Here is a 71,827-nt window from a genome sequence, read left to right on the forward strand (position 1 = left end):
ACTTCCATGAGGAATATAAGGATTTGGAGATACTTACCTTTGGGAAATACTCACCTTTGGATATATGCACCTGTGGAAATATGTGAGAGACATTTGGAAGGACTTTTTGCTGGGTTGGCCACTAGCTGCAACGTGGACTACAGTAAGGCTGGGGAAAAAGTTATCTGAGCGAGTGAGAATTATGATTTTGGATGTGGAAGAGACATCCCTGAACTGTTAACCCTTAAAGAGCCACAAGAGAACAGAATTTTGTTATATTTTCGTTAATTTCCCAAGACCTATAATAAATTCCTTGTTTTGTTTGAACCTTGTCTCCTTGCACTACTTGAGCAATCCCGCTGAAAGCTGTGTAGCCTCTCGTGACGTCACAGATGGTGGAGAATACAGGCAGAGAGAGAGAAGGAACTGAAAGCTGCTCAACAGAAGCTAAACTCTGCTAAAACCAAGGCTGATGCGTTCAGTAAGAAACTCAAGGAGAGACAACAGGAGGCTGAGTCCCTGGTCCTAGAGTTGGAGGAGTTGAAGAGAGAGCAGTCTGGCAAGCACCACGGCAATGCGGACGCCCTCTCCCGGCGTGATGCCTTCTTCGCTGCCTTTACCCCGACGAGGACGTCGGTCCCGAGGAGGGGGATGTGTGATGTCACGAGAGGCTGTGTCCTGGAGGGACGTTACATCCCCCTGAGGTGGCTGCAAACCCAGACAGCTATGGCTCCATCTGCTGGTATGGTCGGGAACTCCAACCCTCTATGGCCAATCTTCCCACGCAGCTGAAACAAATGAGGAGCTGATGAGCTGAAGGTTTTGGAAGGGAAGAGACACAGTCTCCAACCTGGGCTCTCTGGAGGACAAGAGTGCTGCACGTCCACTTCCATGAGGAATATAAGGATTTGGAGATACTTACCTTTGGGAAATACTCACCTTTGGATATATGCACCTGTGGAAATACGTGAGAGACATTTGGAAGGACTTTTTGCTGGGTTGGCCACTAGCTGCAACGTGGACTACAGTAAGGCTGGGGAAAAGTTATCTGAGCGAGTGAGAATTATGATTTTGGATGTGGAAGAGACATCCCTGAACTGTTAACCCTTAAAGAGCCACAAGAGAACAGAATTTTGTTATATTTTCGTTAATTTCCCAAGACCTATAATAAATTCCTTGTTTTGTTTGAACCTTGTCTCCTTGCACTACTTGAGCAATCCCGCTGAAAGCTGTGTAGCCTCTCGTGACGTCACAGAATATAAACACAACATGTAAAGTGTTGGTCCCATGTTTCATGATCTGAAATAAAAGATCCTAGAAATGTTCCATACACACAAAAAGCATATTTCTCTAAAGGGTTGAGCACAAATTTGTTTACATCCCGGTTAGTGAGCATTTCTCCTTTCTCAAGATAATCCATCCACCCGACAGTTGTGGCATATCAAGAAGCTGATTAAACAGCATGATCATTACACAGGTGCACCTTGTGCTGGGGACATTAAAAGATCACCCTAAAATGTGCAGTTTTGTCACACAACACAATGCCACATATGTCTCAAGTTTTGAGGGAGCGTGCAATTGGCATGATGACTGCAGGAATGTCCACCAGAGCTGTTGCCAGATAATTGAATGTTAATTTCTCTACCATAAGCCGGCTCCAATGTTGTTTTAGAGAATTTGGCAGTACGTCCCAGAACCAGGACCTCCACATCCGGCTTCTTCACCTGCGGGATCGTCTGAGACCAGCCACCCGGACAGCTGATGAAACTGTGGGTTTGCACAACTGAAGAATTTCTGCGCAAACTGTCAGAAACCGTCTCAGGGAAGCTCATCTTGACCTGACTGCAGTTCGGCATCGTAACCAACTTCAGTATGCAAATGCTCACCTTTGATGGTCACTAGCACGCTGGAGAAGTGTGCTCTTCACAGATGAATCCCAGTTTCAACTGTACTGGGCAGATGGCAGTCGTGTGGGAGAGCGGTTTGCTGATGTCAACTTTGTGAACAGAGTGCCCCATGGTGGCGGTGGGGTTATGGTATGGGTAGGCATAAGCTACGGACAATGAACACAATTGCATTTTATCGATGGCAATTTGAATGCACAGACATACTGTTACGAGATCCTGAGGCCCATTGTCCTGCCATTCATCTGCCACCATCACCTCATGTTTCAGCATGATAATGCACGGCGCCATGTCACATGGATCTGTACACAATTCCTGGAAGCTGAAAATGTCCCAGCTCTTCTATGGCCTGCATACTCACCAGAAATGTCACCCATTGAGCATGTTTGGGATGCTCTGGATCGATGTGTACGACAGCGTGTTCCAGTTCCCGCCAATGTCCAGCAACTTTGCACAGCCATTGAAGAGGAGTGGGAAAACATTCAGCAGGCCACAATCAACAGCCTGATCAACTCTATGCGAAGGAGATGTGTCGCGCTGCATGAGGCAAATGGTGGTCACACCAGATACTGACAGGTTTTCTGATTCACTCCCATACCTATTTTAAGGTGTCTGTGACCAACCGATGCATATCTGTATACCCAGTCATGTGAAATCCATAGATTAGGGCCTAATGAATTTATTTCAATTGACTGATTTCCTTATATGAACTGTAACTCAGTAAAATCTTTGAAATTGTTGCATGTTGTGTTTATATTTTTGATCAGTGTACATGAAGTGCATAGGTGTTAGTAGTTTATTCAGGATTGGGCATTAGTGTGTTTAACCCCTTCCCTCCCTTCTTGTGTATCTATAGGTACCAGTCAGAGGGTATGTGTACTGACCTGAGGAAGTTCATTGACGGGCCAAGCCACTACCTCACTCTGCCTCCAGAGCTCAAGACTGCCATCGATGCCATCACCTACATCGCTGAGAAGGACTTTGCTGCTGTGAGTAAATGACACAAATGAGTTGAAAAGGAAAGTAGCTATCTAAGCTTTTTCAAAAGTTTCCTCTACATTTCCTACCTCTCAATCTATTTTCGGACTGTTCTATTTTTCGAGAATTGTTTAAATTATTTTCCTGCACTGATATCTGCCTATTCCTGTCATTCATTCTTTTTCTCTTTTCTCTCTCTATCCTTTCACTTTCTTCTCTTTTCTCTCCCCCCCCCCTCCCTCCCTCCCTCCCACCCCAGCTGAGGAAGGACTGGCTGTACGTAGTCATGGTAGTTAATCGTATGTTCCTGTGGATCTTCACCACTGTGAGAACCCTGGGTATCTTCGCCGACGCCAGCTTCAACCACACCCCCAGCGACCCCTTCAAGTACCCCTAACATGGGATAGACACACCCACACACACACATTACACATTTACCAGTAAATCTATATATTTACAGTAACTCATACATGAACACACACGCACGCACACACTCATAAGATGCCCAAACTTACTTCACCAAATCCCCTGAAGCCTACCTTGACAGTTGTCTCCAGCGTCCAAAGCACAGACATGTGTGGCTAGATCCTCCTCCACACACTTTCCTTACCTCCAGCGATGCCTTGAATAACAGCTACTGTACAGTCTATGAGTAGCTATGTACTGTGCATGTGTTCTTTTCTATATCTGCTGTCCTGAAGTGTGACATTCCCAGGTTGGAAGACTCCTTGAATCAGGATGGAAGCAGGAAATCCGGCAATCATCCAACCGACAGAATTTCTGGAAAACCTGAAAGTTTACCGGAATTTGGCAACCGTAGACAAGACTGTAGTTGTAGTGTTACTTCTGTATGTATTTATTGACATGTATTTGTTTGGTGTGAGAAGATAAAGACCTTGAACACCACATAAAGGAGCAAGTGCATGCATTTCATTACCAGTGTGAGAATTTGTGTTTGCAAAGCTAGCGCGTGCTAGCGATATATATGTACCTCTGGTAATCTGTTGTGCATTTTAGTGTGTGAGGGCTATTCTTGTATTCAGGAGTGGAATAGCATGCTCATACACACACAAAACACACACACACACACGCACACTCTTTTCACCAGCTGTACCAACAACCTGTGGAATTCCCATTACTGTAGGATCCTGTGCCACACACAAACACACACACAAGCCTCCCTCCATCATTCTCCCTCTTCTCTCTCTCCCTTTCTCTCTCTCTCTCTATCTCTCTCTCTCTCTCTCTCTCTCACTATCTCCCATACACACATACACACACATACACACACCTGTTCGTTAAGCTTGTTGTGCTTTCGTTTTTTAAATAAAGATCTGAGAACTAAATTCAAAGGCTCCATCTGTTGTCAGAATGTGATCCCTGTGCCATATGTAATAATAGAGAAGACACACACAGGCCTCGTCACCTGCTGGACCAGTTATATTAATAACATCACACACTGGACACTGGTCATCTGGGACCACTGCACTGGACACTACTGTACAGGCCTAGGCTTCCCTAAGGCCTGTGTGTGTGTGTGTGTGCGTGCATACATGCGTGTTTAGAGAGAGGCTGAACTCATAGAGGGCTTTGGATTACTTTTCAATAAAGAAAGTGAGACGTTTAGGTTATATGTTAGTTCAGAAAGAAAAACACCAACTGTACGTTTAACCATTTATCAGAAAATATTACAACGAATGTCTTGGCGTTAGGCTCTGCACTTTCAGGGTAGCTCACTGCCAGAGCGAAGCGTCCTATAAAGATGATAAAATAACTATATGATATGCTATACCAAATCCCCTGAAGGAAGAAACATAGAACCCACAGGTGGAGACTGAGGTAGTGGTTGTATATCAGAAAACAACAAGCAAAGCGTGTAACAGCTAGTTACAGCAGAAACGCAGCGGCAGCAAGAGACACTAGCGCATGCGTGCGCGTGACATCCGACATCGAGGAAGCATGTGTCAAGATGTCCCTGCAGTGGATAGTTGCCGTCTGCTATTTTGTGTGATTTTTTACGCTAATCATAACTTTTTTTTGTACATAATGTCTCTGCATTATTAACTATGATCGAAAACCAGGGGTTGGAACAGGTTCAGGGAACAGAACAAAAAAACTGAAAAAAAATTAAAGAAACAAAATAAGAACCGGGAACGAAAGCGATCTATACCGTTCCAGAATATAACCCTTATTTTAAAAGCTTGGGAACCGGTTAATAAGATTCTTTAATAATGTTAAATGAATTTCCGGGTATTTTTTCCCAGTCCCACAAAAAAACCAACAAAGCGCCTATGCAAAGCCCTCCCCTCTGTCAATCAGAAACTTCTTCCAGTGTCTGCCTGCCAGCGGAAGATCTTTGCCAGTGTGTGCGTGTAGGCTACCTTCCCCTCCCCCTCCGAAGCATGGCTGCAGCCTACTGACCTTACTACTTACGTTATTTTAAATTAGAGAAGCATGGATTAACTTTTTCTATGCTAGTTAGGGATACTATATTTATCACATTTCACATTGTATTCATTAACTACAATACGGGCCAGAAGGTTGAGGGTTCTCTGACCACAACAGACAAAATCACTCTCCCTGCCTGTTTCATTACACTGGGTTCTGTGCCGATGCACCACACAATCAAAAAACAAAGCATACTGACTTCAGGCACTTCAATATCATGGTTTGCGTTTTCAACACCACAATAAATAGACTGTGTCAATCTCGGCAAACAGTAAATACATCCCTCCCTACTCAGCAGGCTTACCCAGTATCGAAGGCTTGGCTTGACAATTTCTGAATGTCATTAAACTTTTTGGTGTTTTGTAACACGTCTCTTTCCATTCATTGATTGGCCGCTGCACTGTTTGGATTGACTGATTCTATTTGTCAGTTTAAAAAATGCATATATACACAAAGATTTTCTAAAGTATTGCACAATAAAGTCGGGGACTTATTTCCATTGTGGTACCTATTTTTTTACATAAATACAGTACATTCGCAATGTATTCAGACCCCTTTACTTTTTCCACATTTTGTTACGTTACAGCCTTATTCTAAAATGGATTAAATTGTTTTTCCCCCTCATCAATCTACACACAATACCCCACTATGACAAAGCAAAAACACGTTTTTAGAGATTTTTGCAAATGTGTAAAAAAATACAAATACAAAATATCACATATACATAAGTATTCAGACCCTTTACTCAGTACTTTGTTGAAGCACCTTTGGCAGCGATTACAGCCTTGATTCTTCTTGGGTATTACATTTACATTTACATTTTAGTCATTTAGCAGACTCTCTTATCCAGAGCGACTTACCGGTATGACGCTACAAGCTTGGCACACCTGTATTTGGGGAGTTTCTCCCATTATTTTCTGCATATCCTCTCAAGCTCTGTCAGGTTGGATGGGGAGCGTCACTGCACAGCTATTTTCAGGTCTCTCTAGAGATGTTAGATCGGGTTGAAGTCCGGGTTCTGACTGGGCCACTCAAGGACATTCAGAGACTTGTCCCGAAGCAACTCCTGCGTTGTCTTGGCTGTGTGCTTAGGGTTGTTGTCCTGTTGGAAGGTGAACCTTCACCCCAGTCTGAGGTCCTGAGTGCTCTGGAGTAGGTTTTCATCAAAGATCTCTCTGAACTTTGCTCCGTTCATCTTTCCCTTGATCCTGACTAGTCTCCCAGTCCCTGCCACTGAAAAACATCCCCACAGCATGATTCTGCCACCACCATGCGTCACCGTAGGGATGGTGCCAGGTTTCCTCCAGATGTGACGCTTTGCATTCAGGCCAAAGAGTTCTTGTTTCCATCAGACCAGAGAATCTTGTTTCTCATGGTCTGAGAGTCCTTTAGGTGCCTTTTGGCAAACTCCAAGTGGGCTGTCATGTGCCTTTTACTGAGGAGTGGCTTCCGTCTGGCCACTCTACCATAAAGGCCTGATTGGTGGAGTGCTGCAGAGATGGTTGTCCTTCTGGAAGGTTCTCCCATCTCCACAGAGGAACTTTGGAGCTCTGTCAGAGTGACCATCGGGTTCTTGGTCACCTCACTGACCAAAGCCCTTCTCCCCCGATTGCTCAGTTTGGCCGGACGGCCAGCTCTAGTAAGAGTCTTGGTGGTTCCAAACTTATTCCATTAAAGAATGATGGAGGCCACTGTGTTCTTGGGAACCTTCAATGCTGCAAAACATTTTTTGCTACCCATTCCCAGATCTGTGCCTCGACACAATCCTGTCTCGGAGCTCTACGGACAATTCCTTCGACCTCATGGCTTGGTTTTTGCTCTGACATGCACTGTGGGACCTTATATCGACAGGTGTGTGCCTTTCCAAATCATGTTCAATCCATTGAATTTACCACAGGTGGACTCCAATCAAGTTTTAGAAACATCTCAAGGATGAGCTCAGGTGCATCTCAAGGATGCACCTGAGCTCAAAGTCGAGGATTTTTATTTATTTAATCAATTTTAGAATAAGGCAGTAACGTAACAAAATGTGGAAAAAGTCAATGGATCTGAATATTTCTGAATGCACTGTACATATACAATGACATAGATACAGACACATTACAAAAATGCTCAACCTCCAGATGAGTATGAGGGGGCAGTTGAAGTACAATTCTTACAAGCTTGTTTGGCTGGTATCTTATTCTTTAGATGTTTGAGGCTGCTGGTGAACCATGATGTGCAGGCATAATCAAAGTGACACTGGACTACCACACTTGCCAGAGTCTTTAGGGTGTCTCTAGCTAGGTTTCCATCCAATTGGCGACAGTTTTCATGTGAATATTCTAAAATCTTCATAAAAAGAATGAGCCATTTCAGAGTTTCCTTTAGGAAAGTTTGGCGCCGGACAACATTACCGGACAGTTGAGAAATTTAACGGACATCCATATGCATTCAGATCCAACCTGGCGCAGCCAGCAACATCAATAAATTACATGTCCTTAAAAACAGCCTATAACATATTCGATCCGAATATGTTGTATAAAGATAAGCATTATATTGTTAGATTATAGGAGTAACTCTGGTAGGCCTGAAACATTCTTCCTCACCTCAAGTTCAACTGTCGGAGTCAGTTGGAGCACCGGGGTGCACTGCCTTCATATCATAGGCCTGCAGTAGCTAAAGCGTAATAATAGCCACACCATAAATTAATAATACCAAAAGCTTACCTTGACTTGGAAGAGTTCCGGTGTTGGATAGCCTTAGCCAGCTAGCTAATATAGCATCCCTCTCTGTTTGAGACAGGTGTTTGAATGGGCTAAACTAGTAAGTAAGAAAATGTGAAAGTGAAAAATATACAATGAAATATTTCTCTCTCTCTCTCTTGCTTCTCAAGCTGTTCGAAACTGTTCAACTACTGTCTTTCTCTCTCTTTGAGTTAACTACTTACCACATTTTATGCACTGCAGTGCTAGCTAGCTGTAGCTTATGCTTTCAGTACTAGATTAATTACCTGATCCTTTAATTGGGTGGACAACATGTCAGTTCATGCTGCAAGAGTTCTGATAGGTTGGAGGACATCCTCCGGAAGTCGTCATAATTACTGTGTAAGTCTATGGAGGGGGTGAGAACCATGAGCCTCCTAGGCCAATGTACCCAGAGGTACAGAACCTAGCTGTCCTCAGGCTACACCATTGTGCTACCCCAGAGAGTGCTGTTGAGGATACTGTAGACCTTCATTGCAAAACAGTGTGTTTTAATCAATTATTTGATGACATGAATATATTTAGTATAGTTTTATCTAAAAAATAATAACTTTTTTAATGTTTCACAATTTTTTTTTACTCCACTGGTGCATAGCTACCTAAATTACCTCGTACCCCTGCTCATCGACTCTGTAATGCTACTCCCTGTATATAGCCATGTGATTTCGTTATTCACTGTGAATGTATTCTTTGTGTCACTATTTCAGTTTTTATTTTTGTGTCTTTATCTTTCTCTCTGCATTGTTGGAAAAGGACCCGTAAATAAGCATTTCACTGTTAGTCTACACCTGTTGTTTACGAAGCATGTGACAAATAACATTTGATTTGATTTGATGTGTACAACTGGTCAACTTAAATAGACCGCATGTAAGTGGAGCGTGAATCCAGTTCATGCAATATCCACTGATGTGATCAGCTGATGCCACAACACTCAGCTTTCCTTTCTGAACTGGCTTCGCTTTATTTAGAGATACTTACTGTTATTTAGAGAAAGTATATGGATGAGAATCATTGGAGAAACCATCCCAGCACACACAAGTAAAGGAGTGGACATTGTCTTCTTTGTATCCTGCAATGGGCAGTTTGTGTACGTTTTCAGTTCTTCATTCACCTCTGTGGTCAATGCCACCTGACTGAACAAGGTGAAATGTGTCATTGTCAACACACACAGCTGGGTACCCATCCATACAGAGATGAAACGGCACCCTATTCCCTGTGAGCCCTAGTCAAAATAAGTGCACTAAATAGGGAATAGGGTGCCATTTTGGGAATCACACAGGGTGTCTGACACAGTGGCATTATGGGACAGTGGAGCACTGACTGGCTGACTGAGACACACACACACAACTGTGTTTATATTGAGAGTAGTGCAGGCAGGAGGGCAGGTTCCAGTTATGTCCCCCAACTCTGAACCTGTCTCAGATGTATGACCTGTTTGTGTTTGTATCCTCTGGCAACACCTCCGCCAGGCTCGCCCTCTGACCTCCACAGGAGCAGTGTCAAATGAGAAATAATGACAGGGAGGGCAGGGGAGAGAGAGAGAGAGAGAGAGAGAGAGAGAGAGAGAGAGAGAGAGAGAGAGAGAGAGAGAGAGAGCGATGGAGTAAGGGGCGAGAGAGAGAGAGTAGGACAGGGATGGAGGAAGAGCGAGAATGAGAGAGATGGGGGGAGGGGCAGAAAGAGAGTAGGGGAGAAAGCGAGAGTAAAGAAAAAGGGAGGAAGCCATCATACATGGTGGACCAGGTGTTTGACCTGACCAGCAGAAACTCAGGCCTCTACTAGTTATAGACCAAGGCCCATAGTTTCTCCTGGTCAGGTAATGTCATTCAGTCCCTATTTATTTCTGACGTGTTTAGCCCTTCAGACGGCCTTCTAGCCTGATTACCTGTGTTGATAGTGATGTGATGTTTGAGTGTGTTGACCAGGTGTTGGACTCTGGACAGGGCTGGCTGTGGTGTTTTATGGTTGGTTTATGTCTGAGCTGGAGTTCCCCCCAGTCCTTTCAATGCTCCACATATCATACACTGGGCAGAGCTGGGAATGCCATTCCACCAAAGGACAGAGAGAGAGAGAGAGAGAGAGAGAGAGAGAGAGAGAGAGAGAGAGAGAGAGAGAGAGAGAGAGAGAGAGAGAGAGAGAGAGAGAGAGAGAGAGAGAGAGAGAGAGAGAGAGAGAGGGCAACATACAGTCTAACTAAACAGACACAGATGGCCAGACAGAGATAAATTGATGGAGTGAAAGAGAGAGAGACATTAGAGGGTAGCACGCAATTTGGCTACCTGGCAAGAAGGCAAAACAGGGAAGTAGTAGCATGTACAGTGAGGGTTCCACCAAAAGCACAGTGTGACCTGATGTGGGGCGTCTCCCCATCTGAACCTCCCCCCCTTTGTTCTCCCCCAAAATATACCTATTGTCATGACCCGCCACCCCTCCCCCTTCGACCCAAACCACACCAACAGGTGTCTGACTATGGAGGCTTTCATAGTCCATAACACATTCCTACCTCCTGTCACTCCCAGCACCGCCGGCCAATCAGGCGAGAGCGCCCCCAAGCAGATGACGCCCACCCAAAAAGAGAAGAGAGAGAGAGAGAGAGAGAGAGAGAGAGAGAGAGAGAGAGAGAGAGAGAGAGAGAGAGAGAGAGAGAGAGAGAGAGAGAGAGAGAGAGAGAGAGAGAGAGAGAGAGAGAGAGAGAGAGAAGAGAGAGAGAGAGAGAGAGAGAGAGAAAAAAAGTTTGCACGCACAAGCAGGACTCAGCCTGGAAGGTTGGCATAGCTAAAGGTTGGTGTACTGGCTGTGGTGGCCTGTTCAACACTCTGGACCTGGGTGCGTGTGTGGGGGAGTGTGTTAACGATTAGCGACTTGGTTGGACTATCCAGGTTCCTGCTAAAGGTGGTTAGAGTGCCCACCCATTGGGAGAGTGAGTACAGTTGGTGGGTAAGGTCGGTACACCCCTACGGTACAGTTTGGTTGGTTTGTTGGTTGCCAGGTGAAGGGGCAAAACAGTGTGGCTCCTTGTGGTCTGAGGTGTTTTGAGGATGTCTATGAGGATGAAGATGGGAGAGAGGATGGACCTTCTCCTGTGGGTGGTGTGTGCTTGCCTCTGCCTCACTCTCACTGGTAAGGAAAGTGTGTATGTGTGTCAGTGGAGGCTGCTGAGGGGAGGACGGCCCATAATAATGGGTGGAATGGAGTATAATGGCTGGAATGGAGTGAATGGAATGGTATCAAACACATACCTGTGTTTGATACCATTCCATTCACTCCATTCCAGCCATTTTTATGAGTCGTCCTCCCCTCAGCAGCCTCCACTGGTGTGTGTGTGTGTGTGTGTGTGTGTGTGTGCAATGCATGGCATGGGCATATATTTGTTTGCATCTGAGGTTGTGTGTTGAGGTTGAGGTTGTGTGTTGAGGTTGTGTGTTGAGGTTGAGGTTGTGTGTTAAGCGACTGAAGAAACACATGGTATGTGTAAGTCATAAATGACATCTCTTTAAAAAGACTGGTAAAAATGCCATTACAGTATGTCATTGTCATGACTTTATTAGCAACCTAATAACAGTACCACTCTTGCCTCTGTGCACTTTGGTTTTGAGTGACAAACAGAAAAAAAACATACACCCAACCAAGATCCATGCCTTTGACTTTGACCTTGTGACCCAGTGGGGGTGTTGCAAGCAAACATCCCCACATGCTAGCTGGTGACCTCTAGGCCATTGTCTCCCCTGGGTGCCTACTGTGGTGGTGTAGTGTCATTGTATGTGTCCCCTCTCTCTCTCTGGGGAGGGAAACCAGGCAGTAGAGAGAGAGAGAGAGAGAGAGAGAGAGAGAGAGAGAGCGAGAGAGAGCGAGAGAGAGAGAGAGAGAGAGAGAGAGAGAGAGAGAGGCAGCCAGACTGTGATAGAGTGACTGTGATAGAGGACAGGGAACGTGGGAGCTAATGACCTGTCGGAAAGAGAGAGAGAGAAGGATAGAGAGATATAAAGAGAGAGGGGGAATAGAAACAAAGAGATAGACATATGGAAAGAGAATTTGAGAGAGATGTACATGGTTTGGTGGATTAGTAGAATATTACTGTTTGATCGAAGCAAATATATAAATCAGGGCCCATATGTATTAAGCGTCTTAGAGTAGGAGTGCTGATGAATATGATTATATGGACAGGAGGAAGCTGATCCTAGATCAGCACTCCTATTCTACGAAGCTTGATAATTTCAGCCCCAGCAGTACACATTGAAAGAATGAAAGACCAAAGTAAAGTGCTCCTTCATCAGAGATCAAATGGAACGTTTAACGAAGCTCATTAACACTCCATTGTGTGATCATTCTATTTAGAATCTATTTTGATCTCAGATTTTGCCGCTGCTCCAGGTATGTCTTTGAACCTGCAGTGCAGTAGTGGATATCGATTACAGTATAGATCACCTTTGCTACCCATTGTACACCACCTGCTCCTTACTTGTTGTTTCAGTCCCTCAGCCTCTCTCTCTCTCTCTCTCCTCTTGTTCCCTCTTTTTCCCTTCTCATTCCATATCTCTCTCTTTCCCTCTCTCTCTCTCTCTCTCTATCACCATCTCTCTCTTGCTCTCTTGTTCTCGGTATCTCTCATCTCTCGCTCTCCCTCTCTCTATTTTTCTCTCCCTCTTTCTCTCACTCTCTCTCCACCTCTCTCCCTCTCCCTCTTCCCCCAATCTCTCTCTCCATCTTTCCCTCTTTCTCTATCTCTCTCCAGGAGCGTCAGAAACAGAGAAGCTGCTTCACCAGAAGATCTTCCGTAACTACAACCTGAAGGTCCGGCCAGCTAAACAATGGGAGGAGAGAGTCCAGGTCCGAGTGGGGATGACCCTCTCTCAGCTCGTCAGCCTGGTACGACACACACACGCACATGATAACACATATAAACATGCACACACACACACACACACGAACACTCAAACAATTCATACATAGACACAAAGAAACAAATAAAAACTTGCTCTTGAGGACACACACACACACACACACACTTGGCACTGCCAGCTATCCTGCCAGCCAGCCCTCTCTCAGCGACATAGAGCCTCCAATCATGCATAGCCAATTATGGTTTCCTAGGACAGGATTGAGCATAGCGGGCTGCCATGTGTTACACCCCTGAAAAAGGGGAGAAATAATCACGAACGTGACGCAGTTATGTTTCCTCACTGACAAATTTAGTGTAATGATTTTACAAAAAATACCACATTTTACAGAACAACAGATCTACAGGAACCAGAGATTTGTAGGGTACAAAGCTTATTCAAGTCACAACAGCATAAACTGTAATTCACTAAAACATATACAAATGTTTCAATATAACTGTCAAACACAAAGTAGCTTTAGCTCAGTAACCCATAACTACATTTATCAACCATGTCAACAAAGTATTCGGAAACACATTATACAAATAACCCCAAATATTATTATTAACAACGCACATGTTCATTCACAATTAGCATAAAATGGCAGCTACTCTCAGTACGAAGCTATCGCTGCAACCAAGCAGATTACAGTCACACACGCACCTAATAACTCTCTTCAACTTAACTCTAACTTCCTCAAGATGTTACTAACACATACCTTAAACTCTCTTCACAGGTTAGCAAGTTATTACATTCAAATTAACTCGTTTCATATCAATAACGTACCTGAAAAGGGGAAGAAATAATCACGAACGTGACGCAGTTATGTTTCCTCACTGACAAATTTAGTGTAATGAGAAAAAGACCGCGATTCCCCCAGGAAGTTGGGTGGAGACCAGAGCAATCGATCTCAGGCTCATAGATTAAGAGCATTTAGTAGATCACAGATGAACACTTTTACCCTTAAATTAGGCACCACAAAATAAAGTAGTCAATATAACATTTACACATTCCTCTTACAATATTAACCCTTTGACTCTTGACGGATTTTAAACACATTTATGCATTTTATCAATCTCTATGAACTAGTACTGGATGCATTCTCTTTTTAACCTTAGATATTTTAAGATCCTTACATACCATGAACTTACTAATACTTTTAGTGTATAACAGGCTATGAATATGTCCTTTAACCTGTCACACTCTCCCCCGACAAAATAAATGTTGTCCCAACATTACCAACATTATCTTCTTAAACAGTCTATAAGCACTGGACGTAGAAAATCCTCTTCTGTAAGCTAGTCCTTGAGCAGAGGTCAAAGTTCACAGTTCAAATAGAACCAAGAAATTATATTCACAGTCCATATCTGTTGACCAGCTGTATAAACAGTCCATAAGCAGTCTTTTCTCATACTATTGTCAACAGTCCATCAGTTTTAATGATCTATATGCATAGTCTGCTAATTGTCTTGTGAAAGTCTGTGAAATCAGTCAGTAGTCCATGGTCAAACATGTCAACTCTGTCTGTGGCCTCAAGTTTGCTGAAGTCCATACATGTAGGGTGGCTGAAGGTAATATCCCTGTAGTGATGGCAGCCATGGAACCAGTCCTGGTGCAGGGTAGACAGGGAACAACTGTGGCTGTGGCTGGATACTGTAGCAGGAAGGGATACCAAGCTGATCATAGGTGATACGTCTTGGAGGGTGTCTCTCTCTTTGTGGCAGCTGGTAAGCTGGTTCCTCCGGTTCAGCAGCAGCAGTTAATGAAGGAAAGGCACTTAGTGGACGATCATCCAGCACATTTTCAGCAGGCAAGTTCATCTCCTCAGCAGGCAGTTCTTTAACTGTTGTTTTCTCCTCCAGCTGATTTTCAACAAGCGGCTGTGCTGGTAGCATATCAGGAACTGGCACCGCAACTGTTTGTTTCACTGGTGGGGGCCTGTTTTCCGACTCTCTCGCTGGTTCAGCATACCTCTCAGGCACTGTAGGAAATGTGGGGGACCTGTAGCGGCTCATGATGAAGGTCATATTCATCCCCGCTGTCTTCATCAGAATCTAGAGGCTGTGATCCAGGCTGATGTCTCTTTTTTCTTACTTTTTGTCATCTTTAGTCATTTCTGGTTGTCTCTCAAAAGGTAAGTAGTCACAGGACATGAGCAGGTTTCTGTGCAGGACCCTGGAGCGTCCCTACCCTTTCTGGTCTCAACTCATAAATCGGCAGGTCTGAACCCATTTGTCTCACTACTGTGTGAATTTGATCTTCCCAATAGTTACGGAGTTTGCCTGGTCCTCCTCTTGGTGTCAGGTTTTTAATCAGAACTTCGCTCGCCAGGCTGTAGCACTGAACTCCTAACTTTAGTGTCATAGTACTTCTTACTTCTTTCAGCAGCTTTCTGAGCATTTTCTTTTGCAATGGCGTATGCTTCTTCCATTCCTCGTTTCCAGTTCTCCACGTAGTCTCGCTGGTTACTGGAACCTGCCTCTGTGCACAATCCAAAGAACATATCAACTGGAAGCCTGGGTGATCTCCCAAACAGAAGATAAAATGGTGAATAGCCAGTCACTTCAGCACGGGTGCAGTTATAGGCATAAACCAGTTTGTTTAGAGACTCCTTCCAGTTTGACTTTTGTGTCTCAGTTAGTGTCTTTAGCATTTGCAACAATGTTCTGTTCATTCGTTCCACTTGACCGTTCCCCATCGGGTGATAGGGTGTTGTTCTGGACCCCGCCATGCCACTGAGTTTCTTTAACTGATGGAACAACTGATTTTCGAATTCTCCCCCCTTGGTCATGGTGGATGCGGGGGAGGGAACCCAAACTTCAGGGCAAAGTCATTGAAGATGAGATTTGCAGCAGTTTTCCCTGACTTTGATGTGGTAGGCGTAGGCTTGAGTGTAACGTGTAAAATGATCAACAATCACGAGGATGTACTCATATCCCCCTTTGCATCTGTCGAGATGGAGGAAATCTATACATACCAGTTCAAATGGCTGTGTTGTCACAATGTTTGTCAGAGGAGCTCTTGTTTCATGGCCTGGCTTTTTCTGCTTGACACAGCTACAAGTTTTAGTCACATAGTGCTCAATGTCAGATTGCATATAAAGGCCCAGGAAGAAGCGGTCACGTGACTAGTGATACAGTGCGGTCAGTACCTTTAGTGTCCCATGTTATTGTGCAACTCTTCATCACTTTACCTTTGTACTGCTCTGGTAGAACTAACTGCTTGCGGGCTGTAGTGATTCTGTAAAGAATACCATCACTGTCGATTGTCAATTTGTCCCATTCTCTGAATAGGCATTTTGTCTTTGGACTGAATTCCTTTTGCTCTTTAACTGGCGGTTTGGAACCAGACAGCTTGAAATCGAGCACAGGACGGATGACCGGATCAGACTCTTGTGCCTCTCTTATCCCCTCTTTTGGGATCGAAGCTGATTGTTGCTGTAGTTGTCTCACCTTCAGCTGATACTGACATAGATGCAGCTGAAAATTGACCAAGGCACAAAAGGCTCTTTCTGTACCTCTACTGCTTGTATAGTGGCGGCAATGGTGTCTGGTGGAAACTCCTCAGAACATTCTCTCATCATGTGACTCTACATCCAGTGGCATCCTTGACAAAGCATCTGCATCACCGTTCTCTCTGCCTGGCCTGTACTTTATTGTAAAGTGGAAATCAGCCAATTCTGCAACCCACCTGGAAGTGGTTGCGTTCAGTTTGCAGTAGACAGAATGTAGCTCAGCGGGTTGTTATCACTGTATACAGTGAAGGTCGGAGCATAGTACAAATAATCATGGAACTTATCAGTGATTGCCCATTTTAGAGCTAGAAATTTAGCTTGCCAGAGTGGTAGTGATAGTTCTTCTCAGCTGCTGTTAAGGTTCGAGAGCCATAAGCAGTGACCTAAGCTTCCCATCTTGCTCTTGATAAAGAACTGCTCCCAAGCCTTGGTGTGACGCATCAGTGTGTACAACAAATGGCTGAGTGAAGTCAGGGAAACCTAAGACTGGTGGGTGAAGCAGACACTCAATCAGCTGTTCAAGTGCCTGTTGATGCTGGTCAGTCCACAGGATTGGCTTGTTTGAGGGCACCACATGACTTACTTTCTTTGTTTTTGCTTTCCGTGGGTGGTCAGGTAATTTCTCTGAATCTGCTTTCAGGAGGTCATACAGACAGCTGGCCCTCCTAGAAAAGTCTTTGATGTACTGTCTGTAGTAAGTGAGTAAACCAAGCATTTTTTTCTGAGCTGGCCCACAGTCTGTGGTCTGATCTCTTTCAATGCTCTTACTGCTTCAAAATCGGGCTGGGTCAACTTTGCTGCCGTCTGCAGAGACACTATTCTGCCCAAATAACGGACCTGGGGTTTAAAGAGATCACACTTACTTGGCTTGAGTTTGATGCCAGTACTCTCTGAGACGCTGCAAACCTTTTGCACATCATTCACATGGCTGTCGAAAGTTTTACTGAAAACTAGCGTGTCGTCCAGATAAGGAATGCAGATGTTGTCCCCGAGCCCTTCCAAACATTCCTCCATACAACGCGAAAAGCTGCAGGAGCGTTCATGAGGCCGAATGGCATACGTATCCACTCATAGAGTCCCCATGGGGTCACAAATGCTGTCAGTGATCTGCTTTCTTCAGAGATGAACCCTTGGTGATATGCTTTTCCCTGATCTAAAAGGGAGAACCAGGAATTACCACCTAAACTGTCCATGATGTCCTGAACCCGAGGGATGGGCTGGCGGTCGGGATGTGTCTTTCTGTTCAGGTCTCTGTAATCTATACACAACCGGAGGGTCCCGTCCTTCTTCCTGACACACACGACAGGTGAAGAATATGAAGAGTTTGACTTCCTAACCCAACCCTGGGCTATGAGGTCATGAAGGTAACCCTTCATCTCCTGATACAGTGGCCTGGGCACTGACATGTATGTGCGCTTGACTGGTTCAGAGTCCTTTAGAGAAATAGTCATTTTCAATCGTTCAATGCAGCCAATGTCATTGTCTCGATCTGGAGAAGGAGTGACACTCTTCTCTAAGCATTTTCCTAACAACCTCTCTCTGTTCTTCGGTTAGGTGACTTAAACCTACTGGTGGATCCCACTGTTCAGTAGCAGTACATGGAGTTTGAACACTAGTGTGATTCACTGTGGCTGGGGTGACAGCTTTTTCAAAGACTTGGGCAGGTAACACAGTCATAATGGTTTGTACTGTACCGATTATGGTACAGTCCTAGCAGGGCAATGTCGTGGTCAGTGGGGTTAGAGACATCAAGCATGACAACTGGAAAAACACCTTTCTTAACTCCTGACTAGTGTGTCAAAGAACTCAAGTTCATCTGGCCACTGCGGGTTCAGGTCTGGCTGGAAAAGCATTGTCATGTCATCTTTGAAAGGCTGGGAAGCTACCCCGGCACTCAATCTGAATGCTACTGTGTTTTGGTACAGCAACCTTCTCTTTCTTGGTCTTCACTGCGTATTCATCTGTCTGTTCTGCGCTAACAGCCTGTATAAAAGCCCTCACCTTATTTCTTTTGAGGCTTGGGAAAGCTTTTTTTACTGTACTGTACCGTTTAGTCTTTTCGGTCATTGTCAGGATGTGCTCAATAACATTGAAACCTATGATGGGATGAGATAGGTGACAGCCTTTCATTACCAGCACTGGGATGATCAGTTCCTTCGTTTGGTCAGTTTCAGAGGCTAACCCGAAAAGTTGTTTCAATCCATCCCAGGTACGGCATTTCAGTCCCATTTGCTGCCGTCAATCTTAGATCATCAGGTGAGTCCAGAATTTCTGAAACATCCCTCAGCCTTGCGTTTGGGAGAGATTCCGCTTTCCATCGTTCATCAATGACCGATACCTGAGAGCCTGTGTCCCATAGAGCTTGGAGGTGGTGGCGATTCAGGTGACACTCAACAAGGCACTGTCTACCGACTAGCGAGGTGACCTTATGGGGGTGGCAACCTTGAGCTAGGGATGGTAAAGAGTGGGCATTTTCTTCTGTACAGGAAAGCTTTTCACAGGTAGAGTCCATTTTCAGGTGAGTGCATTTTTCCTTATGTTTAGTCCAATGTTGGTTTTGACATCCTTTGGAACAGTACAGTGTCTCTTTACATGATGAACATTGTTTCAGGTTCTCAAATGAATCTTCTCTGGCACAATTTGCACATTTCTGGGACTTTTTGGTAGCTACGGTTAACACTTGTCCCTCAGCGGTAACCCTTCCCGTTTAAAGGGGCCTCTTTGGATGGTCTGACTCCCGGATTTTACATCCAGCTTGAAAATGTTCTCCACTCCCACATCGGAAGCAGTGTGTGCAGCGTGCATCTGTTCTGGCCTGCTGGCAGACAAAACACCTCCTTGGAGCTTGAGCAGAGCGGTTGGTATACAGGTTAGGTGCATATTGATACTGCGCAGGGTCAGGTGCTTGGGGCTGACTGTAGTTGCTGTAATACTGCTGCTGGGAAACAGGTGGCTGGGGTTCCCTATCTGGCCTCCTAACTGGAAGTGGGGCATGGGCATAAGGCGATGACTGAAACATAGGCTGCTGTAATGTCTCCTTAATCTGAGCAATCTCTGCACTGAGACCTTTTAGGAAGCTACACCTGTCTTAAGTTCAGCTAACTCTGTTAACAGTTCTGCGGGTATCTTAGCTTTGGCTTCCTTCACAAGGACACTTTGCAGATGGCGTATCTTCTAACTGGACTACACTTACAGTTGTAGCAGGCTGTGGGGCATTAAAACGCTTTTTGTTTCGTCTTTCTAACTCATTAGCACAAGCAATGTTAAGCTTCTCTAGCAAAACCTCATCTGATGTTTCGCTATCAAGCAGGAGAGGCTGCATGTCTATCCTGATACTGTCACTCTGGAGACCTGTAAGGACTGTGTGTAAACACATGCGCTGGACTAGAGCAGGGTCATACTTAAGCCCTGATTCTGACTCCTGGGACGCAAATAGTACTTTCTGCCTCAAATCTAAGACGCGCATCAGGAAGCTTTGAGGGGTCTCCTTGCTATGCTGTGCTTCTGAAGCTAGCTGTTTGTAAAAGCTCTGTTGCACTCTTCTCTTGGAAGTGGGAACGCAGGATGCATCTAAGTGTGGGAAGAGTTAGCTGGGGTTTACCTTCCAAGTAGCTGCGTAGCTGTGAGCCTGGAGAAATAGCCCTGATTACTGCGTCTACTATTTCTACCTCAGGATAGCCTCTGTTAAGTCCATTCTCAATCTGATGGGGCAAGGCTGGAAAAGTCAGTTTATCTTTCTGGCCCGGTTCACCTATCTGACCAGAAATTTTTTAACTCTTTGCGCCAGTATGAGCCGGGCTGTGCACTGGGTGAGAGCTGCATGCTCCTCTGAAGTGGGCAGGGGGTTGGGGCTGGCGCAGAGAATCACTGGCTTGGTCTGCAGTACTCTGCTTCAGTTCCACCCCTTGTTGTGGGTTACAGTTTCTCAGTCCCTCTATTCTGTGATGTGTTCTGGCTGTTTCAATATCATGGTCAGTTTGCCCTGTCTTGCTATCTATGCCACTGATCATCTCTGTCATTTTGTCTTTAAGTAACAATAATTCCGACATGCCGCCATCTTCTAACTCTGCAACTTCCTCTCTTTCAAGGAACATCATAATGTGAGTCATCAGTGATATGCGGGATTTGTCTTGAACATCTCTTCTCTGTTCGCCTGATATGTCAAGGAAATCACATACGTCTAGTAACTTGTCTTTAGTCAGGGTTTGCAATTCTCCTACTACCTCTTCCTGTAGTTCTTCCAAGGCGGTTGTCATGTTGACAGGACAGGAGGAACCTTTACTGTGCAGGAGTTGACTCTGAATTAGGTGGTCCTTACTGTCTCTGATGGTCTCTCAACGGCCTCAGTCGACACGTACTTAACCCCCCAACTTCCAGCTCCCCTCGAACAGCAACACTTTCCTCACTGCAGCCTGCCTGGGTTGTTATGTAGGGATTTAGCTGGCTCGGAATTCAGCGACCAGGATGTGGAAGCCGGACATCTGAGCAGCAATCTCAGCGGAGCCTCCAAAATGTTACACCCCTGAAAAAGGGGAGAAATAATCACCGAACGTGACGCAGTTATGTTTCCTCACTGACAAATTTAGTGTAATGATTTTACAAAAATACCACATTTTACAGAACAACAGATCTACAGGAACCAGAGATTTGTAGGGTACAAAGCTTATTCAAGTCACAACAGCATAAACTGTAATTCACTAAAACATATACAAATGTTTCAATATAACTGTCAAACACAAAGTAGCTTTAGCTCAGTAACCCATAACTACATTTATCAACCATGTCAACAAAGTATTCAAACACATTATACAAATAACCCCAAATATTATTATTAACAACGCACATGTTCATTCACAATTAGCATAAAATGGCAGCTACTCTCAGTACGAAGCTATCGCTGCAACCAAGCAGATTACAGTCACACACGCACCTAATAACTCTCTTCAACTTAACTCTAACTTCCTCAAGATGTTACTAACACATACCTTAAACTCTCTTCACAGGTTAGCAAGTTATTACATTCAAATTAACTCGTTTCATATCAATAACGTACCTGAAAAAAGGGAAGAAATAATCACGAACGTGACGCAGTTATGTTTCCTCACTGACAAATTTAGTGTAATGAGAAAAAGACCGCGATTCCCCCCAGGAAGTTGGGTGGAGACCAGAGCAATCGATCTCAGGCTCATAGATTAAGAGCATTTAGTAGATCACAGATGAACACTTTTACCCTTAAATTAGGCACCACAAAATAAAGTAGTCAATATAACATTTACACATTCCTCTTACAATATTAACCCTTTGACTCTTGACGGATTTTAAACACATTTATGCATTTTATCAATCTCTATGAACTAGTACTGGATGCATTCTCTTTTTAACCTTAGATATTTTAAGATCCTTACATACCATGAACTTACTAATACTTTTTAGTGTATAACAGGCTATGAATATGTCCTTTAACCTGTCACACATGCACAACAATACTAACCCCCAGCTTAATGTCTCTATCTCTCTGGACAAAATGAGTCTCACCCCCAGCTTAATGTCTCTATCTCTCTGGATGATATGAGACTCACCCCCAGGTTAATGTCTCTATCTCTCTGGTCAGAATGAGACTCACCCCCAGGTTAATGTCTCTATCTCTCTGGGCAGAATGAGACTCACCCCCAGCTTAATGTCTCTATCTCTCTGGTCAGAATGAGACTCACCCCCAGCTTAATGTCTCTATCTCTCTGGGCAGATTGACACTCACCCCCAGCTTAATGTATATCTCTCTGGTCAGAATGAGACTCACCCCTAGCTTAATGTCTCTATCTCTCTGGGTAGAATGATACTCACCCCCAACTTAATGTCTCTATCTCTCTGGTCAGAATGAGACTCACCCCTAGCTTAATGTCTCTATCTCTCTGGGTAGAATGATACTCATCCCCAACTTAATGTCTCTATCTCTCTGGTCAGAATGAGACTCACCCCCAGCTTAATGTCTCTATCTCTCTGGTTGGAATGAGACTCACCCCCAGCTTAATGTCTCCATCTCTCTGATAGAATGAGCCTAACCCCCAGCTTAATGTCTCTATCTCTCTGATATAATGAGACTCACCCCCAGCTTAATGTCTCTATCTCTCTGATAGAATGAGACTCACCCCCAGCTTAATGTCTCTATCTCTCTGTTCAGATTGAGACTCACCCCCAGCTTAATGTCTCTATCTCTCTGAGCAGATTGAGACTCACCCACAGCTTAATGTCTCTATCTCTCTGGTCAGAATGAGACTCAACCCCAGCTTAATGTCTCTATCTCTCTGGGCAGATTGAGACTCACCCCCAGCTTAATGTCTCTATCTCTCTGGTCAGAATGAGACTCACCCCCAGCTTAATGTCTCTATCTCTCTGGGCAGATTGAGACTCACCCCCAGCTTAATGTCTCTATCTCTCTGGTCAGAATGAGACTCACCCCCAGCTTAATGTCTATCTCACTGGTCAGAATGAGACTCACCCCCAGCTTAATGTCTCTATCTTTCTGGTTAGAATGAGACTCACCCCCAGCTTAATGTCTCTATCTCTCTGGGCAGATTGAGACTCACCCCCAGCTTAATGTCTCTATCTCTCTGGGCAGATTGAGACTCACCCCCAGCTTAATGTCTCTATCTCTCTGGGCAGATTGAGACTCACCCCCAGCTTAATGTCTCTATCTCTCTGATAGAATGAGACTCACCCCCAGCTTAATGTCTCTATCTCTCTGATAGAATGAGATTTACCCCCAGCTTAATGTCTCTATCTCTCTGGGCAGATTGAGACTCACCCCCAGCTTAATGTCTCTATCTCTCTGGTCGGAATGAGACTCACCCCCAGCTTAATGTCTCTATCTCTCTGGGCAGATTGAGACTCACCCCCAGCTTAATGTCTCTATCTCTCTGGGTAGAATGAGACTCACCCCCAGCTTAATGTCTCTATCTCTCTGGGTAGAATGAGACTCACCCCCAGCTTAATGTCTCTATCTCTCTGGGCAGAATGAGACTCACCCCCAGCTTAATGTCTATCTCTCTGGGTAGAATGAGACTCACCCCCAGCTTAATGTCTCTATCTCTCTGGGCAGATTGAGACTCACCCCCAGCTTAATGTCTCTATCTCTCTGGTCAGAATGAGACTCACCCCCAGCTTAATGTCTCTATCTCTCTGGGCAGATTGAGACTCATCCCCAGCTTAATGTCTCTATCTCTCTGGTCAGAATGAGACTCACCCCCAGCTTAATGTCTATCTCTCTGGTCAGAATGAGACTCACCCCCAGCTTAATGTCTCTATCTTTCTGGTTAGAATGAGACTCACCCCCAGCTTAATGTCTCCATCTCTCTGGTAGAATGAGACTAACCCCCAGCTTAATGTCTCCATCTCTCTGGGCAGAATGAGACTCACCCCCAGCTTAATGCCTCTATCTCTCTGGTCAGAATGAGACTCACCCCCAGCTTAATGTCTCTATCTCTCTGGGCAGAATGAGACTCACCCCCAGCTTAATGTCTCTATATCTCTGATAGAATGAGACTCACCCCCAGCTTAATGTCTCTATCGCTCTGATAGAATGAGATTCACCCCCAGCTTAATGTCTCTATCTCTCTGGTCGGAATGAGACTCACCCCCAGCTTAATGTCTCTATCTCTCTGGGCAGATTGAGACTCACCCCCAGCTTAATGTCTCTATCTCTCTGGGTAGAATGAGACTCACCCCCAGCTTAATGTCTCTATCTCTCTGGTCAGAATGAGACTCAGCCCCAGCTTAATGTCTCTATCTCTCTGGTCAGAATGAGACTCACCCCCAGCTTAATGTCTATCTCTCTGGTCAGAATGAGACTCACCCCCAGCTTAATGTCTCTATCTCTCTGGGCAGATTGAGACTCACCCCCAGCTTAATGTCTCTATCTCTCTGGGTAGAATGAGACTCAGCCCCAGCTTAATGTCTCTATCTCTCTGGTCAGAATGAGACTCACCCCCAGCTTAATGTCTATCTCTCTCGTCAGAATGAGACTCACCCCCAGCTTAATGTCTCTATCTCTCTGGGCAGATTGAGACTCACCCCCAGCTTAATGTCTCTATCTCTCTGGGTAGAATGAGACTCACCCCCAGCTTAATGTCTCTATCTCTCTGGTCAGAATGAGACTCAGCCCCAGCTTAATGTCTCTATCTCTCTGGTCAGAATGAGACTCACCCCCAGCTTAATGTCTCTATCTCTCTGGTCAGAATGAGACTCACCCCCAGCTTAATGTCTCTATCTCTCTGGGTAGAATGATACTCACCCCCAGCTTAATGTCTCTATCTCTCTGGTCAGAATGAGAAGAACGAGGAGATGACAACCAACGTGTTCATGAATATGGTGAGCGTCAAGCATTTATCTTCATCACCTCTCAGCTAATCCTCCCTTGTTGCCTCCCTCTCTTCTTATCTCCACGTCCCCCCTCTCTTTTAAAAATGGGACTTGTCACTTTTTATAACGGCAAATTATTTATTTATTTATCGCTCACGCATGCAGCCTTGCTCTTTCGCTCTCTCGCTCCGTCTCTCTCTTTCTTTCTTCTCGCTTTCCGCCCATCTCTTCTTTCCTCGCTCCCTTGGTCTGCGGTGCTAATTGGTATTGGAGCGGGCCTGAGTGTGTGTGACAGTGCATTGTGTGGAAATGAGACCGCCGGATCCACGTTAGAAATGACAGCATTAATGATTTCACCTCTGTCTGTTCCCATTCTGTTCTTTATCTCCTCCTCACATTGTGACTTTATCTATTTTGCTCCTCCTCTCTCTCCCTCTCTATCCCTCCCTCTCTTTAACCCACCCTCCCTCCCTCTCTCTCTAGGCATGGACCGACTACAGATTATCATGGAATCCAGAGGATTATGATAATATAGACGTCCTCAGGATTCCTTCCAACAAGGTGTGGCGGCCAGACATCTACCTCATCAACAAGTGAGAATCCTGTCCTGCTCCAAAATAGAATAGCATAGAACACCATTCATGTTCCATGACCAAGAGTTTAGAATAGCATAGAACCCCATCCATGTTCTATCACCAACAGTTTAGAATAGCATAGAACACCATCCATGTTCCATGACCAAGAGTTTAGAATAGCATAGAACACCATCCATGTTCCATGACCAAGAGTTTAGAATAGCATAGAACACCACCCAGACCAGAGTTTAGAATACATAGAACACCATCCATGTTCCATGACCAAGAGTTTAGAATAGCATAGAACACCATCCATGTTCCCTGACCAATAGTTTAGAATAGCATAGAACACCATCCATGTTCCATGACCAAGAGTTTAGAATAGCATAGAACACCATCCATGTTCCATGACCAAGAGTTTAGAATAGCATAGAACACCATCAATGTTCCATGACCAAGAGTTTAGAATAGCATAGAACACCATACATGTTCCATGACCAAGAGTTTAGAATAGCTGAGAACACCATCCATGTTCCATGACCAAGAGTTTAGAATAGCATAGAACACCATCCATGTTCTATCACCAAGAGTTTAGAATAGCTGAGAACACATCCATGTTCCATGACCAATAGTTTAGAATAGCATAGAACACCATCCATGTTCCATGACCAAGAGTTTAGAATAGCTGAGAACACCATCCATGTTCCATGACCAAGAGTTTAGAATAGCTGAGAACACCATCCATGTTCCATGACCAAGAGTTTAGAATAGCATAGAACACCATCCATGTTCCATGACCAAGAGTTTAGAATAGCATAGAACACCATCCATGTTCCATGACCAAGAGTTTAGAATAGCATAGAACACCATCCATGTTCCATGACCAAGAGTTTAGAATAGCATAGAACACCATCCATGTTCCATGACCAAGAGTTTAGAATAGCATAGAACACCATCCATGTTCCATGACCAAGAGTTTAGAATAGCATAGAACACCATCCATGTTCCATGACCAAGAGTTTAGAATAGCTGAGAACACCATCCATGTTCCAACCAACAAGCTCTCACAGTCTCACTTCAGAATTAGACGTTCATCCATGTGTCTCAAGTGTCAAATTTCTAAGTTGAGTGTTGAAGGTTAAATTTAGGCATTAACTCCGAAATCTTAAGGTTAGGCATTAACTCAGAATGGTTAAGGTAAGGGTTAAGGTTTGGGATAGGCTTAAAAGAAAAATCTCTTTTTTTTTTTCTATAACTGGATTTGAATACGCAACATTTGGAATCAGAGGCAGATGCTTACACCCGTTTGCCATCCCCATCCACAAAGCCTTAGCAAAACCGAAACCCACTTGAAGGTAACAGAGCTCACTGTTGCCCCTAGTGGCCGGTTTCCACGTCCTCTCCCGACGTCCTCAGACATGGATGGACGTTGAATACTGACTTGTATCACGGGTGACCTGGCTGGTTCCATCACCAAGAGTTTAGAATAGCAGAAAACAACATCCATGTTCAATCACAAAGAGTTTAGAATAGCAGAGAACACTATCCATGTTTCATCACCAAGAGTTTAGAATAGCAGAGAGCACCATCCATGTTCCATAACCAATAGTTTTTCCTGACCATTTGACACTGAACAGGAAAAACTCTGCACTCCTTAGATGTCCCTAAAACTGTGGCCTTGTGTTTTCTTTTGGCCCTGTCCCGCCCCGTCCTGCCCCCCTCATCCCTTTTCCCCAGAGCTGAAAAACGTTCTGCAAATGTGTTTCTTTACCTCTACTTTAGCACAATTGTTTGTGGTCACCCTCCCTTCACATTTATCACTGTCAATCGTGAACGATTATTCTTTAAGTTTTACCGTCCATGCAGCATCTGCACATCAACCATTTGATCTGGGGATATTTAGATCTTCTTGAGTTATGAATGCTACAGTGTTGTTAGGAGCAGTGGTGTAAAGTACTTAAGTAAAAATACTTTAATGTACTAGTTAAGTCGTTTTTGGGGATATGTGTACTTTACTGTACTATTTATATTTTTGACAACTTTTACTTTTACTTCACTACATTCCTAAAGAAAATATTGTACATTTTACTCCATACATTTTCCCTGACACACAAAAGTACTCATTACATTTTGAATGCTTAGCAGGATGGGAAAATGGTCAAATTCACACACTTATCAAGAGAACATCCCTGGTCATCCCTACTGCCTCTGATCTGGTGGACTCACTAAACACAAATGCTTCATTTGTAAATTATGTCTGAGTGTTGGAGATAGCCGCTGGCTATCCATACATTTAAAAAACAAGAAAATTGTGCCGTCTGGTTTGCCTAATATAAGGAATTTGAAATGATTTATACTTTTGATACTTAAGTATATTTAAGCAATTAGATTTACTTTTGATACTTAGGTATATTTCAAATTAATTACTTTTAGACTTTTACTCAATTAGTATTTTACTGGATGACTTTCACTTTTAATTTAGTCATTTTCTATTGAGGTATCTTTCCTTTTACTCAAGTATGACAATTGGGTACTTTTTCCACCACTGGTTAGGAGGAGCCTATAGTGTTTTTAATTAGCTATACACAGTGAGCGAAATTGTAGAAAAGATGATGTTAACAAACTCTAGCATGCGCCTGTGTTTTGTTTCAATTAAAGCCCATATTTTGCCTAGTGGTGCACGCTCTTGAGAGTTTTGGCCGCATGAGAGAAAAATGCGACCATTTGCACAATCATCCTAAAATCTCAGAAGAAATTAGGTGGTGTTTTTTGTCTGACAGTAACGTTATACTATGCTATTATATACGGTTCTGTTATGTACAATGCTATTATTATGTAATCTTGCAGACATTAATTCAGCTCCAACGAGCACCATTGCCTGTTCTCTGGGCAGCTGAACGAGTAGAGCAGAGACTGTGCGTAACGTAGAGATTCCCGCACATGCGCAGAAGCTTTGGACCTTTAGCTGTCGGGAAAAGGGTTCCAGAGAATTTGGATCTGCAGCCACTCCGTAAAATGTAAATGAACTACAACTTCCTTTTAAGATCCCACCAGCTTTTATGTCATGTTGAAGAGCATCTGGAGTAAACGGTTTCTGTCGCAAAACGTTTACTCCAAACGGAAAACGTTTTGCAACGAAAACTAGAGTTTTCAGGTAGCTCCCTCCCCATTTACTCAAATTCAGGTAGGTCCCTTCCAGTTCGTTCCGTTTGCTTCCATTTGGTTCTTAAAAAGTGAACGGTTTCAATTGCAAGACGTAATGAACACACCCCTGGTTTTCTGTTCAACCTGATAATTGCACCCACCTGGTGTCCCAGCCATGTCTAAATCAGTCCTAGTTTAGAGGGGAAGAATGAAAATAAGCAGTGGAAATGTTTTGTCCAGATTTGAATATCCCTGCCATAGGTCATATTTACAGTTTACAGTTATAATCACAGAATGATTTTACATACCAGAATAACTTACCAGTGTAGTCTCCCCTCATTGGTTGATGTTCAAATGATCCGAATAAGAAGTATAAATGTGCACTATGTAGGATGTAATGTGCAGGCTGTAATTTATAAACTGCTTAAAAGTTTTTCTATGGCAGCTTCAACTGAATTCCGGTTTTAATGGTTTTAGAATGTAGCCTACAGCAACAGGATTGGCCAGTGTAGGAGATGGCTAGGCACTTGGCAACATGCACAATCTAGATGACAAGGTCATAAAAATGCATTCCACATACAATATGATTCAATAAAACATATGTATTTGTGAGCAAAGTCAGTTTGAGTAATTTGACACATTGTGGATATACAGATGTAGGATCTTAATCACCCTGTTGCAGGATAACTTTCCTGCAATACAGGAAATGTAAAACTTGTAGTGTATTTGAGATTTAAAAAGCCTTCTGAAGTTTATAATTTCCACTTAGAAATGTCATACTTGATTTTCCCTTACAAAAAATGTATCAAACCCTACAAAAATGTCAATTAATTATATAATCCACCTGATAATTCACATTTCCTGTTTCTGCAGGCTTATTTTCCTGCTGTAGCAAACTTGCTTAAATTAAGATCCTACATCTGTAGGCATAGCTGCGGGAAGATGTTTGGGGGTGGGGGTGGTGCAATAATTTTTTGTATTCATATTTAATTTTAATTCCGATCAGCACCCCTACTTCCAGCGGCTATGTCTGTAGGATATTTAACATAACATATTTTGGCGGTCAAATTTAGTACATCTTGTCAGTGACTGTAACAGATTAAAGGCCTATTATTATAAACAATTTGCGTTGTGAAAAGTAATGTAAAATGGCTTATAATACCATTAATATTCCCAATTGTTATTATTATTGTAAGAAAAAAATACCTACCTACTGTTACAGAGAAACATGAAACTCGAGGAGTCAACCATAGATGGAGCGTACAAAACTCCCTACATAAACGGTTGCAGATCCTTTTTATACCCATGTCCTTGCGCGTGTGGTAATAATGAAGTAGCCTAAACTAAGGCCTGCGTCAAGGGCAAGAACTATTGTCAATCACATAAGCTAGGCCTACTAACCAGGTTATCTGTAGAAGTCTATAACAACATCATTGCTTTCTCTGTTGTCCTCAGTGCTCTGAAGTCCATATCTGAACCTATAGGAACATTTGCAGAGGAATATAAATGCAGGAATGGGTTTCTGTCCATGCCTGACAGGCTGAACACAACCTCTGGATGTTTCTCAGAGTCTGTAACGGCTCCTCTACTTAAGTGGCAGTAAAACCTGTCACTGGCAGATGTCGTCAGGGAGATTGATGTACGGCCCCAGCCATACGCTCTTGAGCCAGAACACCAGCCCCACCAATAAGCTGTTGGCTCACTCAAACCACAGGAGGATGACGCTTGTGTATGGGGGGACTGCAAGGCCCAAGAGCTCACAGGCGATGCACATGACCAGGTAAGATGCCCACGTTTTGCTGAAGCCCAAAGTCAGTCTGATGTAAAGGGGGGGGCCTCTGCCATTCGGCCTCCACTGCCAGTGCTTTTTCCTCATCCTCGTCAGCCCCTAGCTGCCCTAACTTGGCATACCTGAAGCTCAAGTTGCTCTGCAGCGTTGGGTTGACGTAGTCCCACTGCTCTGTCAGCCTGTTGGCCTCCTTCAGCCATGAGGACAGCTGTTTGTAGTGGCGCAGCAGCACAACTTGAGATGGCTATGCAGATCCCTCGTTCTTTCCTACCTCGTATTCGACCTGTACGCCGGCCAGCACCCACACCAGCAGCGTCAGGGCGCAGTTCCACAGGGCCCTGCAGGGGGCTGTGTGGCACGCGGCTTAGCATGGCTCGGATGCATAGTCCAGCAGCCCCAGGCCTAGCACGGGCAGAGGCAATGTGTTGAACACTGCCGAGGCATGCTCCAAGAGGAAGCACATGGACACTGGGGAGCGGGCGGGTCCGAGGAACCACACAGCCGCCATGGTGCACTCCAACGCCACATCGACCAGGAAGATGGAGAGGCCACAGCCGCCCATGAAAGAGGTGTGCAGCCGGTGCAGACCAGACAGTCCAGGCCCACCTGAGATGAACAGAATCAGGCTTGTGTTGTCCTCGCGGCCCTCCTCTTCCCAGGACTCAATGATGGCCAGCATGTTGAAGCTTTTGCTGTTGAGACTGAGCCAAGCTCCAGAAGTCATCTATTGGGTCTGTGACGTTCTGATCGATGTCACCAAAAAAAGCTGTTGAAGAGTGTTTGTAGATCCAGTCACTCTGTTGAAGAGTGACTGGCTCTACAACAGGGTTCTTCAATTCCGGTCCTGGAGGGCCGAAACACTTCTGTTTTTTATTTCTACCTGGTAGTTAATTGCACTCACCTGGTGTCCCAGGTCTGAATTAGCCCCTGATTAGAAGGAGAGGATGAAAAACAGAGGTGTTTCGGCCCTCCAGGACCGGAATTGAAGAACCCTGCTCTACAAACACCTTCTACCAAACAATGAGACGTTTTTCTAGTGTTATCAATACAATCTGGTCTCTCGTGACTCGTCTACAGCAACAACACCTTAGGGGAGTTGAAAATAAGAAACTTCAGCTCTCCCTTTAATGGATGTAGCATGCCTCAACACTCATTGTTTGGATTCCACCAACCTCAAGGGTTAAGAAATGCAGTAGCCTATGTACAGTGAGGGAAAAAAGTATTTGATCCCCTGCTGATTTTGTAAGTTTGCCCACTGACAAAGACATGATCAGTCTATAATTTTAATGGTAGGTTTATTTGAACAGTGAGAGACAGAATAACAACAAAAAAATCCAGAAAAACGCATGTCAAAAATGTTATAAATTGATTTGCATTTTAATGTGGGAAATAAGTATTTGACCCCTCTGCAAAACATTACTTCGTACTTGGTGGCAAAACCTTTGTTGGCAATCACAGAGGTCAGACGTTTCTTGTAGTTGGCCACCAGGTTTGCACACATCTCAGGAGGGATTTTGTTCCACTCCTCTTTGCAGATCTTCTCCAAGTCATTAAGGTTTCGAGGCTGACGTTTGGCAACTCGAACCTTCAGCTCCCTCCACAGATTTTCTATTGGATTAAGGTCAAGAGACTGGCTGGGCCACTCCAGGACCTTAATGTGCTTCTTCTTGAGCCACTCCTTTGTTGCCTTGGCCGTGTGTTTTGGGTCATTTTCATGCTGGAATTCCCATCAACGACCCATTTTCAATGCCCTGGCTGAGGGAAGGAGGTTCTCACCCAAGATTTGACGGTACATGGCCCCGTCCATCGCCCCTTTGATGCGGTGAAGTTGTCCTGTCCCCTTAGCAGAAAAACACCCCCAAAGTATAATGTTTCCACCTCCATGTTTGACGGTGGGGATGGTGTTGTTGGGGTCATAGGCAGCATTCCTCCTCCTCCAAACACGGCAAGTTGAGTTGATGCCAAAGAGCTCGATTTTGGTCTCATCTGACCACAACACTTTCACCCAGTTCTCCTCTGAATCATTCAAATGTTCATTGGCAAACTTCAAACGGCCATGTATATGTGCTTTCTTGAGCAGGGGGACCTTGCGGGCTCTGCAGGATTTCAGTCCTTCACAGCGTAGTGTGTTACCAATTGTTTTCTTGGTGACTATGGTCCCAGCTGCCTTGAGATCATTGACAAGATCATCCCGTGTAGTTCTGGGCTGATTCCTCACCGTTCTCATGATCATTGCAACTTCATGAGGTGAGATCTTGCATGGAGCCCCAGGCCGATGGAGATTGACAGTTATTTTGTGTTTCTTCCATTTGCGAATAATCGCACCAACTGTTGTCACCTTCTCACCAAGCTGCTTGGCGATGGTCTTGTAGCCCATTCCAGCCTTGTGTAGGTCTACAATCTTGTCCCTGACATCCTTGGAGAGCTCTTTGGTCTTGGCCATGGTGGAGAGTTTGGAATCTGATTGATTGATTGCTTCTGTGGGCAGGTGTCTTTTATACAGGTAACAAACTGAGATTAGGAGCACTCCCTTTAAGAGTGTGCTCCTAATCTCAGCTCGTTACCTGTATAAAAGACACCTGGGAGCCATAAGTCTTTATGATTGAGAGGGGGTCAAAAACGTATTTTTCCCTCATTAAAATGCAAATCAATTTATAACATTTTTGACATGCGTTTTTCTGGATTTTTTAGTTGTTATTCTGTCTCTCACTGTTCAAATAAACCTACCATTAAAATTATAGACTGATAATTTCTTTGTCAGTGGGTAAACATACAAAATCAGCAGGGGATCAAATAACTTTTTCCCTCACTGTATACATTTAGATGGTGACAGGCTGAGGCTAGTCAAAGGCTAACATTTCCAGGTATGGCAATCCATTGACTATATTTTCAGCCATAGAATACGAGTGTCCAAGTGCAGGAGGAAATGCATGCCTTCTTTTGACACAATGCAATTGCCTAACCCAGATATTTTCTACATACAGTAACAGGAATCTTCTAAGATGAAAAGCTTCAAAATATAATGTTAAAACTATCATGCTGATCCTAAGGACTTCCAGTCCAGGAATTCATAGCCAAGTGACAGGGCTGCCTTTTACTTAATTTGAAAATGTGAATTAAGAATTGTTTTCCAATGACACGAAAAAACAATCAATCCACGTAACACTGTGATCATTTAAACACATCGCATGTAGGCTCTACCTCTCAATTGTTGTGGGTAATCCTGCTGTAAAGGGATTTTTCAGGTGAACCAAAAGGAGAGCAGTCGTTGATAATATCAATCAAAAATCTATCCGATTTAATAGAAGAATTCAGTGAGAACACCTCCAGAGCAGAAGCAAAGAAAAGGTCTAACGGGCCTCTTGGAAACAGGGCCTTTATATTCTAATCAGACAGTACCAAATGTTCTCTAAACATCAGCCCGAGAGGCTTGTACAAAGTCAAAACAAAAGACAGTGACTTTGCCAGCTGCTACTGAATCAGTGTTCATAATGTCATCAATAGAATACTAATCAGTGAGTCCTTGAACCTTCTGCAGCTATGGAATCAATCCCTATCAAACGATTTCAGAACAACCCATAACAATTAGTAACAAGTCCAGTGACCATCAACCTGTACACAAATTACTGTCACAAATAGAACACTGGAAATCATGTGTATTACAGAAAACATAAAAATATGCTAAGCAGTGTGTTAATTACACTTAACTGAATATGAACAAAATTGGTTGGGGGCCTCCCAGAACTCTTCTTGAGTTATACAGTGTTGTTTTGAAGTAGCCTACAGTGTTGTTTTGAACTACTTCACACCCGTTTAACTTTTCCACATTTTGTTGTGTAACAAAGTGGGATTAAAATGGGTATAATTGTCATTTTTTTGTCAATGATCTACAAAAAATACTTTGTGTCAAAGTGGAAGACAAATTCAAACATTTGTTAAAAAAAAAAAAAAAAAAAAAAAATGTGAAAAATAAAACTATCATATACAGTGCCTTGCAAAAGTATTCATCCCCCTTGGCGTTTTTCTTATTTTGTTGCATTACAACCTGGATTTCATGTAATGGACATACACAAAATAGTCCAAATTGGTGAAAAATAACTTGTTTCAAAAAATTCGAAAAAATTAATAACGCAAAAGTGGTGTGTGCATATGTATTCACCCCCTTTGCTTTGAAGTCCCTAAATAAGATCTGGTGCGGCCAATTACCTTCAGAAGTCACATAATTAGTTAAATAAAGTCCACCTGTGTGCAATCTAAGTGTCACATGATCTGTCACATGATCTCAATATATATACACCTGTTCTGAAAGGCCCCAGAGTCTGCAACACCACTAAGCAAGGGGCACCACCAAGCAAGCGGCACCATGAAGACCAAGGAGCTCTCCTAACAGGTCAGGGACAAAGTTGTGGAGAAGTACAGATCAGGGTTGGGTTATAAAAAAATATCCCACGGAGCACCATTAAATCCATTACTAAGAAATGGAAAGAATATGGCACCACAACAAACCTGCCATGAAAGGGCCACCCACCAAAACTCACGGACCAGGCAAAGAGGGCATTAATCAGAGAGGCAACAAAGACACCAAAGATAACCCTGAAGGAGCTGCAAAGCTCCACAGCAGAGATTGGAGTATCTGTCCATAGGACCACTTTAAGCCGTACACTCCACAGAGCTGGGCTTTATGGAAGAGTGGCCAGAAAAAAGCAATTGCTTAAAGAAAAAAATAAGCAAACACGTTTGGTGTTCGCCAAAAGGCATGTGGGAGACTCCCCAAACATATGGAAGAAGGTACTCTGGTCAGATGAAACTAAAATTGAGCTTTTTGGCCATCAAGGAAAACGCTATGTCTGGTGCAAACCCAACACCTCTCATCACCCCGGGTTCCTCTGTAGCTCAGCTGGTAGAGCACAGCGCTTGTAACGCCAAGGTAGTGGGTTCGATCCCCGGGACCACCCATACACAAAAAAAAAAAATGTATGCACGCATGACTGTAAGTCGCTTTGGATAAAAGCGTCTGCTAAATGGCATATTATATTATATAACACAATATTTTTCATCAGCAGGGACTGGGAAATTGGTCAGAATTGAAGGAATGATGGATGGCGCTAAATACAGGGAAATTCTTGAGGGAAAACTGTTTCAGTCTTCCAGAGATTTGAGACTGGGACGGAGGTTCACCTTCCAGCAGGACAATGACCCTAAGCATACTGCTAAAGCAACACTCGAGTGGTTTAAGGGGAAACATTTAAATGTCTTGGAATAGCCTAGTCAAAGCCCAGACCTCAATCCAATTGAGAATCTGTGTTATTACTTAAAGATTGCTGTACACCAGCGGAACCCATCCAACTTGAAGGAGCTGGAGCAGTTTTGCCTTGAAGAAACTGGGCAAAAATCCCAGTGGCTAGATGTGCCACGCTTATAGAGACATACCCCAAGAGACTTTCAGCTTGTGTAAATCAAATGATACAATCCCCCCCAAAAATCCATTTTAATTCCAGATTATAATGCAACAAAATAGGAAAAATTCCAAGGGGGGTGAATACTTTCACAAGCCAATGTATCTTGATTGCATAAGTATTCAACCCCTTGAGTCAATACATGTTAGAATCACTTTTGGCAGCAATTACAGCTGTGAGTCTTTCTGGGTAAGTCTCTAAGATCTTTGCACACCTAGATTGTATAATATTTGCACATTATTCTTTAATAAATTATTCAAGCTCTGTCAAGTTGTATTTTCAAGTCTTGCCTTACATTTTCAAGCCGATTTAAGTCAAAACTGTAACTAGGTAACTCAGGAACATTCAGTGTCTGTTGGAAATCAGACTGAACCAGGTTTCCCTCTATGATTTTGCCTGTGCTTAGCTCTATTCTGTTTCTTTTTATCCTAAAAAACTCCTTTGTCCTTGCCGATGACAAGCATACCTATAACATGATGCAGCCACCACCATGCTTGAAGATTGAAGATTGGTACTCAGTGATGTGTTGTGTTGCTTCACAGAGTGAGTCCATGCAACTTATTGTGTGACTTGTTAAGCACATTTTTATTCCTGAAATTACAGTATTTAGGCTTGCCATAACAAAGGGGTTGAATACTTAATGACTCAAGACATTTCAGCTTTTCATTTTTACAGTGCATTCGGAAACTATTCAGACCCCATCACTTTTTCCACATTTTGTAACGTTACAGCCTTATTCTAAAAGTGCTCCTAATCTCAGCTTGTTACCTGTATAAAAGATACCTGTCCACAGAAGCAATCAATCAATCAGATTCCAAACTCTCCACCATTGCCAAGACCAAAGAGCTCTCCAAGAATGTCAGGGACAAGATTGTAGACCTACACAAGGCTGGAATGGGCTACAAGACCATCGCCAAGCAGCTTGGTGAGAAGGTGACAACAGTTGGTGCGATTATTCGCAAATGGAAGAAACACAAAATAACTGTCAATCTCCCTCGGCCTGGGGCTCCATGAAAGATCTCACCTCGTGGAGTTGCAATGATCATGAGAACGGTGAGGAATCAGCCCAGAACTACACGGGAGGATCTTGTCAATGATCTCAAGGCAGCTTGGACCATAGTCACCAAGAAAACAATTGGTAACACTCTACGCTGTGAAGGACTGAAATCCTGCAGCAAGGTCCCCCTGCTCAAGAAAGCACATATACAGGACTGTCAGAAGTTTGCCAATGAACATCTGAGTGATTCAGAGGAGAACTGGGTGAAAGTGTTGTGGTCAGATGAGACCAAAATCGAGCCCTTTGGCATCAACTCAACTCGCAGTGTTTGGAGGAGGAGGAATGCTGCCTATGACCCCAAGAACACCATCCCCACCGTCAAACATGGAGGTGGAAACATTATGCTTTGGGGGTGTTTTTCTGCTAAGGGGACAGGACAACTTCACCACATCAAAGGGACGATGGACGGGGCCATGTACCGTCAAATCTTGGGTGAGAACCTCCTTCCCTCAGCCAGGGCATTGAAAATGGGTTTTGGATGGGTATTCCAGCATGACAATGACCCAAAACACACGGCCAAGGCAACAAAGGAGTGGCTCAAGAAGAAGCACATTAAGGTCCTGGAGTGGCCTAGCCAGTCTCCAGACCTTAATCCCATAGAAAATCTGTGGAGGGAGCTGAAGGTTCGAGTTGCCAAACGTCAGCCTTGAAACCTTAATGACTTGGAGAAGATCTGCAAAGAGGAGTGGAACAAAATCCCTCGTGAGATGTGTGCAAACCTGGTAGCCAACTACAAGAAACGTCTGACCTCTGTGATTGCCAACAAAGGTTTTGCCACCAAGTACTAAGTAATGTTTTGCAGAGGGGTCAAATACTTATTTCCCACATTAAAATGCAAATCAATTTATAACATTTTTTACATGCGTTTTTCTGGATTTTGTTGTTGTTATTCTGTCTCTCACTGTTCAAATAAATCTACCATTAAAATTATAGACTGATCATGTCTTTGTCAGTGGGCAAACGTACAAAATCAGCAGGGGATCAAATACTTTTTTCCCTCACTGTAGGTGTGTGCCTTTCCAAATCATGTTCAATCAATTGAATTTACCACAGGTGGACTCCAATCAAGTTGTAGAAACATCTCAAGGACGATCAATGGAAACAGGATGCACCTGAGCTCAATTTCGAGTCTCATAGCAAAGGGTATGAATACTTATGTAAATAAGGTATTTCTGTATTTTATTTTTTATAAAATTGCAAACATGTCTAAAAAACGGTTTTCGCTTTGTCATTATGGGGTATTGTGTGTAGATTGATGAGGATTTTTATTTATTTAATCCATTTCAGAGTAGGGCTGTAACGTAAGAAAATGTGGAAAAAGTGAAGGGGTCTGAATACTTCCCGAATGCACTGTATTAACATTTCGAAAAACATAATTCTTTGACATTATGGGATATTGTGTGTAGTCCAGTGACACAAATTCTCAATTTAATCTATTTTAAATTCAAGCTGTAACACAACCAAATGTGGAAAAAGTCATAGGGTGTGAATACTTTCTGAAGGCACTGTATGTAGCCTACATTGAGCGAATCTTAGAGCAGATGGTGTTAACAAACTGTAGCATAGGGGAGACCGGGGGCAACTGTAACAGTGGGCGTTTGTAACACCTTGAATTTCTCCAAACAGAAATAAGGTACAGTAGAGTGATGAAACTCACTAGGTTCTCGCCCTTCTTTGCATGTTTTAAGGGAAAATGTATATTTTTTTAGGGGTGAAAGTATTTTTTTCCACTGGCCGTATTTTTCTTATACTGTCCTGAGCAAAATTGTCAAAGAAATCAAACTAGCATAATTTGTATCGCTATATGTTGGCTAAACGTTGACATGATTGACATTTGTCACTATTGTTGTCTCTTGCTTGGCATATGAGGTTTTGTCATGGCTTCTAGTGTTGGGGGCAATTGTAACGCAGTGTTACAATGACCCTGAGCCAAGCAGCCAAATGATAAAAACAAGTGATGGTATGAATTATCCATTAATTATACAAATACTAACTTTAAATAGCATTTGGGGCCTGTAGAGTGCCAAATAAATTGTAAACAGATATCCTCTGGGCACCATCAAGATGTTTTGAGAGGAACCGAATGGCCATGCACAAACAGGGGTGTCACTGTAAACATTGGTTACGTACATAACAATACTTCTGTTTCTTGCAAAATCATTACATATATCTATGATAATAAGATCATTCACAAACATGATTTTTTAAACATTTATTTGGTGTATTTTTTTTAGCCGTTACATTTGACCCCAGCAACTGTTACAATTGTCCCTGGCACGGGGGCAAATGTAACGTCCTGACTTTTCTGATTAAAATCAGTATTGTGAACCGACCGTCTTATGTACAGACCTGTAAATGGTATGAATGATTAGGAGACAGATGTAAGTTTCTTATACAGTATCAAAAAATGACTGGCCTAGTTCAAGTGGTCTCTGAGCAATAGAGTAAAATAAAATGACAATTGCCCCTCGGTCTCCACTACCTGTGTTTCATTTCAATCAAAGCACATATTTTGCCTAGTGGCGTGTGCTGTTGAGATTTGGCCACATGATAGAACGTGTTGCCATTCGCACAATCACCCTAACATTTTATACGATTATACAATTCTACTATATTCGGTTCTGTAATGTAAAATACTATCATTATGTGATCTTGCAGACATTGATTCAGCTTTGATCTAACTTTATTTAACAAGCACCATTCGGCAGTAGTCTGTTTTGGACCTTTTGCTGTCTGGAAGACGGTTCCAGAGAAGTCGGATCCACAGCCACTCCATAAAAATTTTTCTGGTCAGGTCACATAGTCAGTCAAATCTTCTGGCCATACACTCCAAAAGGGTTCTACCTGGAACCAAAAAGTGTTCTAACTATGGCGGCCGCCAAACTCTTTTAGGTTCTAGATAGCACCTTTTCCTCTAAGAGTGTACCATAATGTCTAGGTATTGTTCAAATACTGATATAGGCTGATTACTAGGGCGTTGTAGATATAGTCATACTGGGTATGTAGTTCATGCAGGGCTCCCTTGAAAAGGAGACCTTGGTCTCAATGGGAATCCCCTGTCTAAATTAAGGTTAGATCAATTAAATGTGCGTCACATGACTCCTGATTGTCCTTTATGTGAACCTCCTTATCCACACAGTAATGATGGTCAGTTTGACGTGGCTCTGTATGTCAACGTGCTGGTCTACAGTGATGGGACAGTCAACTGGCTGCCTCCTGCTATCTACCGCAGCAGCTGCCCTATAGAGGTACATTATCAATAAATTATTATATTATTATTAACCAATAGATTTAATCAACCAGGGCTCGTATTCATAAAGCTTCTCAAAGTAGGACTGCTGATCTAGGATCAGGTCCCTAGATCAGCACTCCCACTCTAATAACCTTCTTTGCCTATAGGTAACGTACTTCCCATTTGACTGGCAGAACTGCACCATGGTGTTCCGCTCCTACACCTACGACTCATCAGAGGTGGACTTGCAGTACGCCCTGGATGAGAAAGGAGAGGAGATACATGAGATTATCATAGATGAGAACGCCTTCACTGGTTAGAGTCCTCTCTCTTCTTGTCTCTTCTCTCTTCTGGCCTCTCTTTTCTTACCTCCTCTTCTTTTCCCATCTCCCCTCTCCCCCTCATCCCCTCTTCCCCCTTTCCCTCTCCATAGAGAACGGGGAGTGGGCGATCTGCCATAAGCCCAGCAGGAAGAACGTGAACCCAGAGGACCTGTATGAAGACATCACCTTCTATCTCATCATCGAGAGGAAGCCTCTCTTCTACGTCGTTAACATCATCGTGCCCTGCATCCTCACCATGGTCCTGGCCATCTTTGTCTTCTATCTACCACCTGGCGCATGTCAGTCCCATGCCATAATATGCCACATATGCACATTATGTCTCATTGGCATGTGTAACTTGCATAGAGATGGAGAGAGGGCACACTTGCCACAAAGCCTGCTTTAGCACAAAGATAGGACTCTTTCCATCTCTATGATAAATTGAGCTGGGTAACTTGCCATTGTTGATTACACAGCAAGGAAGTATCATTAAGAATATATGTTGTGCTCTGGGGAAGATGTTTAATGTAGTCTGTTTATGATGTTTTGGGGTTTATTTCAATTTTTTTAGAGCAGGGGTCTCAAACTGGCGGCCTGCGGTTTTTAATGTGGCCCGCATTTGTAAAATAAGCAATATTTGTCATTAGGTGGTTCATAATGTTTAAGCCCAGTCTTTATCACTTGCCAGACAATTACAGTAGATCCATAGCCGCCATGTTTTAACCCTGTGTTTCCCTCTCTCTCCCAGGTGAGAAGATGACCCTGTCCATCTCTGTCCTCATCGCTCTCACTGTGTTCATGCTGCTGCTGGCTGACAAGGTCCCCGAGACCTCCCTGGCCATCCCTCTTATTGTTAACTATGTGATGTTCACCATGATCCTGGTCACCTTCTCTGTCATCCTCAGTGTGGTGGTCCTCAACTTGCACCATCGGACCCCCTACACACACATTATGCCCCCTTGGGTGCGCAAGGTGAGCTGTAGCCTACATGGCGGTGCTATGGACTGTGGAGTCTGTTTGAGATATAGACTCTAGGATCCACAGCATTCTTCTTCTTCATTATCTTTGCAATACATCTCTATGCAATTTCCTGCTTCTGCGCTGGTTCAATGCCAAGGGGCCATATATTTGCTACTTCCTGCTAAGACCTTGACCTTTGACCCCTTATCCAGGTGTTCATCCACTTCCTGCCGAAGTACCTGGGCATGCAGAGGCCCCACCCAGAGGAGCCTTTGGAGGAGGAGCCTAGTGATGACACGCCCCTCCAGAGCATCGACGGACGCAGGCCGGGGGGAGAGTACTTCTTCAGGAAGATCAACCCTGAACTGGTCCTACCCTGGAGAGGCAGGTAAGGTATCAACTAACACACACACACACACACACACACACACACACACACACACACACACACACACACACACACACACACACATAGACCAGAGACCAGAGACCCATCAGTAGATCACAGCTAATTCCTTTTGGTTTGAGACAGTCGTCTTGGCTACAAAGATTTTGTGGTGAAGAGATTCCTATTCGACTGAATACAAGCTAGCCAAAGCATGAATCTTCTTTTCAGCACTATCCTGAGGCAAAGTATAAATGCCTTTTTCTCCTGTGCCAGCCTTGCTATTATAATTAGGTACATTGTATGCCCAGGCTTGGCAGTAGTATCATCTTCTCTAGGCCAATCTGCTATAGTCTGGGAACCTTGTTCCTATTCCTCCCATCTCTATACCCTCTAATATACTCTACTATACTCTACACCATCCCAATAGTCTAGCACAGTAGGTCATGTTCCTCCTATATATTCATAGCCTCTACTATACTCTACTATACTCTCCATAGCCTCAACTGTGCTCTACTTTACTCCACATAGCATCTACTCTACTCTACTATACTATACTCTAAAGGACCTCTACTATACTCCCCATGGGCTCTACTATACTACACTCTACTATACTCTCCATAGCATATACTGTACTCTCCATGGTCTCTACTATACTCTCCATTGCAGCTACTATACTCTCCATGGCCTCTACTATACTCGCCATGACCTCTACAATACTATACTATACTCTCAATGGCCTCTACTATACTATCCATGGGCTCTACTATACTATACTCTACTATACTCTCCATGGCCTATACTATACTCTCCATGGCCTCTACTATACTATAATCTACTCTCCATGGCCTCTACTATACTCTCCATGGCCTCTACTATACTCTACTATACTATCCATTGCGTCTACTATACTCTCAATGGCCTCCACTAGACTCTACTATACTCTCCATTGCCTCTGCTATACTCTCCATGGGCTCTACTATACTCTCTGTGTCCTCTACTATACTATACTCTACTATACTCGCCATGGCCTCTACTCTACTATACTCGCCATGGCCTATACTATACTATACTATACTCTCCGTTGCCTCTACTATACTCTCCATGAACTATATTCTCCATGGGCTCTACTATACTATACTCTACTATACTCTATATGGGCTCTACTATACTATACTCTCTATGGCCTCTACTATACTATACTCTACTATACTATACTCTAATATACTCTCAATGGGCTCTACTATACTCTCCATAGATAGCCTTCACAAAATAGTTCCCACTATACTGTCCACATCCCACTCAGTGATGATATACAGTACCAGTGAAAAATTTGGAGAGACCTACTCATTCCAGGGTTTTTCTTTATTTTCTACATTGTACAATAATAGTGAAGACATCTAAACTATGAAATAACACATATGGAATCATGTTCTAACCAAAAAAGTGTTAAACAAATCAAAATATATTTTATATTTGAGATTCTTCAAATATCCACCCTTTGCCTTGATGACAGCTTTGCAAACTCTTGGCATTCTCTCAACCAGCTTCACCTGGAATGCTTTTCCAACAGTCTTGAAGGAGTTCCCACATATGCTGAGCACTTGTTGGCTGCTTTTCCTTCACTCTGCCGTCCGACTCATCCCAAACCATCTCAATTGGGTTGAGGTTGGGGGATTGTGGAGGCCAGGTCATCTGATGCAGCACTCCATCACTCTCCTTCTTGGTAAAATAGCCCTTACACAGCCTGGAGGTGCGTTGGGTCATTGTCCTGTTGAAAAACAAATAGTCCCACTAAGCCCAAACCAGATGTGATGGCGTATCGCTGCAGAATGGTGTGGTAGCCATGCTAGTTAAGTGTGCCTTGAATTCTAAATAAATCACAGACAGTGTCACCAGCAAAGCACCCCCACACCATAACACCTCCTCATCCATGTGTTACGGTGGGAAATACACATGCGGAGATCATCCGTTCACCCACACTGCGTCTCACAAAGACACGGCGGCTGGAACCAAAAATCTCCAATTTGGACTCCAGACCAAAGGACATATTTCCACCAGTCTAATGTCCATTGCTAATGTTTCTTGGCCCAAGTAAGTCTCTTCTTCTTATTGGTGTCCTTTAGTAGTGGTTTATTTGCAGCAATTCGACCATGAAGGCCTGATTCACACAGTCTCCTCTGAACCGTTGATGTTGAGATGTGTCTGTGAATTGAACTCTGTGAAGCATTTATTTGTACTGCAATTTCTGAGGCTGGTAACTCTAATTAACTTATCTTCTGCAGCAGAGGTAACTCTGGGTCTTCCATTCCTGTGGCGGTCCTCATGAGAGACAGTTTCATCATTGCGCTTGATGGTTTTTGCGACTGCACTTGAAGAAACTTTCAATGTTCTTGAAATGTTCTGTATTGACTGACCCTCATGTCTTAAAGTAATGTTGGACTGTCGTTTCTCTTTGCTTATTTGAGCTGTTCTTGCCATAATATGGACTTGGTCTTTTACAAAATTGGGCTATCTTCTGTATACCCCCCCCTTCTGTATACTCCCCTTTTTTCTGGCCACTCTTCCGTAAAGCCCAGCTCTGTGGAGTGTACGGCATAAAGTGGTCCTATGGACAGATACTCCAATCTCCACTGTGGAGCTTTGCAGCTCCTTCAGGGTTATCTTGGTCTCTTTGTATCTTCTCTGATTAATGCCCTCTTGCCTGGTCCGTGATCTGTACTTTCCACAACTTTGTCCCTGACCTGTTTGGAGAGCTCCTTGGTCTTTATGGTGTCGCTTGCTTGGTGGTGCCCCTTGCTTAGTGGTGTTACAGACTCTGGGGCCTTTCAGAACAGGTGTATCATGTGACAGATCATGTGACACTTAGATTGCACACTTTTCCATTTGTTTATTTTTTTGATTTTTCATTTCACTTCACCAATTTGGACTATTTTGTGTATGTCCATTACATGAAATTCAAATAAAAATCCATTGAAATTACAGGTTGTAATGCAACAAAATAGGAAAAACACCAAGGGGGGTGAATACTTTTTCAAGGCACTGTATCTGACAGTTTCATTTGGCCCCTCAGTAATCTGTGAGTGCCACCCTAGTCTCCCCACCCAGAGTGGGGCTCGTAAACACCCAGAGACCCATGGATCTCCAGGCCTGGTTGGCACTACTCATCCCAGGCCAAAGTCATCATATTCAGGCCTGCTAAGGCCGGCTAAGCCTCAGACCCCCATCCACAGTCGCCAGGGCATAAGCCTCTGTTTAGTTTGGGCATTAGGGGTAATCCCGAAAGAGGGGGATGGGGCAGAGGGTTGGAGGGAGGGGAGAGAGGGTGGCTGGTGGATGAGTGTGGAGTATAGGGAGAGGTGTTGAGTGATCAATGTAGAGGAGGATTTTGTGGGTTTTGATATAGAGCGAGGGATGGAGGGATGGGGTGGTTACTCTATCTATAAGATGGCTCTGCTTCAAGGCGAATGGGGACGATGGCGCCAGTGTCAACTCAACTGTTCCCTCGGAGTGTGTAGTGATTCAACTCTCTCTCTCTGCTGTCACAGAGCTAGTTAGAGACCAGGTGTTGCCCTTCACACTGAGTTTACGTGTGTGTGTGTGTGTGTGTGTGTGTGTGTGTGTGTGTTTGTGTCTTCACAGCTCAGGGCCTAGCTATGCTCTGTCCTGCCTGTTGCGTGCCAGCAGCATTCCAGGGCTTCTATTCATTACCACAGACAGATGGAGCCGACCTCGCTGTGTCACACACACACTCACATACAGTATAGTTCACAAACACACACCACACACACACACACACACACACACACACACACACATACACACACTTAGAGAGTAGATGAATGCAGGCACACATACTCATGAACACATACATTGCGCACACACTCACACCATCTTACACACACTCCCACACACACACACACACACACACACACACACACACACACACACACACACTATTTCACGTAGCCTCTGTGGTGCCAGAAGGTTATAATGTCCTGGTGCCAGTCTGGCCTCCCTGAAGAGGTGATAACTGATACTGAATGGCCCTGGGCCTGGCTAATGAACAAACACATCTCTCGTCGGCTGTGTGACTATATAACAGTGCCAAAGAAAGAACGTCATGTGAACTAGACACAGTGGAGTGGACGGCTCATAGTAATTGGTGGACTAGAATGAATGAGCCCGTCCCCGGCAAAGTTCCACCAGCCACCACTGACATGACATGTGCCTAAGGTTGCAAAATAAATTCCCTGGTTTTCCTGAAATCCTGGTTGGAAGATTCCCGGAATAAAACCAGGATTTCTTGAAAACCAGGGAATTTATTGAAAGTTGCAGGAACTTGTGCCTCAAGTTATACAGATAATTATCTTAGACCAACTGTACATGAATGGTGTAGTACCTATATATTCAGAGACCATCACTGGTCTGGGGCTTAAAGACAGTGATACTGAATTAGTGATATATTGATAGACTAGCCTGTTATGTGAGTGTTACAGGCATATTGGAGTGACAGGAGTGAGAGGGGGAGACCTAAGAGAGGGGACCGTGAGAGGTGAGAGGGGACAGAAGACTTGAAGTGAGAGGAGGCGGAGGACAGGGGTGCGTGGCAGTCACCCGTTAACACCCTGTTTGTGGAGCAGGTTCATCCCAACATAGTGGTGTTTCTACTATAGGGTGGCAGGTCTGTAGGGTGCTATGTATGGATGTGCATGATGTAAGCTATTTAAAGGTGTCACGCCCTGGCTCTGGGGACTCTTTAATGTTGAGCCAGGGTGTTAGTTCCTATGTTTAGTTGTTCTATGTGTTTATTCTAGATCGTTTAGATCTATGTTGGCCAGGGTGGTTCCCAATCAGAGGCAGCTGTAGCTCGTTGTCTCTGATTGGGAACCATACTTAGGCAGCCTGTTTTGCACAGTTGATTGTGGGATCTTGTTCTGTATAGGTTTGTGTTGGTGAACCTTTAGACTTCACGTATCGTTTTGTTGTTGGTGTAAGTACTCATTAAAAGATGTACGCCTATCACGCTGCGCCTTGGTCCGCTTCTTACGACGATCGTGACAGAAGATCCCACCAGAATAGGACCAAGCAGCGTGTGCAGGAGCAAACGCCGGGTATGGAACAGGAGGTTACTCTGGTAGATGTCCTCCTCGGTTGGGGGAGAATCACAGAGGAGGAGGCCGTCCGCTACCGGAGGGCGATGAGGGAGGATGCCCAGGCAGGAGAGGAGAAGCGACGCCAACCGGGTCGTCGTCGGACAGGCGAGAGGCAACCCCAAGAAAGTTTCTTGGGGGTGGGCACACGACATGGACGACGGGGCTGCTGGAGGCAGCTACAGTGCGAGTTTGCGGACTAGGAGAGGAGGCCACCAGGTTACGGGGGCCATTGGTCATGAGGGGGAAGGAGAGTGTAGAGGCACGGCGAGAGGTACTGGGGTGTGTTACCAGTCCGGTCCGGCCCGTTCCTGATCCCCGCACAAGGCCAGTGGTGTGTGTTCCCAGTATGGTTCGGCCTGTTCCTGCCCCTCGCACCAAGCCTGTGGTGCGCGTCGCCAGCCCGATCCGGCCTGTTCCTGCTCCCCGCACCAAGCCTGTGGTGCGCGTCGCCAGCCCGGTCCGGCCTGTTCCTGCTCACCGCACCAAGCCTGTGGTGCGCGTCGCCAGCCCGGTCCGGCCTGTTCCTGCTCCCCGCACCAAGCCTGTGGTGCGCGTCGCCGGCCCGGCCCGTTCCTGCTCCCTGCACCAAGCCAGTGTTGCGCGTCGTCAGCCCAGTCCGGCCCGTTCCTGCTCCCCGCACCAAGCCTGTGGTGCGCGTCGCCAGCCCGGCCCGGCCCGTTCCTGCTCCCCGCACCAAGCCAGTGGTGCGCGTCGTCAGCCCGGTCCGGCCCGTTCCTGCTCCCCGCACCAAGCCTGTGGTGCGCGTCGCCAGCCCGGTTCGGCCTGTTCCTGCTCCCCGCACCAAGCCAGTGGTGCGCGCCGTCAGCCCGGTCCGGCCCGTTCCTGCTCCCCGCACCAAGCCAGTGGTGCGCGTCGTCAGCCCGGTCCGGCCCGTTCCTGCTCCCCGCACTAAGCCAGTGGTGCGCGTCGTCAGCCCGGTCCGGCCCGTTCCCGCTCCCCGCACCAAGCCAGTGGTGCGCGTCATCAGTCCGGCAAGGTCCGTGCCTGTTCCACCTTTGCCTGGTCCGGCACCGGTCAGCTGCTCCACGCCGGAGCCAGAGCAATCCGCTCCACCGGTGTTCAGTCCAGCTCCGGCCAGCAGGGCCAGACCACGAGGGAGAGAGAGAGAGTGGTGGTCACGCCTGGAGCCGGATCCGCCTCCGAGGCGGAATGCCCACCCGGCCCCTCCCCTGTGGTGTTTGGTTGGCGCGGTCGCAGTCCGCGCCTTTGGGGGGGGGTACTGTCACTCCCTGGCTCTGGGGACTCTTTAATGTTGAGCCAGGGTGTTAGTTCCTATGTTTAGTTGTTCTATGTGTTTATTCTAGATCGTTTAGATCTATGTTGGCCAGGGTGGTTCCCAATCAGAGGCAGCTGTAGCTCGTTGTCTCTGATTGGGAACCATACTTAGGCAGCCTGTTTTGCACAGTTGATTGTGGGATCTTGTTCTGTATAGGTTTGTGTTGGTGAACCTTTAGACTTCACGTATCGTTTTGTTGTTGGTGTAAGTACTCATTAAAAGATGTACGCCTATCACGCTGCGCCTTGGTCCGCTTCTTATGACGATTGTGACAAAAGGACATATATTAGGGTGTATATTACATTACTTCTGCTGTGTTGATGCCTGGGCCACAGTGTTGGGCCTTGTGTCGGATGTGTGAAGGGTCAGGTCACTGTGATAATCCTTACAGGAAACGTGTGTCCTTGACAGAGGTGCTTTATCTTTCAATATCAATCAAAATATTGCTCACATCCTTTGTCAACCAACGAGATATAGTTTCACATGTTCTATTTCAAATGTGTTCATAGTCTGTTCTCTATGTGAATTGGTTTATGTTCTGGTGTGGTTTGTACACTTTGCATGGTTGGACAATGTAGTGTAGCGTTTATATCAAATAATTATTACTTAAATGCTATAGCAGTAAATAATAGCCATCTTTGAAATACCGTAGTTTCCCACGTTACAGTCAGTCGTAGCCAGTGGTAGTCAGTCGTAATCAGTGTTAGCCAGTGTTAGCCAGTGGTAGTCAGTCGTAGCCAGTGGTAGTCAGTGCCTCTGTCAAGCCCTCACGTAAAGATATATCCTAGCGTAAAGTAGTGTTCAGGATGGATTCTCTGACAACAATGCTGCTATGGAACAGCTGTGTAAGGCAGGAATACCTTTAGGGGTCAGAGGTCAAACCAGCACCACAATACGTTGCCCCATTGTTGTCCCAACATTACCTCTGTGTCAGGAGTGTCACTGTCACTCAGAGACCTGGGGGGGACACAAGGACACATGCCACAACAGACACACTGGTATGTGTAGAGAAGACTAATGAAGTTGATTTGACACATAGGTAACGTCCTCTGGAAACCTCAATGATAAAAGACAGACAGAAATATGAGACTTCTGACTTACCCATGATTAACTACATTTGTTGTTAGCGTTTGCTTATTTGTTTGTTTATTTTATTTATTTTTTATTTATTTATTTTTTATTTGTGTGTGTTTGCTTTTCTTCTCAAGTTCATACACTGTTGTGCTCTCTCTCTCTCTTCCTCTCTCTCCCCTCTCTCTCTCTATCTCTCCACCTTTCCACACACCCCTCCCTCTCTCTCTCTCTCTCCCACTCTCCCCCTCTCAGGAGTGAGAGTACAGTGCAGCTCCAGAGGTTCTTTGACAGTGACAACTACTGTCTGATCCTCCCCCCGGACCTCAAGTCAGCCATCGCTGCTGTCACATACATGGCTGAGCAGCTGAAGAAGCAGGACGGCACCGACTCGGTGAGATACACACACACACACACAGACACACACACACACACAGACACACAGACACACAGACACACACACACACAGTGTTCCCAGCATGCCCTGGTGATGTCCATGTGTCACTGCGGACATACTGCGCTTCATTCTTCATCACTTACATGCTTTCGTGTCTCTCTATCTCTTTGTGTGTGCGCACGTCCCTCTGTTTGTGTGTGTGTCTGTGTGTATTCCCCCCTATAGGAGACAGGAGACTGGCAGTACATAGCCATCGTGGTAGACAGGCTGTTCCTGTGGCTGTTTGTCATCATCACTACTCTGGGGACTCTGGCCATGTTCATGGACGCCAGACTCAACTACACCCCAGACGAACCCTTCCCCCTGAGGCCGTAGTCCGTTCACACACCCCAGCACAGCCACTCTGGTGCTCACAAGGGATTACAAGAACTACACTTCCCATAATTCCATAGCTGAGTGCCAACTTGTTTTGTATGACTAGGACCAGAGGTTTTCCCAGGTAAAACTCAGTGTCCTATGTATAATGTATTGTTGTATTGTTCGGGATGACACAGTACCATGTACTTTTATATGAATAGTCCCCTTCTCTGATCCTACTCCTTCATGAAAGCAATATAATCTAATATAGACGGTTTATAGATTAGCATCTACTTAAATAGGACAAATATATTATTTATAGAAGTTATGAATTGTAATATATTTGATATTCTAATGTGTTTGAATTTGAAAGGCAATACACTGCTTGTAGTATTAAATAACTGATTTAATGTACCATCCGTTGTCATAGGATTATTCTCTGTAGACAGGTTAGCCTGGGTGCCAGTCTGTTTCTGCCCTCTTGCTAACTCTTTATGGAAGTGTTGTGCCATGTTTGGGAGTTGGCAAGAGCACAAACAGATCTGGGACTAGGCTGTAGTGGTTTCTCTAGTCTGGATGTAAACTAACCATGCTTGTATTGGCAGATTGACTCGATTGTTGGCCTCATTAATTTGCTTAAGAACATCTGTTATGATCCTCCCCTGATAAAACTCTACATCCTCTTATACCAAGCTATACTAATGGCCCATTCAAACCCATAGTCTGCCTCTGAAATGGCACCCTATTAACTATAGGGTCCATAGTGCTCTGGTCAAACATTACATAGGATGCATCCCTAGAGTGATTTATAGAGGTAGAAATGAAAAATGAAAGGATGTTTTGGGAGTGTGAAAGAATGGTGATGAACCTCTCACCACCTGCAGTTAGTCATTTTGACATAGGGGGGCAGCAGACTGCAGTGTGTATTTGCCTTCTACTGTTATTAGCGCCACCACACCAGGTCAGAAGAATGGGAGTATGTGATGGCATTACTGTCGCTTTCACTTTGCTTTTCAGCTATTTCAAAAGATCTGAGTACATTCATAAGACATCACATCAGAGTTGTTCTTTATTCCTTGTATCCTGTGGAGAATCTGAATAAACATGATGTATGTTTTCTTTCCACAATGATCATGGTTAAATCAAATCAAATTTTATTGGTCACATGCGCCGAATACAACAGGTGCAGACATTACAGTGAAATGCTTACTTACAGCCCTTAACCAACAGTGCATTTATTTTAAACAAAAAAGTAAGAATAAAACAACAACAAAAAAGTGTTGAGAAAAAAAGAGCAGAAGTAAAAATAAAGTGACAGTAGGGAGGCTATATATACAATAGAATAAAGTGACAGTAGGGAGGCTATATATACAGGGGGTACCGTTGCATAGTCAATGTGCGGGGGCACCGGCTAGTTGAGGTAGTTGAGGTAATATGTACATGTGGGTAGAGTTAAAGTGACTATGCATAAATACTTAACAGAGTAGCAGCAGCGTAAAAAGTATGGGGTGGGGGGCAGTGCAAATAGTCCGGGTAGCCATGATTAGCTGTTCAGGAGTCTTATGGCTTGGGGGTAGAAGCTGTTGAGAAGTCTTTTGGACCTAGACTTGGCACTCCGGTACCGCTTGCCGTGCGGTAGCAGAGAGAACAGTCTATGACTAGGGTGACTGGAGTCTTTGACAATTTTGAGGGTCTTCCTCTGACACCGCCTGGTATAGAGGTCCTGGATGGCAGGGAGCTTTGCCCCTGTGATGTACTGGGCCGTACGCACTACCCTCTGTAGTGCCTTGCGGTCAGAGGCCAAGCAGTTGCCATACCAGGCGGTGATGCAACCAGTCAGGATGCTCTCGATGGTGCAGCTGTAGAATTTTTTGAGGATCTGAGGACCCATGCCAAATCTTTTTAGTCTCCTGAGGGGGAATAGGCTTTGTCGTGCCCTCTTCACGACTGTCTTGGTGTGTTTGGACCATGATAGTTTCGTTGGTGATGTGGACACCAAGGAACTTGAAGCTCTCAACCTGTTCCACTACAGCCCCGTCGATGAGAATGGGGGCGTGCTCAGTCCTCTTTTTTTTTCCTGTAGTCCACAATCATCTCCTTTGTCTTGGTCACGTTGAGGGAGAGGTTGTTGTCCTGGCACCACACGGCCAGATCTCTGACCTCCTCCCCTATAGGCTGTCTCATCGTTGTCGGTGATCAGGCCTACCACTGTTGTGTCGTCGGCAAACTTAATGATGGTGTTGGAGTCGTGCCTGGCCATGCAGTCATGGGTGAACAGAGAGTACAGGAGGGGGACTGAGCACGCACCCCTGAGGGGCCCCCGTGTTGAGGATCAGTGTGGCAGATGTGTTGTTACCTACCCTTACCACCTGGGGGCGGCCCGTCAGGAAGTCCAGGATCCAGTTGCAGAGGGAGGTGTTTAGTCCCAGGATCCTTAGCTTAGTGATGAGCTTTGAGGGCACTATGGTGTTGAATGCTGAGCTGTAGTCAATGAATAGCATTCTTACGTAGGTGTTCCTCTTGTCCAGGTGGGAAAGGGCAGTGTGGAGTGCGATAGAGATTGCATCATCTGTGGATCTGTTGGGGCGGTATGCAAATTGGAGTGGGTCTAGGGTTTCTGGGATTATGCTGTTGATGTGAGCCATGACCAGTCTTTCAAAGCACTTCATGGCTACAGACGTCAGTGCCACGGGTCGGTAGTCATTTAGGCAGGTTATCTTAGAGTTCTTGGGCACGGGGACTATGGTGGTCTGCTTGAAACATGTTGGTATTACAGACTCAGTCAGGGACATGTTGAAAATGTCAGTGAAGACACTTGCCAGTTGGTCAGCACATGCTCGGAGTACACGTCCTGGTAATCCGTCTGGCCCTGCGGCCTTCTGAATGTTGACCTGCTTAAAAGTCTTACTCACATCGGCTACGGAGAGCGTGATCACATAGTCGTCCGGAACAGCTGGTGCTCTCATGCATGCTTCAGTGTTGCTTGCCTCGGCGAGCATAGAAGTGGTTTAGCTCGTCTGGTAGGCTTGTGTCACTGGGCAGCTCGCGGCTGTGCTTCCCTTTGTAGTCTGTAATAGTTTTCAAGCCCTGCCACATCCGACGAGCGTCAGAGCCAGTGTAGTATGATTCAATCTTAGACCTGTATTGACTCTTTGCCTGTTTGATGGTTCGTCGGAGGTCATAGCGGGATTTCTTATAAGCGTCCGGGTTAGAGTCCCGTTCCTTGAAAGCGGCAGCTCTACCCTTTAGCTCAGTGCGGATGTTTCCTGTAATCCATGGCTTCTGGTTGGGGTATGTACGTACGGTCACTGTGGGGGACGACATCATCGATGCACTTATTGATGAAGCCAGTGACTGATGTGGTGTACTCCTCAATGCTGTCTGAAGAATCCCGGAACATGTTCCAGTCTGTGCTAGCAAAACAGTCCTGTAGCTTAGCATCTGCGTCATCTGACCACTTTTTTATTAGCCGAATCACTGGTGCTTCCTGCTTCAGTTTTTGCTTATAAGCAGGAATCAGGAGGATAGAGTTATGGTCAGATTTGCCAAATGGAGGGCGAGGGAGAGCTTTGTATGCGTCTCTGTGTGTGGAGTAAAGGTGGTCTAGAGTTTTTTCCCCTCTGGTTGCACATTTAACATGCTGGTAGAAATTAGGTAGAACGGATTTAAGTTTCCCTGCATTAAAGTCCCCTGCTACTAGGAGCGCTGCATCTGGATGAGCGTTTTCCTGTTGATTAATGGCCTTGTACAACTCATTCAGTGCAATCTTAATGCCAGCATTGGTTTGTGGTGGTAAATAGACAGCTATGAAAAATATAGATGAAAACTCTCTTGGTAAATAGTGTGGTCTACAGCTTATCATAAGATACTCTACCTCAGAGCGAGCAAAACCTTGAGACTTCCTTAGTATTTGATTTTGTGCACCAGCTGTTGTTTACAAATATACAGAGACCGCCACCCCTCGTCTTACCCGAGTCTGCCGTTCTGTCCTGCCGATGTAGCGTATAGCCTGCTAGCTGAATGATATCATTGTCGTCGTTCAGCCACGACTCCGTGAAACATAAGATATTACAGTTTTTAATGTCCCGTTGGTAGGATAACCGTAATCTTAAATCGCCATTTTATTCTCCAAAGCTTGAACGTTGGCTAATAGGATTGATGGGAGAGGCAGTTTACTCGTTCGCCGTCGTATCCTTACAAGGCACCCGGATCTGCGCCCACGATATCTCCGTCTCTTCCTCACGCGAATGACGGGGATCTGGGCCTTGTCGGGAGTCTGTAGAATATCCTTCGCGAACGCCTCGTTGAAGAAAAAGTGTTCGTCCAACGCGAGGTGTGTAATCGCTGTCCTGATATCCAGAAGCTCTCTTTGGTTATAAGAGACGATGGCAGAAACATTATGTACAAAATAAATTACAAATAACGCGGAAAAACACACATAATAGTACAATTGGTTAGAGGGCTGTAAAGATGCTTGCTGTAAAAATACTGTAAGTTAATGTATTATTTAGGAACTACTTATAGCTATGGTTCCCTCTTCTATTTGTATAGGATTTTGTAGTGTTTATTTTCATGTGAAATCTTCCACCTATTGTTAAGAATTCCCAAAAAGTTGCCCATGTTGAAAGTGAACTGGTACTAAACAACATACTCAAACTGTTACCTAACCTTGTCTTTGCATTGAACGCTCCCCCTTCTCTCCTCTCTCTCCTCATTTCTAACCCCGCCCCTTGATTACTTTCAAGTGCACGGCTACCTAGCAGCCCCAGGACTACACTATGTGCTTTGTAACCCTGGGAGCAGCAGCAGGTGAATGCATGGAGTTGTAAACAGGCTATTTACGTTTCAATACACCATTCCAAAGGGCATTGTTTTGGTCTCAAGAGTTGTTTCTATGAGAACTCACATACCATTGGCCTATAATTGGCCTCATGTTCAGTTTACTCTCCAATCCCAATATATTTACTGTACATTAATTGGTGGTCATGACTTCTCATTGCCAGGTGTCCTTTGAAAGAGAGGTGTTTTGATCTCAATGTGACAACCTGGTCAAATAAAGGTCAAATAAAAATAAAACAATTGAGGTATAGGAGTATTATGACATTAGTACATACTGTACTTTTCTGTGTAGACAGTCATCAAAACATATTTTCTCTCCCATACAGGTGATATGGTCAATGGGTCATAGAGTTGAGTACACATATACAGTAGGCTGGACACATAACATTTTTAACAACACTTTTTTCTGAAAAAAAACTAGTTCATTGCATCCGCTGTGGAGCCCAATTTCATAATATTACCATATGTCACAGCTGCTTGTCGTAGTTTTGAAGTAATCACGAAAAAACTGGCCTTATTGTAGAGCATTTTTCACCCTGCCAGCTCCTGTTAGTTCTATTGAGCACTGTGGCACCAACTCGCCTTCAGAATGTTCTATTCCCAGCCCATTGTTCTACGTCACAATGCCTGCTTCGCTATTGTTGGCAATGAGACCTGCCCACACTGGTTGTTAAAACGTCAACAACAACAACAAAAATGACTCATGGAACTCTGAGGTCGTCCCATTGTTTTCTATAGGGGAAATATTGGTATGTCTGTCTATTTCGCAAAATATCTCGCAATGTGTATATTTAGATTTTTTCCAAGTCGGGCACCATTTTAATCAGGAGAATCTCCTCTTTGTAGTTATGTAAGTCTGGGCAGCGAGCTCGGTTGTCATCAAATGCTAGCCCCAAAATACTTTTGCCCTTGGAACCCTGAGCTCCACCCATTGTTTTTCTATGGAGAAGCATGCCGGTCTATTTTGCTAAATATCTTGCAACGTGTATATTTTGATTTTTTCAAGTCGGACACCATTTTAATCAGGAGAATCTCCTCTTTGTAATTATGTAAGTCCGGGCAGCGAGCTCGGTTGTCATCGATTACAAGACCAGAAATAGTCAGAAGTTTTAATTTTTTCCCTACTTCCTCATTATGCATACATAAGCACAGTTGACACCAAGGTGCAGATGTTTACTTTCTACACGAGTTGGTTTTCTTCAGTTTTGTCCTAAGAACAGATTGTAATGGTAATATGAAAAGGGATAAAAAAAATTGTGCCATTTAAGCAAAATGGAATGGAAAGAGTCAAAATAGACTCTGCGAACGTTCGACTCAATTCATTTGCTATGGGCTCGCGCTAGTGTTCCAGCTTAGCCAACGTTCTATTGCCGTTTTTCAGCCTTGGGTGAATTTTGACTCGTTCTATTGTCCAGCCTACATACAGTACTAAAGTAAAATAACATGACCTCTTTCATTACATCATAGTTTGACATTAGAAAAATTAACTCAAAAGAACAAGACAATGTCACTAGGACTATCCTTCTGTCTCTGGACATAAGGTGAATCTTGTTGCGTAAGAAGACTAAGGGAGAAATAGAGAGCGAAAGCGAGGGAGAGCAATGTAGAGAGAAAGGAGGAGGAGGGCGTCAGTCTCTCTCATTAGTCCATTGTGGACTGTTGGCTTTTCAGGGAAAGCTGTAGAACCCAGCATATTTTATTGTTAACGGTACAGTGGCTTCCAAGGGAGCATACGGGACTTTAATCAATCCTTTTCACTGGGCTCCAGTCTCTTCAACATCCGAGGAGGGTTGGGGAGAAAGGCAAGTAGGTGTTAGCCTTGCCCTTCTTAAGGGCTGATTTAGCTGGTTTTGCTCTCCCGTCGAGCATTGTGCCACAGAAAAAAAAATTACAAGACAAATGTGTGTTTACCAGGGAAAAAAAGGGTGGTAAAAGAGAACGGGATGGAGAGAGGGAGAGAACAGTTTATTTTGTGTGTCCGGGGGCTCTGGCCCCTAGTTCCAATACCAGCCAATAGGACTATAGATAAATCACATACTGTAACTAGGAGCAACAGCACTGGTGATCAGTGCTGAGAGAGCTATAGGGGTTCCCTGAGGAGAAGTTACTTACCCCCTCTCCTCTTCCTCCTCTAAGTCAAGCTATAGGACTAGAGGACATTCCTTAAGTTACAGGGACCTTCTCCCCAGCAACAATGAGCCCTTTGTTGACCCCCTGAGCCCAGCATCGAGGTCCCGGGCCTGGCTAGGAAGCGGCTGAACACTAATCTCGTTTATACCTTACGCTAATATGCGTCCTTTGTCCACATTCTGATTGTGCCCACATTTTCAGAAATATGTCTACATATGGTATTAAAATGTGTCTCATATCCGTCCACTGTGTCCGCATTATGACCAGATTTCCTGGTACCTCCCTGTATGCAAATGATTTGACAGCTATTCTTTCAAAATAATATTTATTTATTTATTTTATGACACATAGGGGCTCGCCCCTGCCTTTGGGACATCCTACTGTGTTCTGTGAGAAAAACCTATTTGATTGAACTCACCAAGAAAGCACCATCAAACACTATGTATTATTGTACCTTTAATCCACTGGTGACTTGCAAAAATCCCAGTATTCTGGCACTGCAGAGATCTTTCCTCCCAGAGCGTCTATGATTATAGCTTCCTCCTAATGTCTGGCTGTGGATCGTGGTTTTCTAGCTGTGTGAAGTCAAATCAAATCAAATCAAATGTTTGTCATATACACGTGTTTAGCAGATGTTATTGCGGGTGTAGCGAAATGCTTGTGCTTCTACCTCCGACAGTGCAGTAATATCTAACAAGTAATATCTAACAATTTCACAACATATATCCAATACACACAAATCTAAGTAAGAAATGGAATTAAGAATATATACATATATGGACGAACAATGACAGAGTGGCATGATCTTTTTGCCCTTCCTGTGACATCGGGTGCTGTAGGTGTCATGGAGGGTGGGTAGTTTGCCCCGGTAATGCGTTCGGCAGACCGCACCACCCTCTGGAGAGCCCTGCGGATGTGGGCGGTGCAGTTGCCATACCAGGCGGTGATACAGCCCGACAGGATGCTCTCAATTGTGCATCTGTAAAAGTTGGTTAGGGTTTTAGGTGCCAAGCCACATTTCTTCAGCCTCCTGAGGTTGAAGAGACTCTGTTGCGCCTTCTTCACCACACCGTCTTGCATGGGTGGACCATTTCAGTTTGTCAGTGATGTGTACGCCAAGGAACTTGAAGCTTTCCACCTTCTCCAATGCGGTCCCGTCAATGTGGATAGGGGGTGCACCCTCTGCTGTTTCCTGAAGTCCACGATCATCTCCTTTGTTTTGTTGACGTTGAGTTAGAGTTTATTTTCCTGGCACCACACTCCCAGAGCCCTCACCTCCTCCCTGTAGGCTGTCTCGTCATTGTTGGTAATCAAGCCTACTACTGTTGTGTTATCTGCAAACTTGATGATTGAGTTGGAGGCATGCTTGGCCACACGGTCATGGGTGAACAGGAAGTACAGGAGGGGGCTGAGCACGCACCCTTGAGGAGTCCCAGTGTTGAGGATCAGTGGTGGAGATGTTGTTTCCTACCTTCACCACCTGGGGGTGGCCCATCAGGAAGTCCAGGACCCAGTTGCACAGGGCGCGGTTCAGACCCAGGGCCTCGAGCTTAATGATGAGCTTGGAGGGTACTATGGTGTTGAATGCTAAGCTATAGTCAATGAACAGCATTCTTACATAGGTATTCCTCTTGTCCAGATGGGATAGGGCAGTGTGCTGTGTAATGGCGATTGCATCGTTTGTGGATCTGTTGGGGTGGTAAGTAAATTGAAGTGGGTCTAGGGTGACAGGTAAGGTAGAGGTGATATGATCCTTGACTAGTCTCTCAAAGCACTTCATGATGACAGAGGTGAGTGCTACGGGGCGATAGTTATTTAGTTCAGTTACCTTTGCTTTCTTGGGTACAGGAACAATGGTGGCCATCTTGAAGCATGTGGGGACAGCAGACTGGGAAAGGGAGAGATTGAATATGTCCGTAAACAAACCAGCCAGCTGGTCTGTGCATGCTCTGAGGATGTGGCTAGGGATGCCGTCTGGGCCGGCAGCCTTGCAGGGGTTAACATGCTTAAATGTCTTACTCACGTCGGCCACGGAGAAGGAGAGCCCACAGTCTTTGGTAGTGGGCTGCGTTGGTGGCACTGTGTTATCCTAAAAGCGGGCAAAGAAGGTGTTTAGCTTGTCCGGAAGCAAGATGTTGGTGTCGGCGACGTGGCTGGTTTTCCTTTTGTAGTCTGTGATTGTCTGTAGACCCTGCCACATACGTCTCGTGTCTGAGCCGTTGAATTGCGACTCCACTTTGTCTCTATACTGATGTTTTGCCTGTTTAATTGCCTTGCGGAGTGAGTAGCTACACTGTTTATATTCTGCCATATTCCCAGTCACCTTGCCATGGTTAAATGCGGTGGTTCGCGCTTTCAGTTTGGCGCGAATGCTGCCATCTATCCACGGTTTCTGGTTAGGGTAGGTTTTAATAGTCACATTGGGCACAACATCTCCTATACACTTCCTGATAAACTCAGTCACCGTTTCAGTGTATTCGTCAAAATTATTTTAGCTAGCTACCTGGAACATATCCCAGTCCGCGTGATCAAAACAATCTTGAAGTGTGGATTCCGATTGGTCAGACCAGAGTTGAATAGTCCTTGGGTACTTCCTGTTTGAGTTTCTGCCTATAGGAAGGGAGGAGCAAAATGGAGTCGTGGTCAGATTTGCCGAAAGGAGGGCGTGGGAGGGCCTTATAACCATCCCGGAAGTTCAAATAGCAATGGTCGAGAATTTTAGCAGCCCATGTACAACGGTCGATATGTTGATAGAACTTCGGCAGCCTAGTCCTCAGATTTGCTTTGTTAAAATCCCCAGCTACAATAAATACAGCCTCAGGATATGTGGTTTCCAGTTTGCATAAGGTCCAGTGAAGTTCCTTGAGGGCCGTCGTGGTATTGGCTTGAGGGGGGATATACACAGCCATGACTATAACTGAAGAAAATTATCTTGGGAGATAATACGGTCGGCATTTGATTGTGAGGTATTCTAGGTCAGGTGAACAAAAGGACTTGAGTTCCTGTATGTTACTACAATTACACCATGAGTCGTTAATTATGAAACACACACCTCCGCCCTTCTGCTTCCCGGAGAGATATTTATTTCTGTCTGTGCGATGAACTGAGAACCCATCTGGCTGGACCGATTTCTACAGAATATCCCGAGAGAGCCATGTTTCTGTGAAACAAAGTATGTTACAGGCCCTGATGTGTCTTTGGAAAGAAATCCTTGCCCTGAGCTCGTCGACTTTGTTATCCAAAGACTGAACATTAGCGAGTAATATTACTTGGAAGCGGTGGGTGGTGTACGTGCCTCCTAAGTCGAATCAGCAGGCCGCTCCGAGTGCCTCTCCTCCGCCGGCAATGTTTTGGATCTACCGCTGGAATCAGTTCAATTGCCCTGGGGAGAGCAAACAAAGGATCTGCTTTGGGAAAGTCGTATTCCTGGTCATAATGCTGGTGAGTTACCGCTGCTCTGATATCCAATAGTTTTTCCCGGCTGTATGTAATGATACAAAACACTTTCTGAGCTAATAATGTAAAAAATTATACATAAAAAAACAAAATAGCGCAAAGTTTACTAAGAGTTAGTCGCGAGGGCGCCATCTTCGTCGGCACCAGAATCCTGTATCACACACACTGTGGCGCCAGTCATGTTGCTCTTGGGACAAAGGCACCCATTGCCTTCTGATTTCTGCACAATCACAACCAGCAAGTGAGCTGAAGTGCTCATTGGATGATTAATTGATCCAGCCAGTGTGACAGATTAAATACTGTAGGTGGGTCATTATATTTGGACGAGTAGGGTAAGAGAGCTCTGTCTATGAATTTGAGAGTGGTTTCATTTCTCCAGCCCCATCCCTCCAAAACAATGGCGGGGTGTTGCTTCGTTATTGTTTGAACTGCAGATTGCAGCTTTAAAGCTGAGTAAGGACAATGTACATCAGTGGCAGTTGGCGTCAATATGCAGTGATTGGTGGCGTGAGGGATTGAGATGGTTGGTGTACAGTCTATTATCCTCGCAAGCCGCTTGATCTCACGAGCTTACATGAATGGTTCTCTACCACGCCAGTCAGGTATTTACGAGGCTAACAGTCTATTGTGAGGAGAGAAACGGAGAGTGAGTTATGGTCCATGGCTGATCTACAGCCTACCTTACTGTACAGATGTAGGTCAGTGGCACTGCTGCAGTCAGGCTCCAACATACATGTGAACGCACGCACACATACAACTCTAGCTCTTAGTCAAGACAAATAATATTATTCCCCCAAGGATTTTATTCAAGATTGTTAATGAGATATTCTATTGAGGTATATCCTGTTTTTCAATTACTTCACAAATAAGTTTAACCTACTGACTTGCTGAACTGTGGACCTGCACAATGCAATCTGATTGGTGGATATTTTGGTATCACTTAAAACACTTAAAGCATCCAGGTATAATGTTATAAGCATGCATAAGCCTTTATATTGTTATTAACAAGACTGATCAATTTGTTTCTCTGTATAAAAATACAGAAATGTAAAACATACAGTATATATGACTACAAGGAGAGGCATCCCTCACTGGAAAACAAATTCTAAGAAAAAGTTAATTATTGTCATTTGGCAAACTGTTGAATGTAAAAGATGAACCTGATGTGTCTACAGGCAGTTCCAGGGGCAAATGTACAAACAGTTTAATCTTTTCAATAATGTGGGGGGTGATTTTCTCAATGGATAAGGCCTGAGAAACAGCAACACCTGTCAGCTAAGCAACGCTGGCATTCTGAAACTGAACAAATAGTTACCGTCAGCCCGGTAGGAACTGTACCGTTGTTTTTACAGTACCAACTTGCTCGAGAAACAACTATAGCTTCCCTGGAATGAAGAAGTAGCCTGGCCAATAGGCGTGACATAACGGTAAGGGCCCCAGGAGGAGGGGATGCGAGAAGATACCTCTCACGCATCACCGGGCACCGTGACGGGACACACACACCCCCTCGCGCGCCCTCATGCAGAATTAAAATCCCCCTTCCCGCACACTCAGCACTACAGTATTCAAGGTGCGGCTCGAACTATAACAGCTGGAAAGGAGATCAAGAACAACTTTTTCACAGCTCAGAGATTGTGTTTACTGATGCTATTCTGCCGCATAAAATGAAGATAGGTAAACCTTGCAAAGATAGACTGCAATAAGAGAACTGTTGTGTGCCTTTGGACACACACACAAAAAAGGATTCTTAGTTTTTTCGCCAAAATAAACTTATTTACTTACTCATTAAAAAAATAATCGACAATCTATTTTTTTTCAAGATGGCAAACTCGGGAATTCAACTTTTAGGATTCTTCCTGTCACTCGTCGGTGTCATTGCACTTATCGTGGGGACCATTCTTCCACAGTGGAAGATGTCTGCGTACATAGGAGACAACATCATAACGGCGGTTGCCATGTACCAAGGACTATGGATGTCATGCGCTTTTCAGAGCACAGGGCAGCTCCAATGTAAAATATATGACTCAATCCTGCAGCTAGACAGTGAGTATAAATAAGCTAAATATTTATTTGACCGTTATATTTCGATTACGGTTTGCGCGTCCTGTGCGCACTCACGCACCGTGAATTACGCATGCATATAGCCCTATAGGCTATCTTATTATCAAAGTAGGAATGTCATGAATATGGTGACTTGTGTCGGGAAAGTCTAATGTTGTACCAGTAAATGGGATTGATTGACGGGAGATACAGGTGAGCAGACATCTGAGACGGTCAGCTGAGGTCCCCACCCCTTTTCCTATGGAGCAGTTCTTGTTTAATGGAGCACATTGATTTCACTGATAAAGGTGTCGCCTCGGGGCTGTTAGTCATTTAATTGCCCCTCTCATGGTTATCATTTAGTAGCACCTTTTGTATTATTATACAGTGGAATACTGTTAACTCCTTTCCAGGTGCCACACTCACTGACACTTCAATCACTCTGGATATTACTCTTGAAAAATCATTTAGAAACGTATCTGACATTTACTCTTATCAGAACCCCCAGTACACCTCCTGGAGTTCGTATTCCTGTTACTGTTCCTGGCAACCTCCCAACCCATTTCCCCCCTGCCCTCTCTGCTGTATATTCTCAAACGGCTGGGCCGGTCCACCCCCTAGGTGGTAAGGCCCCTACTGGCATGCCCCCTGCCAATTCATCACCCACTATATACCCTGGCATAGAAAGGTGGGACAGTGAGGGGGCTGGCTGGGGCTCCAGATGCCAGAGACGTCCTGGTTCTTACTAACTAACTAACTAACTAATGGTAAACAACCAAAAGAGGACAGAACACAGGAGTAGCCATTGCGACAGCAACACAGTAACCTGTGCAGGAATTTTACGCCCTTCCCCTCCCTCTTCCTCCCACCTTGGTTCGCCCTAGACCCTTAGGGAACCATGATGAAGAGAACCTGGGTGTAATTTGATATAACTCCCCATCTACTCTTCTTGGTTTCTCATGTCATACTGGTTGGTGAGAGGGGTTTCATTGAACAGAGATGCTTGTTCAGATTTATGACACTTAGAACACTTAAGAGTTCCAGTTTTAACTGGTTGTAACTGCTGACAGTTGGAATGGTACAGGGGGGTCAGGGTGGCACCGTGGAGTACAGGGGGGTCAGGGTGGTACCGTGGGGTACAGGGGGCCAGGGTGGTACCGTGGGGTACAGAGGGGTCAGGGTGGTACCGTAGGGTACAGGGGGTTAGGGTGGGACCGTGGGGTACAGGGGGCCAGGGTGGTACCGTGGGGTACAGGGGGTTAGGGTGGGACCGTGGGGTACAGGGGGCCAGGGTGGTACCGTGGGGTACAGGGGGCCAGGGTGGTACCGTGGGGTACAGGGGGCCAGGGTGGTACCGTGGGGTACAGGGGGCCAGGGTGGTACCGTGGGGTACAGGGTGGTACCGTGGGGTACAGAGGGGTCAGGGTGGTACCGTGGGGTACAGGGGGGTTAGGGTGGGACCGTGGGGTACAGGGGGCCAGGGTGGTACCGTGGGGTACAGGATGGTATTGTGGGGTACAGGGGGGTCAGGGTGGTACCGTGGGGTACAGGGGGGTTAGGGTGGGACTGTGGGGTGCAGGGGTGATATTCCATGGTAGTCCCAATTTGCATGACTGGCATGCCCTCATTGTGTTTAGAATACAGCAGAAGAGGAGTATGTCTTCCCTCCTTCCTCTCTCCTCCTACAGTCGTGGTCAAAAGTTGTGAGAATGACACAAATACTAATTTTCAAAAAGTCTGCTGCCTCAGTTTTGAAGATGGCAATTTGTATATATTCCAGAATGTCATGAAGAGTGATCAGATGAATTGCAAAGTCCCTCTTTGCCATGAAAATGAACTTAATCCCCCAAAAACATTTCCACTGCATTTCAGCCCTGCCACAAAAGGACCAGCTGCTATCATGTCAGTGATTCTCTCGTTAACACAGGTGAGAGTGTTGACGAGGACAAGGCTGGAGATCACTCTGTCATGCTGATTGAGTTAGAATAACAGACTGGAAGCTTTAAAAGGAGGGTGGTGCTTGAACCATGGTTACCTGCAAGGAAACACGTGCCGTCATCATTGCTTTGCACAAAAAGGGCTTCACAGGCAAGGATATTGCTGCTAGTAAGATTGCACCGAAATCAACCATTTATCGGATCATCAAGAACTTCAAACCATGGTTACCTGCAAGGAAACACGTGCCGTCATCATTGCTTTGCACAAAAAGGGCTTCACAGGCAAGGATATTGCTGCTAGTAAGATTGCACCTAAATCAACCATTTATCGGATCATCAAGAACTTCAACTTCAATTGTTGTGAAGAAGGCTTCAGGGCGCCCAAGAAAGTCCAGCAAGCGCCAGGACCGTCTCCTAAAGTTGATTCAGCTGCAGGATCGGGGCACCACCAGTGCAGAGCTTGCTCAGGAATGGCAGCAGGCAGGTGTGAGTGCATCTGCACGCACAGTGAGGCAAAGACTTTTGGAGGATGGCCTGGTGTCAAGAAGAGCAGCAAAGAAGCCACCTCTCCAGGAAAAACATCAGGGACAGACTGATATTCTGCAAAAGGTACAGGGATTGGACTGCTGAGGACTGGGGTAAAGTCATTTTCTCTGATGAATCCCCTTTCCGATTGTTTGGGGCATCCGGAAAACACCTTGTCCGGAGAAGACAAGGTGAGCGCTACCATCAGTCCTGTGTCATGCCAACAGTAAAGCATCCTGAGACCATTCATGTGTGGGGTTGCTTCTCAGCCAAGGGAGTGGGCTCACTCACAATTTTGCCTAAGAACACAGTCATGAATAAAGATGGTACCAACACATCCTCTGAGAGCAACTTCTCCCAACCATCCAAGAACAGTTTTGGTGACGACCAATGCCTTTTCCAGCATGATGGAGCACCTTGCCATAAGTAGCATAAGTGGCTCGGGGAACAAAACATCTAAATGTTGGGTCCATGGCCAGGAAACTCCCCAGACCTTAATCCCATTGAGAACTTGTGGTCAATCCTCAAGAGGCGGGTGGACAAACAAAAACCCACAAATTCTGACAAACTCCAAGCATTGATTATGCAAGAATGGGCTGCCATCAGTCAGGATGTGGCCCAGAAGTTAATTGACAGCATGCCAGGGCGGATTACAGAGGTCTTGAAAAAGAAGGGTCAACACTGCAAATATTGACTCTTTGCATAAACTTAATGTAATTGTCAATAAAAGCCTTTGACACTTATGGAATACTTGTAATTATACTTCAGTATACCATAGTAACATCTAACAAAAATATCTCATAACACTGAAGCAGCGAACTTTGTGAAGACCAATACTTGTGTCATTCTCAAAACTTTTGACCACGACTGTACATCCCTACATCACCCTCTCCCCTACCTCTCCTCCTATCCCTTCTCCTCCCTCTCCTCCCCGCCCTCAATCGCCCCCCTCCTCTCCCTCTCTCTCCTTCCCTCCATCCCTCCCTCCCTTTCTCAGGGCTGGAGGGTTTTGTTTGTGAGCTCAGGAATGGCCTGGACTGGCACAGACTGGTTTTGGGTGGCCTCTGCTTCTCCCTCCCTCTGTCAGTTTTATGAGATGGGGTGCCAGATTAGAGGGTCCTGACAGTAGCTTTCACTACCCCCTCCCCTAAACAACAGCAGATGGAAGAGAGAGTGAGAGATAGTAGGGGGAGAGAGAGAGACAGAGAGAGATAAAGAGAGAGGGGAGAGAGAGACTTGCTGATCTTTTATTTTACAATATATCCCCCATGTCTATAAATTAAATATATCTATAACTGTACCACACCCCTCCCTCCCTCCCTCCCTCCCTCTTTCTCTCACTATCTTGCTACTCCTTTCCCTCCTCTCCCTTTCCTACTCTCTCTCCCCTCCCTGGTGTGTGTATGTGTGTGTCTCAGACACTCTCCAGGCCACCCGTGCCCTGATGATTGTTGGCATCATCGTATCCATTGCTGGGCTGGGCGTGGCCACCATGGGCATGAAGTGTACCACCTGTGGAGGGAACAACAAAGTGCGCAAGTCTCGCACCGCCATGACTGGAGGCATCATCCTACTGGTTGGAGGTGAGAGTGAGAGTGAGAGTGAGAGAGAGAGAGAGAATCTTTGTATCTATAACTGTATCTTTCTTTAGCACTACTTATGTAACATTACATGAAAAGATCTGTGTTAGAGGTCACCTGGTCATTCTGGTCCAGTGTCTGAGATCTTAGAGACTACTGCATGTAGGAGGAGTTTGACCCTCTGTCTGGCCACCAGCTGCTCTCCCACTCATCTAAGCCTGGCGAAGAGCTTTGGGTCGAAACGTTGCACAATAAAAGTCCCACTCATCTACCCAGGTTCCCTTGGAGGTCACGTAGGGAGAGAATGGGCCAGTTTTACTGACTCTGTGGCTACTACTTTGACACTATTCCCTTAGTGCATTACTTTTGACTAGGGCCTATAGGGATCTGGTCAAAAGTAGTGCACTATATAGGGAATAGGGTGCCATTTTGGATGCAGCTTATTACTGTTATATAAGAGGTAATTAGAACCTCTCATCGGACAATGGCAGTAAAAAGCTAATGATTAGGGCCTGTTATTCACAAAGGGTCTCAGAGTAGAAGTGCTGATCTAGGATCAGTTTTTTCTTTTAGATTATAATTAATGGACATGGGGGACCAGATCTTAGCTCATTTGGACACTCTTATAGGACAATGGCAGTAAAAAGCTAATGACTGGGACTCAATAGCTAGCCTCCAATTGACTTCTTGAGAAGTGTTTGGCTCCCCTCTCTCAAATACCTCTTGATGATGTCTCGATGTACTGATCTGTCTGTATCGGTTTGTTCTTCTCCTTCAGCTCTGTGTGCGTTAGTGGCCTGCTCGTGGTTCGCTCACAATCTCATCCGGGCCTTCTATAACCCATATACTCCTGTCAACACCAAGTAAGTATCCCTACAAAGAGCCTGAATTTATTGGCCTTTTCCATTCTATTGAGTGGTCTTATTTTAAAGGTGCAATTTACAGATATCGCGCCACTATTTCCTGTTTTCTAAAATTCAGTTTATGTGACAAAACAAGCAACGCAGTGTAGAGCAGGGGTAGGCAACCCTGCTCCTAGAGTGCCGCAGGCACTTCATGTTTTTTTATTTAACCAACCTGGAAGACGAGGTGTGTTGAATTTAGGCAATCACTGAGCTGATCAATTTACTCAGTTGGGCAGGTGTGGTGCCTAGTTTGTACAAAATCCTTCAGTACCTGCGGCACTCCGGGAACAGGGTTGCCTAACCCTGGTGTAGAGAATCGTTGTACCAAAATATTGTATTTTCAGCTGTTTGAAGCTGGTGTAAAAAAATGAAAGTAAAAGACACAAAAACAAAACTTAAGAACGGGAAGTATAGAAATAGCGCACATAGAACAGATCTACCGCTTCTTAGACTTCTATTCAATGAGAATTACGGGTCTATAACTACCATTTCTATGTGCAGTAATACCTAGCAAACAAAGTTGGCTAGGAGTTAGAAACAGGGTGTCGTGTCTATCGGCGCCATCTTTTTTTTACATTTTAGTTGACGCTCTTATCCAGAGCGACATACAGTTAGTGAGTGCATACATTTTCATACTGGCCCCCCGTGGGAAACGAACCCACAACCCTGGCATTGCAAGCGCCATGCTCTACCAACTGAGCTACAGGGGACTTAAGTCTTTGATTAGTGACTTAAATTAATGCTAGGCTGGAGCAAAAATTTGCACACCACATGGCTTTCCAGGAGAAGAATGTAAGAACGCTGTTCTAGAACAACGTCTCACTCTTCTCTCCATCTCCCAATAACAGGTTTGAGTTTGGGGCAGCCATCTTCATCGCCTGGGGGGGTTCTTTCCTGGACGTGCTGGGGGGAGCCATGCTGGCATCTTCCTGCCCCAGGAGTAAAAAGCCGGTGCTCAAATACCCTGTCATGAGTGGCGTGAGTGCCCGCTCACCCTCCGGCAGCACCAAGGAGTACGTGTGAGCTAAATAAATCATGCTGCCAGATTATAATGAGATTTACAGAAATTGTTGTGAGGTTTACAGACATGCCCCCCCCAACGACACCCACCCCACCCTAACAGGACCGTATCATGCAGTAGTTTATTTTTGAGTGATGTCTCTCACCCCCTCCCAACATTCCACAATTGTTTATGAGTTTATGAGTGGGCCTCACAAATACACTATAATTGGTTATTGGATCCCCCTTATATTAACGGACCATGTCTTTGGGTGCATGTACTCGTATCACACACACACACACTTCTCTTATTACAGCCAAGATGCAGCATCATGGGCAACACTCACCTCCCTGTAAGAAACACTGTCTATTTAAATTAACATTTCCATTGTAATTGAAGGTAGTCAATTAAACTTGTTGCGGTGCTAAGGTCCTACTCTTGGCATACTCAGGGGATAGCTATGTATGTATAATAGGAAAAGGGACTAGAGCACCACCAATACTTTTACAATGGCGTTTTCTGTAGACATGACCGTCTCCAATGGTCTTTAATGTTCAAGCCAAGTGCAACTTCACATTAGTTGTGAGTTACTGTATACGCTATGGTGAATTACCAGGCAATTCACTATTGCACTCCAAAAGGGAGAGGGCTTTTCATACAGGCCTGCAATATACTCTGTCCCATTATGAAATATCTCTCAACACAGTCATTCTCAGCAGGTGCATTGACTATTACAAGAAGTGTTTGTTTTTATTATTGCAATATGTAATATACAGTGCATTCGGAAAGTATTCAGACCCCTTCCCTTTTTCCACATTGTTACGTTACAGCCTTATTCTAAAATGGATTCAATAATTTTTTTACTCATCAATCTACACACAATCCCTCATATTGACGAAGAGAAAACAGGTTTTTAGAAGTTTTTGCAAATGTATAAAAAAACTAACAGAAATACCTTAGTTTGGCACCACCAAGACTCTTCCTAGAGCTGGCCACCCAGCCAAACTGAGCAATTGGGGAAGAAGGGACTTGGTCAGGGAGGTGACCAAGAACCCGATGGTCACTCTGACAGAGCTCCAGAGTTCCTCTGTGGAGATGGGAAACCTTCCAGAAAGACAACCATCTCTGCAGCACTCCAGCAATCAGGCCTTTATGGTAGAGTGGCCAGACACAAGGCACTCCTCAGTAAAAGGCACATGACAGCCCACTTGGAGTTTGCCAAAAGGCACATAAAGGACTCTCAGGCCATGAGAAACAAAATTCTCTGGTCAGATGAAACCAAGATTGAACACTTTGGCCTGAATGCCAAGTGTCACGTCTGGAGGAAACCTGGCACGGACTGGGAGACTAGTCAGTATCAAGGGAAAGATGAACAAGGGAAAGATGAATGGAGCAAAGTACAGAGAGATCCTTGATGAAAACCTGCTCCAGAGCGCTCAGGACCTCAGACTGGGGCGAAGGTTCACCTTCCAACAGGACAATGACCCTAAGCACACAGCCAAGACAACGCAGGAGAGGCTTCGGGACAAGTCTCTGAATGTCCTTGAGTGGCCCAGTCAGAGCCCGGACTTGAACCCAATCTAATATCTCTGGAGAGACCTGAAAATAGCTGTGCAGCGATGCTCCCCATCCAACCTGACAGAGCTTGAGAGGATCTGCAGAGAAGAATTTGAGAAACTCCTCAAATACAGGTGTGCCAAGCTTGTAGCATCATACCCAAGAAGACTCAAGCCTGTAATAGCTGCCAAAGGTGCTTCAACAAAGTACTGAGTAAAGGGTCTGAATACTTACAGTTGAAGTCGGGAGTTTACATACACCTTAGTCAAATACATTTAAACTCAGTTTTCCCACAATTCCTGACATTTAATCCTAGTAAAAATTCCCTGTCTTAGGTCAGTTAGGATGACCACTTTATTTTAAGAATGTGAAATGTCAGAATAATAGTAGAGTGAATGATTTATTTAAGCTTTTATTTCTTTCATCACATTCCCAGTGGGTCAGAAGTTTACATACACTCAATTAGTATTTGGTAGCATTGCCTTTAAATTGTTTAACTTGGGTCAAACGTTTCGGGCAGCCTTCCACAAGCTTCCCACAATAAGTTGGGTGAATTTTGGCCCATTCCTCCTGACAGAGCTGGTGTAACTGAGTCAGGTGTGTATGCCTCCTTACTCGCACACGCTTTTTCAGTTCTGCCCACACATTTTCTATAGGATTGAGGTCAGGGCTTTGTTATGGCCACTCCAATACCTTGACTTTGTTGTCCTTAAGCTATTTTACCACAACTTTGGAAGTATGCTTGGGGTCATTGTCCATTTGGAAGACCCATTTGCGACCAAGCTTTAACTTCCTGACTGATGTCTTGAGATGTTGCTTCAATATAGCCACATAATTTTCCTTCCTCATGATGCCATCTATTTTGTGAAGTGCACCAGTCCCTCCTGCAGCAAAGCACCCCCACAGCATTATGCTGCCACCCCCGTGCTTCACAGTTGGGATGGTGTTCATCGGCTTGCAAGCATCCCCCTTTTTCCTCCAAACATAACGATGGTCATTATGGCCAAACAGTTCCATTTTTGTTTCATCAGACCAGAGAACATTTCTCCAAAAAGTATGATCTTTGTCCCCATGTGAAGTTGCAAACCGTAGTCTGGCTTTTTTATGGCGGTTTTGGAGCAGTGGTTTCTTCCTTGCTGAGCGGCCTTTCAGGTTATGTCGATATAGGACTCATTTCTACTGTGGATATAGATACTTTTGTACCGGTTTCCTCCAGCATCTTCACAAGGTCCTTTGCTGTTGTTCTGGGATTGATTTGCACTTTTCGCACCAAAGTACGTTAATCTCTAGGAGACAGAACGCGTCTCCTTCCTGAGCGGTATGACGGCTGCATGGTCCCATGGTGTTTATACTTGCGTACTATTGTTTGTACAAATGAACGTGGTACCTTCAGGCATTTGGAAATTGCTCCCAAGGATGAACCAGACTTGTGGAGGTCGACAATTTTTTTTCTGAGGTCTTGGCTGATTTCTTTAGATTTTCCCATGATGTCAAGCAAAGAGGCACTGAGTTTGAAGGTAGGCCTTGAAATAAATCCACAGGTACACCTCCAATTTACTCAAATGATGTCAATTAGCCTAACAGAAGCTTCTGGAATTTCCCAAGCTGTTTAAAGGCACAGTGAATTTAGTGTATGTAAACTTCTGACCCACTGGAATTGTGATACAGTGAATTATAAATGAAATAAACTGTCTGTAAACAATTGTTGGAAATATTACTTGTGTCATGCACAAAGTAGATGTCCTAACCGACTTGCCAATACTATAGTTTGTTAACAAGAAATTTGTGGAGTGGTTGAAAAACGAGTTTTAAAGACTCCAACCTAAGTGTATGTAAACTTCCGACTTCAACTGTATGTAA

At 44.7% G+C, this 71,827-nt stretch overlaps 3 protein-coding genes across 4 annotated transcripts; all 3 read left to right on the plus strand.

Annotated features, from left to right (window-relative positions):
- Positions 1–2,589: 2,589 nt before the first annotated feature.
- Positions 2,590–4,043, plus strand: LOC121554529 (acetylcholine receptor subunit beta-like). The gene is made up of 2 exons (XM_041868143.2): positions 2,590–2,872; positions 3,121–4,043. Exons 1-2 carry the CDS (start codon positions 2,756–2,758, stop codon positions 3,256–3,258), a joined length of 255 nt encoding a protein of 84 aa, XP_041724077.1. The 5' UTR covers positions 2,590–2,755; the 3' UTR covers positions 3,259–4,043.
- Positions 4,044–10,809: 6,766 nt separating this feature from the next.
- On the plus strand, positions 10,810–51,133 carry LOC121554566 (acetylcholine receptor subunit beta-like). 2 transcript variants are annotated; one of them, XM_041868178.2, is made up of 11 exons: positions 10,810–11,173; positions 12,786–12,919; positions 24,764–24,808; positions 25,283–25,392; positions 39,960–40,068; positions 40,220–40,367; positions 40,486–40,674; positions 41,124–41,347; positions 41,548–41,723; positions 49,500–49,638; positions 49,867–51,133. In XM_041868178.2, exons 1-11 carry the CDS (start codon positions 11,092–11,094, stop codon positions 50,014–50,016), a joined length of 1,506 nt encoding a protein of 501 aa, XP_041724112.1. In that variant the 5' UTR covers positions 10,810–11,091; the 3' UTR covers positions 50,017–51,133. The 2 variants fall into 2 exon arrangements, with proteins under 2 accessions (XP_041724112.1, XP_045067923.1); XM_045211988.1 differs by having other exon boundaries at positions 10,810–10,995.
- Positions 51,134–61,310: 10,177 nt separating this feature from the next.
- LOC121554466 (claudin-7-A-like) lies at positions 61,311–68,498 on the plus strand. The gene is made up of 4 exons (XM_041868064.2): positions 61,311–62,466; positions 66,344–66,508; positions 67,284–67,368; positions 68,259–68,498. Exons 1-4 carry the CDS (start codon positions 62,244–62,246, stop codon positions 68,431–68,433), a joined length of 648 nt encoding a protein of 215 aa, XP_041723998.2. The 5' UTR covers positions 61,311–62,243; the 3' UTR covers positions 68,434–68,498.
- Positions 68,499–71,827: the final 3,329 nt, after the last annotated feature.

The sequence above is a fragment of the Coregonus clupeaformis genome, chromosome 39 (genome assembly GCF_020615455.1).
Source record: "Coregonus clupeaformis isolate EN_2021a chromosome 39, ASM2061545v1, whole genome shotgun sequence".
Classification (NCBI taxonomy): Eukaryota; Metazoa; Chordata; class Actinopteri; order Salmoniformes; family Salmonidae; genus Coregonus; species Coregonus clupeaformis.

What these genes read in the sequence shown, in the direction of transcription:
- LOC121554566 (XM_041868178.2), top strand. Translation starts at nt 11,092, where the DNA reads ATGTCTATGAGGATGAAGATGGGAGAGAGGATGGACCTTCTCCTGTGG. An exon ending in TCTCTCAGCTCGTCAGCCTG is followed by an intron (nt 12,920 to 24,763) that starts GTACGACACACA and finishes CTCTCTGGTCAG; the next exon opens with AATGAGAAGAACGAGGAGAT. An exon ending in AGATGAGAACGCCTTCACTG is followed by an intron (nt 40,368 to 40,485) that starts GTTAGAGTCCTC and finishes CCCTCTCCATAG; the next exon opens with AGAACGGGGAGTGGGCGATC.
- LOC121554529 (XM_041868143.2), top strand. Translation starts at nt 2,756, where the DNA reads ATGTGTACTGACCTGAGGAAGTTCATTGACGGGCCAAGCCACTACCTC. An exon ending in CTGAGAAGGACTTTGCTGCT is followed by an intron (nt 2,873 to 3,120) that starts GTGAGTAAATGA and finishes CTCCCACCCCAG; the next exon opens with CTGAGGAAGGACTGGCTGTA.
- LOC121554466 (XM_041868064.2), top strand. Translation starts at nt 62,244, where the DNA reads ATGGCAAACTCGGGAATTCAACTTTTAGGATTCTTCCTGTCACTCGTC. An exon ending in CTCAATCCTGCAGCTAGACA is followed by an intron (nt 62,467 to 66,343) that starts GTGAGTATAAAT and finishes TGTGTGTCTCAG; the next exon opens with ACACTCTCCAGGCCACCCGT. An exon ending in TATACTCCTGTCAACACCAA is followed by an intron (nt 67,369 to 68,258) that starts GTAAGTATCCCT and finishes TCCCAATAACAG; the next exon opens with GTTTGAGTTTGGGGCAGCCA.